The following is a 72,089-nucleotide window of genomic DNA, read 5'->3' as shown; positions in this document are numbered from 1 at the left end:
TTACTTATTGGATCTACAGCAAGCATTATGGGAACAACATAAAACTGCCTGCTCTGATTTTGAAATAAAAAGAAGAAGAAAAAAAACACTAGAATTTTGAGCCAAGAAGGAAGGAGACTTAAACCATCTGCATGCCTTGGCAAGTTCAAGCTGCAAATAATAATATAGGAAGACATTACCTGAACAATCAACGCTATTCAAATGATTTACTAATACGCATCAGCTAGCTAATTTGGGATAAAGTCATTCAGAGGCTGATCTGATAGCGGCACTATTCTTTCACACAGTTTAGTTCATTTACACTAGCTGATTGTTGTTAGTGCATTCAACATCATTATCTGCACAAACACCCGACCGGCCTTGACAGAAGCAATATACTATTTAATACAGTGTCTTAATTCAGCAGCAAGCTATCTGCGATAAAGGTTTTGTTTATAAGCAGTAAAGGGGGGAGGAAAGTAATTTGGAGGCCAGACTGATAACACTGATGAGAATGGTTTTAAAGCACCCTCTCCATCCACTAGTTTATTTGTCTGCTGTAACAGCATTATTATCCCCTACATGCACCACTGCTCTGCCTCTTACCATTTTCTCATTGTTGTCGTACCCCATAGTATTAATGTTTACTGTTCATTTTTTTCTCTAGCTAGTAGAAGCAGCCCTCTTGCTTAAAAAAAAAGCCTTCATGCGAGGCATAGTGTGACCTATCGAATAGGCCTTTCTTGTAGTGGTGGAATCAGCACCCTAATTTCGTATTTGATTATCGTATAAATATTTATCAACAATAATTGATGCATTGACGTTTTATTTTTCAAAATAAAGAACAAGCATTATTTTTTTTAACAGAAGATCCAATAACTAAAAATACCGTTGTGCATAATAGTTAAATACAAAGGCACAACTTATATTCAAATTAGAACACTTCCAATTATTAAAAAAAGAAATACTTGACTTGAGTTTAACAAATGAAAAGAATATGCGTGTGTCCACATCAGATGTCCCTTTAACATTGCAATAATAATAAAAAAAAAATACAATATTTTAACAGAAGTCATTTCTATCTGGATGTTGGTTGTTCATTACTGTTAACATTTTATCTCACAAATCCTAACTAATTTAACTATTGTACTAAATTCAGCTTCTTTTTATATAATATTGCCATATAATCCAAACACAACATGCTTTGAAACAAAAAAGGTAAATATATTTAAAAAAACTAAAAAAAACCCTGTATTGCCATAATTTTTAAATTAAGAAAACATGAATACAATAGGACTACTTCTGATTTGGCTTGTCTAAAATACAAGTATGTATTTCCTAGCAATGCGCTATTTTTCTCTACTTGCAATAATAGAGGCACACTCTCACACACTCTACAGGAGACTTCAGACTAGTTCTAATTTAATGTATTGATTCATCAAATGTAATCAAAGCTAGGGTACTTTAAGGACAGATGATCTCTGTCTCTCTGATATCTTGTAAATAAAGAAGCACTTTGTACACAGAAGCCACCCTCCACCCTACTCACGCCCAGCACGGCTCAAGTCTGCCACTGTTTCTGTAAAAATTAGATACTTGGTAAAATTCAATAGCCAAGGACATGCACACGGCTGTTCCCTTTCAATTCGGAGATGACCACCAATGACATTACGTATGTAATACCAGAGCTGCTGTTAGGCCCCTTCCTGGGATGATGCACTTGGTCCCGCCCACCGTGGGGATAAAAATCATCCAAAGGAAGCCATTTCTCTTTTTCCTTCTCAAGACGGAATGGTAAGACTTCTGTGTTGAGCTGAGCGTGTTGATAGAAAAAAGCTCCTCGAGTCGTATCGAGTCGATTGTATTACCCTTGCATTCTTGCTGAAAGCTGGCTCCCCGCTTTCCCGGAATCAATGACTTTGAAACTTTGACTTTTTGCCTTTCTGTCTTTCAGCAGCTTCCTCGCTTGCATGGTAGGCCGCTCTTTGTATCTGTCTGTCGTGTGTGAGCGACTGCATGTGCAGTCATCCGTGAGTGCTTGTTTATTCTTTTTGAGAGTACACACTTCCTCCAAGGGGCTAGGCCTTGCCGCATCCCCTTGCTGCCGGCTGCGTAGGCCCGCCCACCTCGTTGAGCAGAGCCTTTTAAACAAACAGTGTGCTCTCCCCTAGACTATCTACCGTGTTTTAGCTGTCTGCTTCAACTCACCCACTGTGGCTTCGGCCTTGTGTTCCCCTGGAACACGCTACGTGCTGACCAGTTGTGCGTGTGACTGTGTGGTTAGGCTAGGCACATTTGCGTAGCTTCCCCCCCTCCCTCCTGGTGTACACATAGCCCTTGATATTTAGGTAAATCAGAGCACAACTGCTCAGTGCATACGACACACTGTGCCCAGTGCCTCAGTGTCAGTGCACAGTGCCTCAGACCTAGTGCAACAGCTCACAGTGCTGCACGGTACTCGTGCACAGTGCCACGGTATTCGGTGAGCACGTGGCTCAGCAAGCACGGTGCCCACGGTAGTCAGTGCACAGTGCGCGGTGTTAGGTACCCTCTGATACAGCGCCAGTGGGTGAGCGCACGGCTTTCGCACTTAGCCAGTGCTTGAGTACAGTGCAAGTGGTGTTTAGTGCATGACCCTTGCACAACACCAGGTACATGTCAGGCAAGTCGGGGATCCACCCCTGCATGGCCTGCAATGCCAATATCCCACAAGAAGACAAACATACCACGCGGTGTGTGGGCATTCAACATGCCACCTCAAGAGGGACGTGGCCTGTAATATCTGTGAAGCGTTCCAGCCCTGGGTGAAATAAGCTCTTTTGGAGAGGGCCACGAGGGCGAGCTCTGCTTCCTCTATGGCCGGATCATTGGCTGCTCTCAGAGCCCCAGAACCCCTCCTCCATGACCTGTCCCAGGGCCCCCTGCTAGGCATCCCCAATGCGCAGGCTGCCCGCAGTCACTCCCTATCTCCATAAGCGCAAAGGATGAAGTGTTCCAAGCCTGAAAGGGACAGGTCCTAGAGCTCTTGGCTAAACAAGTGCCAGCAGCCCAGGCCCCATTGCAGCCTCAATTTGCCATTCCCCTCCTCCCCCAGGAGAGTCCAGGGTGGATGGGAAGAGGCGTCTCAGCTGGCGCAAGAGAACACACTTCTCTGACATGCAGGTAGGCAAGACCCCTGCTGAGGACGAACCTGGCTTCGAGGTAGCCCTGTTGTCCCCCTGTTGTCCAGCTCGGTTTCAGCACTTATGGGACGCACTGCAGCTTTCCTGCAGGTTCCCTGGATGCCAGCGTCAGAACCATGCCAGTCAGTCTTCCTGACGCAAGCAATGGGTCCTCACCCTCAGAAGTTCCTGGCTTTCTCAAACTTCATGGAGGAGGTTACCTCCTCCTGGGATCATCTGGCCTCAGGTCCTAGCGTGATAAAACTTTAGAAGGCGCGTATAAGCTTGGCCCAGTGGGATTCCCCCGGTAGACTTATGGGACGCGTACTTTCACGTTCCCATTTGTCCAGAGCACAGGAAGTATCTCCACTTCTTTTCAGGAAGCGTTTACGAATTTGCTGTGCTGCCATTCGGCCTCTCCCTAGCTCCTTGTATGTTTTCATAGTGTGTGGACGCTATCCTGGCCCCTCTGTGGCTGCAGGGGATCAGAGTAATAAACAACTGGCCCACGTGGCGGTGGTGACAGAGCATCTGGCGAGGCTGGGCCTCACCATCAATGATGCAAAGAGTTGGCTTACAATGGTGCAGTGCACAACGTACTTGGGGCTCCGGCTGGACTCCACTACGATGCATTCATACCTGTCAGATGACAGGGTTGCAGCTATCCAGGATTGCCTCTCCCTGTTTCAACAGGGATTGCAGGTCACCCTCCTATTGTGCCAGAAACTATTGGGTCTGATGGCCACAGTCATAGCGGCCATTCAACTGGGTCTGCTTCACATGCATCCGCTGCAAGTGTGGCTCAGTGCATTACACCTCATTGCCAAATGCAACTGACACCTTCAGTTGACTGTGTCTCATGCGTGCTCGGCAGCCCTACACTGGTGGAGGACAATCTCTCACATGCGCGAAGATGTACGAATGGTAGTAGTGTGAACCACCAAGCGGTGATGACAGACGCCTCCTGGCCGGACCGCTGGACATCCCTGCACATAAACATGCTGGAGCTGCAAGAAGTATCCCTTTCTCTCCATCACTTTCTCCCAGTGCTGAGCGGTACACATGTGTTGATCTAGACAGCCACACGACAGTCGTGGTATATGTCAACCACCAAGGTGGCCTATGGTCCCCTGGGTTGCATCACCTGGCCTTCAGACTAATGACTAATGACATGGGCTCAGAAGATCAGAGTGGCGACTTCACCCTCAGATAGTTAGGGAATGATTCGGGATGGCGCAAGTTGATCTCTTCGCCTCAGCAGAGATGACTCATTGCCCCTATGGCGCTCCCTCCACCGCTTAGATGGTCCAGCGTAGATGCCCAAGTGCATGAATAGCCCAAAGCGTTTTTGTATGCTTTCCCTCCTATACTGCTGGCCCCGGCCTTACTCGAAAAAGTCCAGTTAGAAAAAGCGTCAGTTCTGCTACTGGCTCACAAGTGCTCAGGAGAGTCTGGTTTTTCGACTGTGTGCCAGCGATTGCACAGCCAGCCCTGGGAGATTCCACTTCACATGCATCTCCTCAGCCAGGCGAAAGGCTCTCTTTGGCACCCAGAACCAGGCAGGTTCCAGCTATGGATCTGGCCCCTGAAAGGGACATCTGGTTAGCTCTAAGGCTATCAGATGCAGTTATGGGTACGATGCAGAGCGCTAGGACAGACTTCACTAGGTCCTTGTACATCTTCAACTAGAGGTATTTCCAGGCTTGGTGTGTGGCTAGAAGCCATGACCCCATATCTTGCCCTGTGCCCGTCATCTTACGGTTTCTGTAAGAACTGCTTGATGCTGGTAGGTCACCTTCCTCTTTTGCTTCAACGGAGGATGAGAGATTAAATTTTCTCTGCCCAACGTGGGCATTGAGATGCTACGTGCATAGGACAAGAGTTCTGCATCAATCTAACCAGCTCTTCATCTGTCATGGGACACAGACCCTAGGACAGCCCCTCTCTAACAGCATCTGTCATATTGGATTGTGGACACAATCACAATCTCGACTGCGTATAGTCCAATAATTAGTATTTTTTTTGACGGAAATACAAATAAACTACCCTGAACAATATAAGTCTCCAAAGCAGTAAGATTGTGCGACAGAACCAAGAAAAATTGCGGGGTAAGTCAGGATTATTTACAACAAATAGAACATAGGAAGACAATTAAACCAGAAGACAACAACAGAGTTCAAATAGCAGATGTTATTGGATATGCGTGGAATATTATACTTGAGACAGATGTATCAAACATTTGGTGTACATGAGTTTTAAATAGACAGCATTTGAATACTTCAAAATGTTTACCACAGTCCATCAGACAGTCCTTATAGAAAGAAAAAAAAATGTCCATGAAACAACCACCAATACTTTAAAAGTCCCAAAATGTTATCCAATCCGTATTACGAATGTAGTTGAAACAGAAAAGTTTAAACACAAAACAAAACAAAAATGAAAATACTCCAAAACAGTCAGAACAGCCCAGATAATCCAACAGAAAAAAAAATAAGATTCCTCCCCATTAGGGGATCTCACCCAGTTCTTCCTTGGTCCTGTAGAGCTTGGAGTTTCCAACCAGGTAAGAAGACAAAAAGTGATGATGATAAATGGATTAGTCACTGTTGTTGTTCTTCGGATCCATATAAACAATTTGAATGATGTGGATAGTTTCAGTTTGGCAGGAGATTAGATAACTGGTAAATTTAAACTGAAAAAATGGCAGATTAGAGAAAATACTGTTTCTAACAAACAAAAGATTATTGCTTCCTGATTTCTCCTTTACAGACCAGCAAACTTCCTCTTCAAACACTCTGCATCCACAAAAAACCACACCCGAAAAAGAATCTCCCCACCATTAGTATTTTGAAACAATAAGCAGACAACATTTCATAGCAGCTGTTAAAATACTAATTCAGAAAATGGGTTTTGTGGTTCTGTGTATGTTTATGGCTGATACCAATTGACATAGTATATTTTAGTTAAATTAAATGGAAATTGCATAAATGCATGCATTCTGGCACATTACTATTTCTGTAAATCTTGCAGTTTACAGTGGAAAGATAATGCTTCATACATTTTCCAAACTACAGAATATTGACTACAGTCTGCAGAACTGTCATCACAGGTTAAAATGGATGATCAAACCCAAAGTTTTCATCTGACAAAATTCCAGCTAATTGGACACCAAAATGTGCTTGCTCTGCGCTTTTGTGGTCTTTGGCTACTGTTTCCATGACAATATTTCAACATTTGCTGCAGAAAATGAGAGTATTTTTGTCACAATGCATGCTGCTATCTCTTTCATATGGTATAATCTGCAAAAACAACACAAATTCGAGTAGGGCCAAAAAATTGCACCCATAAAGTACATTGAAACACAAGACGACTCCTCAAAGACAAATGAGGTCCGCCAGAAGGGGGTTCATTTTAGACCTGACAGTGTGATGACAAAATTACACATCTTTAAATTAATCAGCTGACTTCCATCATAACAATGCCCTGGGAAGATTCAGATGAACATTTTTTTATTATCTCTGAGAAATTCAAATTATAGAGTTGAGTTTTGTTTTTGAGAATTGGGTTTGAAATATCGTCTGTTAACTTACGGAAGTAGCTAGTACTTTAATAATCTATATCCTCATGTTAAAAGCTGCATTTGCAAAATGAATAGCAGCTTTACTGGCAAATGAGAAAACTCACTCGCCTAATTTGCATTTAATTAATTATAAAATGAAAGATCTGTCATATTGTCACAGGAATGGCTGAGTGGAGACGTCAGGCCAAATGCAGGAACACACGCAGAAGCAAGTGCTGCAGGGCAAAAGGCACTGTGACGCCGTTTATTTTCAAAACAATCAAATAAAAGGCTTGAACAAAAATAAACACAAAGAGTAAAAATAAATAGTTAAAGAAAACAAAATCACGAACACTAAGCAAACTAAGTCAGGCTGGGAAGTAGCCTTCACTGATCCTTGATTTCTTAATTTCTGCAGGTTTTTATACAGGTGACCCTTCTGCACAAGGTTTTTATGCTGCCAAACAATAAATCTTAATAAAATAAATAATAGCGACGCACATATACTATGTACGTTAGGGGGCGGGCTCTATGACACACATGTTTATCATATCAACCTTTACTGGAGCAAACTCTTATGAAAAATAAAAAAGTCAGAATACAATAACAATAAAAGAAATAAAGCCACGTATTTCCAGTAGTAATTTTTAAAGGTGTAGTGGAGTTTAATGGATATCATATACTGCATAGCCTTCTATTGCTGTAATCAGATGCTGGAGTGTGCCTTTTTGGCTAACTGAGGGACGTATTGATAAGCAGATTTCAAGGAGGGTGGCAGTTTAAAAGTGCTAAAACCACAAATGCAGATGAGCCCGACTTGCAGTGAGCACCGGTTCACATCCAGCTTCCACCCTGTAGCTCCTATTTCGAGAATGCAAACAAACTGCACTGTCAACAAGCTTCTTGGCTAGGTAGTTTCACAGAGCTGTAGTAAACCTATGAAACCAATCACCGTCTCTCCCAAGATTTATGTGATTTATGTCATTATAAGCAACCACCACTACAAGATCAAGGTCAAAGCCTAAATACTTGCCGAAAAAACATTTATTTTCAAAAATCAAATACAGGTTTGCCAAACACTGTGACTCTATTAACCAAAACAAAAACAAAACAAAACAAAAAAAACGTCCAGAAGGCCGGTATTTCAAGGTAGGGTTTATAGAATACTGGAGTATCTTTTACTCCTTTACATAAGTGATATTCTGTTGTTTTTTTTTTTCAATGGGATAAATATTTATTTTAGTACAATGGGTAATATGTTTTGTATGTGACTAATACATGAATTTCCACTATAGGTTAAATTGTTTAAGAGAGACACACTAGCAGTGCCCTGATGTATAGCATATAAATTCAGTCATTTCAAGTCTCTCAGTGCTTTGAAGGATGAATAGAAATCAGTGAAGCCTCTTTTATCCCTCCTTGAAATTCTGTGTGTGTGTGTGTGTGCCCTCCAAAAATATATATTCTTTTTTAACACTAATCAAAGTGGTCTTTAAGAAGTTTAATTATTGCAGACATTCACTTCATCATTCAAACATGAGAAGTAGTAATATATATATATATAGTATATATATAATATATATATATTATATAGTATATATATATTATTTATTTATTATATATTAAGTCAAATTAAGTTTTTTTTTTGTTAAGTTTAATTCTTTTTGTACATTATTTATAATACATAGTGGCAGACTGGATTACATGCAAAATATCATAACCCCATGCAAATTATTTCTTTGAATAGAAATTGCTGATTGAGATGCCACCAGGGGGTTTGTTTTGTCAAAATCTGTGTAGTATTTACCAAGGTAATCATTGTTCAATTGTTAAGCACGGCAAGTGTAAAATTAACATAATGGAAATGCGAGAAAAGAAACGGAACAATAGACCTAACACTGTGTGTTAGATTATTAATGATGTTCTCCAGCATAACAAGGGCTAACCTCGTTTGATGCAAATGTAGGGCACAACTGTACCTTTTTTTAAATCGCTCCCTTTGTTAATTGCATTTGCACTTCATCATGTGAATATTATTTTCAGCTGAATAAGCAAGAATACCATGGCAAAGGAAAGTGTCCTGCCTATTGATGCATGATATTACTGACAGGTGAAGGCTTGGCAGCCCTTTGTACTCAGCAAATGTTAACTATTATTGCTTCGGTCATCTTTATTCAGCAGAACACAAAGTGTGTGTGTGTGTGTGTGTGTGTGTGTGTGTGTGTGTGTGTGTGTGTGTGTGTGTGTGTGTGTGTGTGTATATATATATATCATTATATCTATATATATATATTATATTCCCATACTATCTATATTATATATATAAATTGAGGGTTCAACATCGTGTAACCCAGGTTGTAGCACTACTGCTAAGATGTTTTATAAATACAGTACTACTTGTCTGAGGGAACTATAAAAAATAGAATAGGTCTCTTACGTTGTATTAGGCAAAAATGCAAACTTGCTATTTTATTTAGTTATTGTAGAGTGTACAGTGTTTGTCATTAAATGTAGTTTATGTTTTAGTGAAAGGTCTGCCTCGCTGTACATAATATATGCTGTATTTCTTAGCATTTCCATTAATTATTAAAACACTGCACTGAGGGGACCTTTTAAAATCATTTTCTGCATTGCTGCAGCTTTAGTCAGAAAGAATCTCCATCATTAATCCAGCTCAAATTAAAGGTACTAAAAAAACAAAAAACAGTGACAGTTGCCAATGTCAATAAAGTCTTAATAATCACTACTTTAGGTGTGCTCTGGGCTTGGAGGTTGTACCTATGTTGTAGAAGTCCTCTTTGCCAATTGCCTCAGTGGCATGCTAGACACCTAAGCACCACACACAGAGCGAGTGCTTATTGCTAAGTGGCAGGAAGTGAAGGCGTGGAACCTCGGAATGCTCGTCATGGCTGGCTTACACCGAGTAGCATGTGCACTGGAGTTCCATGCACACAGAGTGCACCAAGTTCCATGCACACTGAGTGCACCGAGCATCATGTGCACCGGATGCACCGAGCACTGTACTCACTGGGGCGCAATGTGCACCGACGCAATGTGCGCACGCGCAGCTTCTGAGTGCTCACGTGCACGTGTGTACCGAGTGAACCTAGCGGCGCGCGTGGTTCAAGTACGATGACATAGGTGACTCCGCGATACGAGTTGCACTAAAGCACCATGCGCACGCGACCGCCGCATGTACATCGCCGCGTGCTCCGAGTTAACGTATGCACCTAGGCGGCTCAATTGCACCGTGGATCACCATATGCGCAAAGAGCACGCGTTCTCGTGCACCGTGGTTTCCTGGCTTGATGGGCTACCCGATTCGCACGTGGGTGCCACGGTTTCGCGGCCAGTCACGTATTCTCAATGTGTATCCGGCTTCGGCGTCTGTGACGCTAGTACAAAAACCTCAATGTTTTGTTACGTTAATGTTGTTATATCACCCTGCGTTGTTGTGCTGTTGTTGTTGATTGAATTTTTTTATTTTATTTTATTTTTTTGAAGGCCCAACGCACCAAGGTGAGCGGGATGAGATGGGTGAGCCGAGGCAGCCGGCGCGTTCTACTCTACTCCAGGGCTAGTAAAAATATATATATTTTTAGCTGTAGCACAATACAGGTAAGCAGGTGTACCACGTGTGCACTGCAGATGTCCAGCAAGGTATTTCTTGACTGAAGATGTCATCCAGGAAGGGGAATATCGGCAGCTCTGGTATAGAGAGCTCAGTGAATACCTACCAATAGGCCGGCATTTTCCCACACATAATGTTTTGGTGGTCGTTTTCAAATTGAAAGGGAACTTTTACTGCAAAATTCCCACCAAAAATGTGTTTTTTATAAAAAAAGACGTATTGCTCATATTTTGTATGAGTTTTGTTATAGATAAAATGAATGCCACTCATTAAGAGTTATTAGAAGAACATAAGAAAGTTTACAAAGAGAGCAGGCCATTTGGCCCATCTTGCTCGTTTAGTAGTTAGTAGCTTATTGATCCCAGAATCTCATTAAGCAGATTATTGAAGGACTCCAGAGTGCCAGCTTCAATAACATTACTGGGGAGATGGTTCCAGATTCCCATGATTCTCTGTCTAAAAAAATGCCTCCTATGTTCTGTTCTGAATGTCCCTGTATCTAATCTCCACTTGTGACTGCTGGTTCTTGTTTCTTTTTTCACATCGGAAAAGTCCCTTGGGTCGACATTTTCAATACTTTTAGAATGTTGAATTCTTGAATCAGATTGTCGCTTTGTCTTCTTTGAATCTCATCGAGCAGCTTCTTGAAGGATCCCAGAGTGTCAGCTTCAACAACATTACTGGGGAGTTGATTCCAGACCCTCATGATTCTCTGTGTGAAAAAGTATTTTCTGTTCTGAATGCCCCTTTGTCTAATCTCCATTTGTGACCCCTGGTCCTCGTTTCTTTTTTCAGGTCAAAAAAGTCCCTTGGGTTGACATTGTCAATACCTTTTAGAATTTTGAATGCTTGAATTAGGTCGCCGCATAGACTTCTTTGTTCAAGACTGAATAGATTAAATTATTTTAGCCTGTCTGCATATTACATGCCTTTTAAACCTGGAATAATTCTGGTCGCTCTTCTTTACACTCTTTCTAGAGCAGCAATATCCTTTTTGTAGTGAGGTGACCAGAACTGAACACAGTATTCTAGATGAGGTCTTACTAATGTATTGTACAGTTTTAACATTACTTCCCTTGATTTAAATTAAATGCTTTTCACAATGTATCCGAGCATATTGTCGGCCTTTTTTATAGCTTCCCCACATTGTCTAGATGAAGACCTTTCTGAGTCAACATAGACTCCTAAATCTTTTTCATGGATTCCTTCTTCAATTTCAGTATCTCCCATATGGTATTTATAATGCACATTTTTATTGCTGCATGCAGTACCTTACACTTTTTTCTATTAAATGACATGTGTCTGCCAAGTCCTGAATGCTGTCTAGATCATTTTGGATGACCTTCACTGCTTCATCACTTCTCCTATTTTGTGTCATAGGCAAATTGAACAAGTTTGCTTACTATAATATAATCTAATTCATTAATGTAGATTAGGAATAGCAGTGGACCTAATACTGATCCATGTGCTACACCACTGGTTACCCCACTCCATTTTGAGGTTTCTACTCTAATCAGTACTTTATATTTTCTACATTTTAACCACTGCCTAACCTATGTGCATGTATTTCCTTGAATCGCTATTGCGTTAAGTTTGAGAATTAATCTTTCATGCGGGACTTTGTCAAAAGCTTTCTGGAAATCTAAATAAACCATGTCATATGCTTTGCAATTATCCATTGTCAATGTGGCATCCTCAAAAAAATCAAACGGGTTCGTTAGACATGATCTCCCTTTCCTTAAACCATGCTGACTGTCTCCTAGGATACTGTTACCATATAGGTAATTTTCCACTTTGGAGCTTATTATAGTTTCCATAAGTTTACATATAATAGAAGTCAGGCTTATTGGTCTGTAATTACCTGGTTCGGTTTTGTTTCCCTTTTTGTGGATCAATATTACGTTTGCAATTCTCCAGTCTGTCGGTACAACCCCTGTGTCAAGAGACTATTTATTTATTTATTTATTTATTTATTTATTTATTGGCAGATGCCTTTATCCAATGAAACCCTGAATAATATCTCATTTTCTGGTCCAGATGAATTAAACTATTGTGGCTTTTAGCTTTAAACTGCAAACATATCTTTGCTGTGCCTTTGTGATTTCTCATGTTTCTTGTTGATTGCCATGTTTTCACTGACCTGAGAATTGCCATTGCATTTTGTCCTCCTTCTCCACTTTCTACATCGAGTGGAGCCTAATTACATGCTTATTTTTTCCTAAATATGCAACTGCTCTTAATTGTATAGCATATCTACTGTGGCCAGAAGTTTTGCATCACCAAGAATTTTAGGATTGAGACATTAATTGTAAACAAAAACAAACAAACAACAACAACAACAAAAACAACAAAAAAAACTACATGAACATAATTTAGATATTTTATTTCACATCATCTAATCAAACAAACTACAAAAATTATATCGCAAAGGTCTACCGGAAGCATAATAGTAGTGCAGTATTTTATGTTAGAAATGTCACATTTTTCAATTTTTGTCAATTTTTCGTTAAGTATGTGGAAAACTACAAAATGGTATGTAATTCAATATGCTAACGTAACAATACTGAGCAGGTTTCATTAGACTTTATGAAGCAAAATTAATCTATAGGGTGATGCAAAGCTTTTGGCTGTAACTGTATACCATTGTTTAAACTGTTTGAGCAGAAATCCCTTATTCTTGAATGTTTCCAAACTAATTTCACTACTTGCAGACTAGATGAATCACTTACGGCTGGTTTCACAGACCCTGATTATTACCCATTTTGGGCTACCTAATGTTGGCTGTGATAAGGTAGTCAAAGATTAGTGCTAATCAGGGGTTTGTGACACAAGACAGATTATTAAGAGTCAACAGGAAGACAGCATTGTTGTTATTTAATTTCACAGCGAACCCTAAAATATGTGGAAAGCTACTGTAGTAAGAGACAGCTAGTGGAGCAACAGAACCAAGAACCACTTTGAATGACAAGAACTGGCACATGAAATAATTTACTCTCTAAGAAAAGCTATGCTTGCAGTTGAATTGGAGTTTATAACTTTACTGCTGATCGGAAAATTAAACGAGGACAAATCCTTACTTTAAATATTCTGTGCAGATGATATCATTCATCCTACATCCTATCTAAACAAAATATTGAAATAGAATGTTTTTTGCACTTGTCCTCATTCCGACCCTTCCAGCACTTTTGTTCTGGTTGAGCCTGCACTATTTTTAGTGTTGTTTTATTTCTTGCTTATGAACAGAAAAAAATTACTGTAGACTTTACAGATGTTACTGACCCACTTAGCTATTAAATGCATTATATATTTGCAGTGATTTAATGTCAATTTAAAAAACTAAAAACTTCAGCAAGTCTGGATGTGCCAGCATGTTGCATTTTGCTGAGGATTTCTAAATAATTCTGCCAGAATAAACAAGTTTATTCAAAGCTTGTAGTGTGTTAATTAATTGTTGGGTCAAGCAACATGTTAAAGTCTGGAGTGAGGCTTACTGTGATCAAAAGCAATGATCAAAAGTAGAACTCTAAATGAACTCCCATGCAGAAAAATTGCTGTTTGTGTAAAGCTATAGCAAACTTCAAAAGATCAGCTATATTGAAGGAGTTATTAAGAAAAATATAAACTCAGTAGGATTTATATTTTCTGTAAAAGCAACACCTATCCAATAAAGCTGTCATGCCTACAATCTAATGCCTATTTTACTTGTCCTTAGCACAACAGAACTACTGTTACTTAGAAATTGGTTTCAGTGGGAGAACAAAGTGTTGGCTATACTGTTGGTGCAATGGTGTATCTGGAAGTGCTATTGAATAGCGCCATAAACAAGAAATGAATGCAGGTCTTTATAAGGCAGAGCTATATGGGTTTGAAGCACTTGCTAGGCAGTCAGTGCTAGTTTGAGAGTCACTTCCCGGTGGCTCCAAATACAGGTTTGTTTCAATGTAAAGCCAGCTATCCTCTCTCACTATAGCACAAAAAAAAAAAAAGAAAAACCCAATAAGCTTAACAAATAACCCCTTTTGCACAGCAGTAATGAGGTCCTAACTGGATATTTATCAGGAGGTTTGGACCCCATTAACACATTATCACATGCTTTCTGCTAAGAAATGCTTTCAGCACTCAAACACTAATGTGTGAATCTGTGCTCATAATTGCTTAAGTGCAACATTCCTAATTTAGACATAGACCTTGAAAACAATGCATATTAAGCAACCCTCAGTGAATGCTTCTTTCCCTTCCTGTCAGGTGTGTGCCAATCTTCTCAGGGACAAGCCTCTCTTTCCAAACATTAAATGTTCATTTGACCTAGAAATAACACACAGTATTGGTATTTTTATTTATATTTATACATATTTAGCTAAGTAATTTGGTCTATCAGAAAAAGCCTGCACTGTCAAAATGAATCACTAGGAAACAATATCAGGATGCTGATTAGAACAGAACATTTAGGCGATAAAGAATGCTCCGGTTTACATTATATCACATTTCAGGATAGCCAGGGGGACTGTCGTCAAATCGCAAATACTTTGTACGCCCTAGTATCCTTTATTGCTTAATTCAATACAATGGGAGGAAAGATATACAATAGAAGTGGCGTAGCGATGGTGAATGCATAGCTGGATGATTTGAGAATCTGTGTTTGATCAGTTTATTTTTAATTCAAGCTTGGGTGGAGTCACTACTGGGAATGGTACATGCGATGCTAGACTACTACCCAACTAATGTGGAGTGGTTAAATAGAGTTTTACTTATGCAGTACCAACTGAGTATTTGTAAGATTGTAATGAAAAGTCGAAAGTAAGCCAACATCTTACTGCTGCACAACGGTGAAACGAGTTGTCCCTCTTCTTCTGTACTGTTTCTGGGAGAGATGCTTGGAAATAGTGTGGCAGGGGTGGGCATTCATCATTTTGTCTTCTGGTGTAAAACTCACTGAATGGAAATCATGAAATCGAATATGCAGAGGAAAATGTGTTGTGAGTTCCACCATACAGACAACAGTGCAACAGTGCGGAATGATGGGCATCATTAAAACATGGATGCACTTCTTCAGCTCGCTTTAAGCAAATGTAATTAATTGTAACATTAAAGTTTAATTCTAAATTTTATTACAACATAATAATGTCTTTAAAAAAAATCACCGCTCGGTTTAAGTTGTCCAAGCCCTGGTAAGCTGTGATGGCAATTTTTCCCCCTGTACTTCAGGACAGCGAGGTAATCGTATACAAGAGAGGCTCCTTATTAAATTCACCATCCTTGAGGCAGACAGACTTTCACGTTGCACTGGGAGTTTATAATGATAAAATTAACAATGTTGTATTTACCAATGAAGTCAGCAGTAGTACACAGAATCCTGCCATTAATCATCAGAGCCCACTTTCATAATGGAGCCGCTTTCCAACCCTCAGGCACCTGCTCCACTCCCAAAGCAATTCCAATCTGCAGCTCTAACATATCACACAAGCCAAGGATCAAGATTAAGAATGTGGTGAATAATAGCGAGGCATTGTGTTCATCTACTCCCATAGTAGATACAGAGAGAGGCAGCCAGCCTGTTTAAAAGATTGGCTTTGTTCTTCTCCGGGTTCCTACAGGGCATGTTTGCCTTGTGTATAAGTAACAGGACATGCACAAGCAGTGCTGTCTTTTTACACACATCTTGACCCTGCAACCTGCTTTTAAATAGCTTCATTACATATTAGCCAAGAATAGGGACAGTGAACTTCATTACAACTAACAATGGAAAGCACTCTCACAAATGTAGTCACAAAGGCTTTCACTGGCACTACAATGGCAGTATAATGCATTTTGTATTATCAAGGGCAGTGATGGCATGGGGTTGCTACAATGGTATGAGGCATAGAATGTTGTTAGCACAGTGGGGACATTTTCATATTTTTGCAATGCAAATTTTACCAGATAATTTGCTATCAATAAGACTAGACGTTACCTGTTTACTTTAACTTAGTGCCAGCTATCTAACTTTTTTCACATCAAAAAAGGACAACATTTTTGGATTATTCCCAGCCTCGGATTTCTCTTCCTGTGAATGCTGTGGTAAGAGTATGGTGCATTGCTGTGGTACAAGCTTGAGCCTGCTCTGGGGCATGTGTTTGTTTACAGTGTTAAGTGCTGTTGACCTTATCTCCCCACCATTATCTCTGTTGGGCTCTGACAACTCTGATACGTAGGAGTAGAGTGATGATAGAGAAGAAAAGGCTGCTTCCTGTAGAGGATAGATCGAAATCAGGCTGTTTACACAGTGCTTCACAAGACCATTTACTACGCTTTCTTTCTATTGCAAAGATAAGTATTTCTTTTGTTGTTCCTTGGACTGGAAAGTATTTACTTAAAGATGTCTATGAGAAAACAAAAGTACATTTTATTTGATTGAAATATTGAGCAACAAGCCCTAATCAAATTTATGTATATAATGGTTTAGATTTCAGAGTAATGGGTGAACAATTGTAGATGCTTAAAAATGTAACAAACATACAAAAAGAAGGGTACAATTTGCGATGGCATATGGGTAAGGGTTGAAACGGACGATACATTTTTTGTTTGTTTATATGTAATCACATTTGAATTTTAGACAAGTATTGTGTTACGAGAAAGACTTCCCTCATTTTACCTCTAAAACAAAATGGCTGCCCTGCTGATAGCTCTTTTATCCTGATATTTATCACAGTGGCTTAACAACGGAGTTCAGTTGCTGACGGCACAATGCTTTTCCACAGAGAGCTGGAGACTATGGGTCAGCCCACTGGAGCCCTATGATTGAGGAGGCCCAGTATTAACAGCTGTGGCTGATAACAAAAGTGCTTCCCAGAAAATGCATATGTTAAAAAAAGGGAAACATGGGTTTTGTGGTGGCACTTGACACAACCCCTTTGGACTATCAGACTAACACATTTGTAATCAATTTGAATCAATGAGCAGCAGTTTGACAGCCCAGTGGAATATTCACTTAAAATCCAAACACTACTGGATTCCACTGAATTTACTGCTAAAATGGTAATCCATGATGACCTCAAACAGACCTTGTTCTCCCAAACATTTCTAGTATATTGGGTTTGCCACAGACAACTGCAAGGGGGACTGAACATGTCAAGAAAACGGGAATGTTTGGGAGAACCCAGTTGGCTTTGTTTCGTTCTTCACCTATTATGGAGGGCTAAACTGGGTCATCATGAATCTGCTTCATTGGACCTTTTGTATGCCTTATGCCTACAATTTGTTCACTTAATCACCAGTATCTTTTATAACAACTGTAATGGCTTTTAACAAAAATCTGACTTTAAAACAGACATTTTTAAAATGTGTAGTGTAATATATTTATAAACACCTCCTTTTTTTTACTATTAGTAATACATACATTGAAAAATCAATTTGATTATTCAATAATCTACATGGTACTATATATGATAAAATAGTGAGCTTTAAACCATAGTTATTTGTCATATTCATTTATAACCTTATCCTAGCATCCTCCTGTTTTTTTTTTTTTTTTACTGAAATTTAGTGTGTAGAGCATAACATTTCCTCAAAATGTTCATATATTTCTGGTGCTCTGTGTAAAGAAATAAAAACAACAAAGTATTTTTTTTTAAAGAGAGAAGCATATAAGGTGAGTTCAATTATACTTTATCATCCTTTAACAATCCTTCCTCTAGATCTGTAATTGAAAAATGAACCCATTTCCATACATATACTTTTTCGACATATCTCGACAGATGAAACTTACAAGCTACTTAAGATTTTTCTAACTTGTCTTTTAAAATTGATTTGTGGGCTCTTTATCTGCTTTAAAGGGTAAAGCTAATGTTTTTCACCCTAAGGCCTGACCATTACAACCAAGTTATATAGACAGTTATTGTTTCTGCAGTGGGAAAAAAAGTGTTTTAAAAATATTTTATAGTAAACAGATATAAGCTGAATGTGCTACAGATAATAATGTCTGATTATCTTATTTTCATGTGGACGATGTAGCTGGTACAGTCCAGTAATTGGTCAGTTTCCTCAAGGTCTTTATCAAGTAAAACACACTAGATCTGTGCTAATTCATACTATAACTACTCCATTTCCCTTTCTCACAACCCAAATAGAAATATTTACTTTAGTTGGCAAAAACCTCACCAAACAAAACATGAAATCAGGCAAATAACAGACCGATTTTGTCCACTAGAAAAACAAACCCCTGATGTAGGTGGTCTGAACCATTTGAACTATGAACAATGGGAATATTGGGCAGACCCTATTAGAGGTATATGAATACAGTATGTGTGTTTGTTTCTAGATACTGTACCTGGTATTCTTTTCAATAACACCAACTTGTCAAACACAGCAATATCCCCCAAACTCCAAGAACTGTGTGGCCTTATCTGATCTTACTTTTCTCCAGTTACACTACATTTACAATCTTTCTATCAGATAATGAATCACACAGTAGGCATAAAGATTACTCTCTAAAGTGTTATCTTGGTCACAAGAGACCTGAGGAAAAAAAAAAACATTCCACATGATGTGGAATGTGATTTTCATTTCTTCGGACTCTCAATGTTTTTTTCACTCTAGAGGAGAGTCTGATATAAACCACAACTGCAACCGTCAATGTTTAGCATTATGGGTAATATTCAAAAAAGTGACCCTATGAATAAAACACTGATTACTTTTTACTGTATGCTTACAGTAGTTAGAAACACCCATAATATAATACAAGGCCCATATACTGTATGCAATATATACAGTGCCTATAATAAGTATTCACCCCCCATTGACATTTTCAGTTTGTTGTGTTGGGATTTTTTTCCTTTGATTTACATAACTTACTCAACACTTTGAAGAGGCAAAATAATTCACCCCCGAGTCAATACTTGGTAGAGCCACTTTTGGCAGCAATTACAGCTGTGAGTCTTTTGGGGTAAGTCTCTACCAGGTTTGCACATCTGGATCGTGAAATATTAGCCCATTATTCTTGGCAAAATTGTTCAAGCTCTGTCATGTTGGATGGGGATTGTTGGTGGACAACAATCTTCAAATCTTGCCACAGATTCTCAATCGGATTCAAGTCCGGGCTTTCACTGGGCTACTCTAGGACATTCACTTTCTTGTTTTTAAGCCACTCCAGTGTCACTTTGGCTGTGTGCTTGGGGTCATTGTTCTGTTGAAAGATGAACCTCTGTCCCAGTCTTAGGTCTTTTGCAGACTGAAGCAAGTTTTCCTCAGGGATTTGCCTGTATTTAGCTCCATCCATTTTGCCCTCTACCCTGACAAGCTTCCCAGTCCCTGCCGAAGAAAAGCATCCCCATAGCATGATGCTGCCACCACCATGCTTCACAGTAGGAATAGTGTTACCTGGGTGATGTGCTGTGTTGGGTTTGCACCAGACATAACGCTTTAGGCCAAATAGTTCAATTTTTGTTTCATTGGACCACAGAATCTTTTGGCATATCTTTTCAGAGTCTCCCACATGCCTTTTTGCAAATTCCAAGCAGGATTTTATATGGGCTTTTTTTCAGAAATGGCTTCCTTCTTGCCACTCTTCCATAAAGCCCAGATTTGTGGAGTACCTCAGCTTTTGTTGACACATAGATAGTTTTTCTCATCTCAGCCATGGAACGCTGTAGGTCTTTCAGAGTTGTCATTGGCCTCTTGATGGCTTCCTCACCAATGTAGATTCTGGGTGGTGCCGTATACCTGACTGCTCCAAACGATATTCAATGCAATTGAAATCTTTTTATACCCCTACCCTGATTTGTGCCTTTCCACAACTTTATCCTGTTTATGGTTTTGAAAGCTCCTTGGTCTTCATGGTAATATCTTTGCTTTTAATGCACTACCCAAATGTGGGACCTTACAGAGACAGGTGTAGGCACTGTACACATTCATGTTGGACCTTACTTTTAATAACCTTGGTACACAAAAGGTTATTTTTTTATTGAACATGTGGAATTATTTTGGTCTGCCACTATAAATATCAATGTCACTGGTAGAATTTTGTATAGAACAATAACAGTCTCACAGAGAACAAATGGTAACTGGCTACACACTGGCCATCACTCAGAAGTAAAACAAAGTCACCATATTGTTATTCTCAGATCCAAAACCTGAAAGACTAACGTAGGAAAACCCACAGGAGTCTGGCAGGAAACAGGAAGTGGTTGGCTTCGTAAGTGGAGTTTAAAATATGAAGTATGCATCACATCAGGAGTCTTGGCCAGTGAGACTTAGCTTTCTGTGAGACTCCCCAAGGCCTGTCTACTCCAACATCGCCTGCCAGCACTATTGCTTTGGGCAGGAGGCTGCAGCTTTTTTAGACAGGCCTCATGAAGAGGTCACATGACTTCAGTTTGACTTCAGTTTAACAGAAGGTGCTTTTCAAATAGCTAAGCTTCTTAACCTTATGCCAAATTATATTTTGGCTTCTACAAAGAACCAAAAAAAAAAATAATGTTAGTTTTCTTAGTTTAAGACAATTTGTAAATTCAATTTCACTTGAAGAAGATAGGATTGTGGGATGTGTTACTTTTGCTGACTGAAAATCATATTGTAGCACCACATTTCTGGGTCTTTCTGAGTCATAACTGGTAAAGCAATTAGCCAGAAAGTCAGCAGCCCACATTCTATCACTGGTGACGCTAGTCATCAACAGGCCACAGAACTACTAGATAACTTGAGAGGAAAGGCTCCTGTGTTTTAAGTAGGTGCAGAGTTTTAGAAGATGGGAGTCCTTATGAAAGATCAATAAATGAATCGTGATACCTGGACATCACAGGCTAAACAAGCAGGTGTCTGCTTACTCAACTTGCCATGAGAGCTTCTTGTATTAAAAAAAAACACAACTGGTTACAGTTACAGTATAAGAAACATGTCTTGCCTATTTTTATTCTTTATTAACACAGATTAGGGCTGGCTAATTGCATTTGAAATATGAATAAATTAAAGCAAAAACCTTTTTGGTGTAATCCTGTTAAGTCTGCCTAAACAGTTTAATCAGAGATTTATTAAAATGATTTATTGCTTGTGAGGAGTCTTTTGGGATTCTTCATGTACCCTGCTAGTATTTAGCAGATGACATCTGATTTAATTATTACTCATAAAATAAATTAGCCAAATCGCAGCCCTGGAAGTTACCATTCAGGATCCCTCATATCTATATCAAGGGTATTTTAGTGAATATATTTTGAAGACAACTCCTAAGACAGTAAAACCTGTCTAGTCTGAAATCAATTGGAACCACAGAATTGTGTAGTTTACAGAGGTACTGTGAAATCTAATACTGTACCCCAAAAAATAAAAGCATAAATGACAAACTATTTGAACACTCTATTGTAGTTCATAAAGGATTACATACAAGTTTGCTGTTGAAAGATGCTGAGCTCCAGACAATCAGACAGGCTGTGGATTGGCTGATGTGACAGTGGCAGTGGTGGTGCAGGACTGGTTGCTTTCGTAGTTTCAAAGTATTGATTGGCTGGAATGGTGGATAATAAAATACATTTTGACCAGTTGTGTCTGTTTATCATTTGCTGTCCATGGGATATGAACTGAGCTTTAATTGCGACAAGTCAATATGAAAAAGTTGGTACTTCATGAATTTAAAATTTGATTCACAGTCGATGCCGTAGCGTAGCAGCGGTATCTGCTGTCTGATAAAAGCCTGCTAGAGCTGGAAGCTGATTAACTGATGGTACCCAATTGTTTTCTAATAATATAAAGATGTAAGGGGAAAAAAAACAAATTGAAGCTACTTAAAAAAAGATGAGAAAGAGATGAAAAGAAGAAAATAAATATGTACGTTAAAATGTTAGTAGCACATTGAGGAAACGTGAAAATATTTCAATTGTAAAAAAATTTAAAAATAAAAAATAATTACCCGAATGAAGTTTTTTATCATAAAACTATCGCGTCTAAAGAACGCTCATTATGGATTAATCACAGGAAGCACATTTTCCTTGTCACCATCAATCTGGCCACTACAACTGTCAGGTCTCTTTTGAAAGGTTCACACAACATCTCAGGAAGTATAAATTAATTATAACCTAGCCTCCATATGTCAGCAAAGTGGGCCAGCTCGATCCCCGGGGCAATCAGAAGATGTACAGATCCCAAATGAAAGATACCTCCAGTGCATTAGTGCTGGAACACAGGGTCCAGTGGCTAGTATTGGCCTCCCTAGACCTTTGTCTTCAAAACTGGATGCCTCCTGTGTAACCTATATCTGAATAGATGGAATGGGCTTATCTGGCATATACATCATGGGTTCTATATAGAAAAAACGTGGGTGTGTCAGGTATATATCTTTATGTGTTTCAAGTTTCAGTGTGAAGCAGACATTTACACGGGATCTATAGCGATTCTAAGTAAATCTGTGTTTATCTTAATAATGGTTAGCTATAGTTCATTTGCATTATCAGCTGAATACAGGAATTTAACAGAATTTGTTTATATATAATTTGGCATTTTTGCAGCACAGCCTGAGTGTAAAGGCAGATTTTTTTTTCACTTAAATAAAAATAAAGAAAAATATTGGAAATTTTGCAGTAGATGCAAAGCCTTGTGGCATATCTGGATTCCAAAGGGCTGCTTTCAGAGCAACAGTTTGCTATGTTCATAGTCTGTCTGATGAATCCAGCTGCTGAAACGATTGGAGTGAGTGGAAATAATTAAGACTTGGTTGTCGGAATTACAAAAAAAATAACAAAAAGATATGCAAATGGTTTTTATCCAGTTATTATCTTATAAAGATCTAGCTACAAATCAAATATTTTATATTCATATATACATACTTGCATACATTTGTACTCACAAACACACACACACACACACACACACACACACACACACACACACACACACACACACACACACACACACACAGACCCAAAAGAATGGACACATCAATTTCATCTCTCTTTAAGGCTAGTTTAAAATATGATTTTTTAAATTAAAATGCAATGAGATATCTGGATTTTCTGTATGAACAGTATGCATGGCAGATTATGTACTTAATTGCTGAGGGCAAATCTACTTCATTTATATTAACTTGGAAGCAAGAACTTTTAAAATAAGTGGCAAAAGGTAGCAAAAGCCAATAATTTAGAAGCAATTAGTTGCAGCAAGGCTTATCATCACTTATGTTCTGCATAATTTTAGTGCAGCTGGAAAGTTAGTTCCCTTCTGTTTTTTTTAGTTGCTACAGTGTATCCTGGGATTTTTATCCTGCAACATGCCAATACTCAGAGTTAGCAGCCTATCAAAGGCATTATATTTATCAAGCATTGCCACGGCACATTTAATAGCGATATGATGGATGCTGCTGTAGTAGGGAAGGAACACTTTGATGTACACAGCCTTCTTTGATTAATGAGGGGCCCTGCTGAGAGGCTGCATCCAAAGTAAATTACTTGTTTAAAAATGGCTGATTTGCACTATTGTACTAATTATTTCACAAGCCCAGGGTCAGTGTAAACCAGGGAGTACCTCATATCCACCTCTGGAATAATACATTAAAAAGGATATGATAAATCAGAGAGGTTCTTTGATCATTAGCCATCTGCGTTGAGCTGCAGGTTGGTTAGGATGGAAGATGCCCTGGGTAGAAAACTGCTTGAATTCTATGGTTTAAACAATAACGTCTGAATTCAGAAATAGCCAGTTGAACTTGAATTATTTCAAGCTCTATAAAATGCACCAAGCTGACAGAGTGCAGCACCTAGAGCATCTTACCTGTAGCTTTGATTAGGTAGTTATCAAACTGGCTCACAGTGTATAAATCCTGGAAATGGATTTGTAGTGATTTATTGGTTAAATTTAAGAGAGGGAAAAAAAACGACTGCCATGTAATAGAAGCTCAATAGTCCTTTTTAGGGTTTATGTCCACTGTGAAGCGTACGGTTCCCTTTCAATACGAAGACAACCTCCAACAATACTTTTGGGATATGCCTGCCACAGATTAGGTATTCACTGAGCATTTTATATCAGAGCTGCCGATAGGCCCCTCCAGGGAGTGACATCCTCTGTCTCGCCTTCCGAGGGAACAAATAGTCATTCCATAGAGCTCACCTCCTCTTTTGCTTCTCACCACGGTAATGTAAAGTACTAATCTGTCCAGTTGCTGTGATTGAGTCTGTATGAAAGAGCTCTCACTCAAGTTTTTACTGGAGTTCCACTGCTATATTTCTGAAAAATATTACTGGAAGTCGGCTTGCCACTTCCCTGGAATCAGTAACTCAGCTTCTGTGAACTGAGCTATAATTGTTGTGCAACTGCGCTTTGTTAATCTTTCTCATTTTTATCGCTTGCGTTGCAGACTGCTTTCTAACCCACAGCATCTGCTGTGTATGTATATTTCTCCTGCTATTTGCAGCTATAAAAAAAAAATAAAAAATGATTTTCTTCATAAGGGCCTGCGTTTGAAGGACCAAATGGCTCATGTCCTGGAGTATTTGGCCAGGCAGCAGGCTCAACCCCCTGCTCTGTGGTAATGTCCACCTAGAAGGGACGTCCTCCCCAAGTGGAGTCTAGCTCATGTACTGGAGGCTCTCACTAAGGCTCCGTTGAGCCTATACATTCCATAGAGTTTAAACACCTCTCTATGAGACAACCTTTTTGTTAACCGTCACCTCTGCCAAGCGGGTCAGTGAGCTACAAGCTCGGTCTGTGTACAGCTCCTGTATGCGCGTCTGGGACGACAGAAACGGTATCATTACATATGAACCTCGCATTTCTCCCTAAAGTAGTTATGGCTTTCCACTTAAATAAGTCAGTGGAGATAAGAGGCTTTCCATCCCCCTCCTTTTTCTTCGGAGTAGGATCAGAGTCTAAACTCCCTCTGCCCAGTTTGGGCATTGAGCTGTTATGGTGTAAGGACCCTGGGTCAAGCCCTCTCAAAGCAGTGGCTGTCACACTGGATTGTAGACACAGTTTCAGCTGCACATACAAGGATGGCTGTGCACTCTACCAGAGGAGTGGTTACATCGTGGGCCCTCTTTATCTGACATATGTACTGCAGCTAGCTGGGCGACTGTGCATACTTTCACCTGGTTCTACTGAATTAATGTGGTAGATCCCTTTAAGCCTTCATTAGTCACGAGGGTCCTTGAGGTTGCATGCTCGCACCGCTAACCGTGGTTTTGTGGTCTCGAAACGTCCCTCATCTGCTGTCTCTGCTCACACTCCCTTGTGACGGCTTTGGTATTCTTTTCTCAAAAGTATTGGTTGTCTTTGAATTGAAAGGGAACGTTAGGTTACGATGTAACCCTGGTTCCCCAAAAGCGAAGGCAACCACCAACCTGCGAGGTTGCATCAGTTGCCCTTGCGGTTTCGATGAAAAAGAGGATGTGACAGCTCTGATATAAAATGACCTGTGGTAGGTATATCCCAAAAGTATTGTTGGTGGTCGTCTTCTCCCTCAGGTAACCAGTTTACAACCATAACCTAATGCTATTGGGTATAGCAAGACATCAGCCAATTGCTGTTACTCAGCACACAATATACGCAAACTAACCTGGTTCTTGCAAACAATAATCACTTATAAAAGTCCAAACCACCTTCAAAAATATAGAGCCTAATTATTTTGTTTCTCAAAATTATTGATGCACATTTAATTTAACTGAACGCAGTCAAAATTCTACATTTTTGCAGATAGCTGAGTACAGTAGCAAAACATTTGTTTGATTTTGTAGCAATGCATATTTATTTACATCATGCTAGTATTATGTTTTGTTGTTAAACTTTATGTTGAAGGTGTTTATGTCAACCAGCATATTCATGGCACTATGCGGTATAGGTAGAACTATAATTACACTTTAATAACTATGTAATTATACTGGGGCCTATGCAGTTTTTACATATGCAAATACTGTTTAATTACAGTGTATTTAGAGACACCTAATGTAATTACAACAGTATCTTTTTTAAAACAACATTTTAAAAATGATGGCTGAACTCATTTGCCCTATAACAAATCTATTCAAGTTTCTAGGTCCTCTGCTACAAAAAACAGGGGCAGGTACAAATGCTACATATGTACAACGTTAAAAAAGGCAATGCATTCAAAATGAAGTGACAGAATCAGGGTAGTGATTTGGATGGTTCAATTAAAACTTGACAGCAATCTGCAGTCTTTTATTGTCACTTGAAATTAAAAGTTGGCAATGTTCAGTCTGGGAAGTAGCCCAACTGATGCCTATAGGCATTTTGGGCTGAACAGTGACATGTGGCTTGACGTAAATATGTAAATATGTTGCAGAACAGATGAAGGGCGGGACCCTGGTTCCAAATCGTTCTGGATCGGCCCACTCTAAGTGAGATGTAAGAGGTCATGCCGTTGAAGCAAAAAAACATAAAGGAAAGAATCACAAATCAAGAAAGAGCTTGAAGCAATCAAAGGTTGCCAGTCCCAGATGCCACGGCAGGTGCAAAATAATTAGAATGTCAGTGACACCTTTTTATGAAATCTAAAACTCGCGGCTTTGCCAAAGGTAAGTAAAGTGGTCCAGGTGCCAGCCCTCATTAAAGCTACTGCCAGAAATTAGGCAATTACTTCAACAGCAAGTAAAAGAACACCTGTGTTTCACATTAGGAGGTGACATCAATGCTGGCAACTTTCATGCTGACTTGACACAACTGATCCATCCATCATTTCATGAAATGCTTGAAATTGCCCCACTGCACAAACTTCACAAAAGCACTACTTAAGCATTGAGGCTGCCCTGTCAACCAACTGTTTGAACCACCTCCAACCTAATTAAGTGCTAGGCAAGTACATTATGTGCCATAGATTTGAAGTTAAGAGCTTAACTTCTTTTTTTCAGAACCTCTATATGTCAGTGATAACCTGAAAAATAGCACTGGACACTTTATTAAATATAATGTACTCATTTTATTTCATGACTTGCTGATAGATAAAGATATAGATAAATCAAAACAACACATGCTATAATTAAGACATTGTACTCTGTGGTTATTTAGGCCCAAATGTGTTACTTTAATAAACCATGACCAGCTCTCTGTCTGAGTTAGTTAAACACTTATTATTATTATTATTATTATTATTATTATTATTATTATTATTATTATTATTATTATTACCTTGAAGCTAATTTGATAAATAAACAATACCTCAGGCTTGAATGAGTTAACTGAGGAACTGTGAGATGAAAGGTATTGCATCAAAAATTTCCCTACTAAAAAATAAGCTGGAACAAAGGAGAATTATTTACAATGCATTTGATTGTCTTTGTTTTTGCTTATGCCACAAATGAACAGATTAAGTTAACCCAAATTGCATCTTTTATATATTTTAACTTTTGTCTCCAATTACAAGTGTATGTTTTTGTTTTTCCTCTTCAATATGTTGACAAGGTTCAACTATAATAATAATAATAATAATAATAATAATAATAATAATAATAATAATAATAATAATAATAATAATCTTGAATTCTCTGATGTCAGTTTTTTTTTTAAATGTTGACAGTGTTTTGCATGTGTTTAATTCATGTGTTTGTCCAACCCCCATACATCCCAATTAGAACAAAAAACTATGAAAACAGTGTCCCCTTTTTAAGGGCAGTACTTATGTTTAGTATTAGTAACCTTGGATGAAGCAAACGTGTGATGTTTTATTGAAATCTTAATTACATCTTTTGAATATGAATAGCAACTTATATTTATGCAAAAGTCTCTTTTATCTGAAAAACACAGTGAGCGAAGTTGTGTTCATTAGCTAGTATCTATTTTGTATACAGTAAGCAGTACTATTGAAAAGGTTTTAGGTCAAGTAATTAAAGAGGTACTATTTAAGATACAAATATCATTTTTGGAATAACACAGAATAATGTGAGGAATGAAATGGAAATATGTAATTAATATTTATGCTAAAAATGTCATATGATCCTTTGTATATGCAAATCACAGTGAGATTCCACCATAACTGACTAACTGCCCTGATTATTCAAAATACCCCCATTATATTTAATGAAGGGTCTTTATTCTAATAAATATGTGCATACTGTAAGTACATGAGGGATAATTAGTACAATTAATTGCCCCTATATCACATGAATTAAGGAGCAATCAGGAAAAACATTTCCATTAAAGCAACACCTAACACACTTAATACTGAACAGAATAAGCTGAGCAACATATTGGATTTGATATAAATCTTGTAGCAGGTCAACATTGGCAGATTCTCTGGTTGACCTGATATTCACTCAAGTCATTCCCAGGTGCTTATCTTGAGTGAATATCAGGTTGGATATAAAGCTTACTCTTCCTGTTCTGTTTTTTGTGTTAACGGTATTGTAGATGTTTATTTGAACCAATACTGATGTTTATGGTTAAGGTCAACTGCAGCCAAGGATCCTGGCTTCACAGGGTTTAATGTTGCAATGGAGTGATGATTCATGATTTCAGTAGGACAATGTACAGACTCTCACTTACACACACCACTTATTGTGTTGTGGATAGCACACTGATTGATTTCCCTAGCCTTTCCCCAATGAAACCTTTGTAGGAATTTGGGGCACATTTGAGGGAGCCATTCTGACACCTCCAGTGAGACGGCAAGCTTGTGATGTTAATGCATTGTTATTATATTGTTTTATTATTATTTAGCCAATGCTTTTATACTAGGGGGTAAACTATGCATCAACAACTGCTGCTGCAGAGCCACTTACAATAGGACCTTGGTTTTACATCTCATCTGAAGGATGGAGCACAAGTAAGTCAAATATCTTGATGGGATTGAACCTGGAACCTTCTGATAACAAGCCCCTTGCTTTAACCATTGGACCACCAAGTCTTGAATGTATGGGTCCATTTTCCAAAATAACACCCCTGGTAGTTCCTTCTTAACTCTGGAGGTGGAGAGTTGCAGTTTTGTGATGCATTGGAAAAATCAATGTATTTCATTATTAAAAAAAAAAAAAAAAAAAAAAAAAAAAAAACATTTGATATTCAGTTAATAAAATACGCCAAAACCAAACGTTGCTAAACTGTTTTTATTCAGTATGATTGCAAGTCTTGAATTTCAAACACTTTGTGGAAATTCAGAACATTAATTACTGTAAAGAACTTGTGGTTCAAACTGATCAAGTTTTAATGTAAGAAGACAGACAGACAGACAAACTGATTAGCTCAAAACCACGTTCCACGCTTGTAGTTCTACAAGTCCTCCAGGATTACTAAAATTCCATACAAGTTTCCCATTCAATTTCTCTTTTCTAACCCTATCTGCATAAGCAAATGAGGTCTGATTAGGTTAATCATTATAACAGAATACATGAATACATAACACACAGTCAGATCAGCAAGGCTTTGGGGAGTAGCTAAAGAATTAAAGCAGGCTGAAGTATACAAAACACTGCAAAAAAATAAATAGAAAAAAATATTCTAATAGTCACCTGGACTTAGTTTACACATTATAAATAATGTGTTATAAATAATACACTAGTTCTGATGTACTGCACAATTGATACAGACAGTCTCATAGAGGCATATGCTAAAATGACAAGGATGCTGTCACCCAGGCTATATTTGGCTTCTTTTAACAAGCATTGCATTCATCACAAAATATAAGGGAGGGAGGGGGGTCAGTGATTTAGTATGGTGTCCACATTCAGAAAATTCCCATTTATTTCCTCTATGATGATCATCTGTTTTAGTGTAGAGACAGTACAGACTTTGGGAGGAGCGTGATGAGAGATGGCCCTTGACTTGATCAGTGGCAAGACTTTTGCATCAAAGAGGTATAGTTTATGATGCTAATAGCCTAGAAAGATGGGTAGACTGTCACTAATGGCTCTCCTGTTGAGGTGCTTAGGGGTTCTTAGTGGCAGTTGAAATCTGGGGCAGCTTCCTGCTGGCCTGAGCAGGCTGAGGATAAAAATGTCCAAAGCAGAGGCGATTGAACCTTGTGTAACATAGGGAGAAAGAAAGACAATAGTTCATGCACAAACGCTCCTCCCTCAGTTTAAAGAATACACTTTGGATACAGTTCAAAATACACCTGCATTAACTACAGATGGTTACACTGTAGCTACCATTAACTAATATTTACTACATTTAGTTCACTGAGTTTTTTTTTTAATACAGCATACAGAAAGTAAGAAAAAATACACCACTCAGTTGACTGTAATATATATAAAAAAAAAAAAACTAGAATTAATGTGTTATATTCAAATACACATCCGAATACAGGGGGTACGCAGGATGACTAAAAAATTTCACGTAAAAAATGAAAGTAAAATAAAAGAATTATCATGAATTTATTTTGAACGGTTTATATATTCTCTAAACAACTGTGTATAATTATTTAATCTTTGTTTAGCAGCTCAAAGTGAACCGCAAATGAAAAATAAAAACCCACACCAAATCTATCACGCCCGCATTTTCCACCGGTACGCATGTTCGATTGAGTGGCTTTCCACTCTGCTACTGCTGGAGACACACTGTCCGTTGCTTTCGTCGCATCTCTCTGGCACAGGTTGAGTTGCAAACAATCAACTCACAGAACACGCATGACACATTGCCCGGGAAGTGGGGCACATTTTGTAAGTTTTTCCGGGTGTATTTCATAAAACCGAGGTCCCAGCAGTTGTCGTCTACCTCCTAGTATAGCGCCAACGGGGTGGCAGAAAGCAAAAGGCTATGGCAGTAACGTTTCCCACGTTACGTGTTTCTGTGAGCGCATTAAATTGCCCTTTGCGTGTTTAAATTAGTAAATTAGTATTAGCAAATAAAATGGCAATTTCTTTATGTACTTGGAAGAGATTTTAAAAATGAAAACAACGAAAATATAATCGAGAACTACAATGTAATGATACTCGCGTCACCCATTTGCATGTGAAATAAAAGATAGACATACACATGGTAAATATTACATTTAGACCCCAGTTACACAAAAAGGCAATAACTGGGAAATATTTCGTACTATTTTTGTACTTTTAACTAAACAAAAAAAAACAACAATGTTATTTTATTATTGTCTACAAATCCTGAAAATGCTGTAGTGAGTGGTCTAATCAACATTGCAGAGTTCACAGTTTCCAAATTGCTATCCAGATGTGGCTGCATATATGTGTTGTTGTACTTATTACAGGGATGAATTTTGGCATTTGGTGTCAAATGACCTAACGTAGTGAACTCATTGGTTGTTGAATTCCTGCGAGCGGAATCGCATTGCAAAATATTTAAACTTTGCGAGCCGATTGAAATCGATTGCCCGATCCTGTAAAATCTCAATCATCGCAAAGCATAACACATTGTCGCTGCGACTGAATAACCGAGTCGCTATTGATCGCATCATGTGTCAAGGGATTTAGGTGAAGTAGGTGTCCGGCGATTGTGCCTTTGGAGAGCGCTCTGTGCTGCTCATAATCTTTGCTGTTTTCAGAAATGTTTCTGCGTTTTCTAGAAGTACAGATGCTCAGGTAAACAGAATTAGTAATCACTCCTAGTTTGTTTTATTTATTACCGTGGCTGTATTTTAGTACAGCAATAGAAGCTGCTTAAATATGTTTTCAGTGTTTGAAATGGATACATTTGTTACTTGCAAAAGAAAAATGAACTAAGTAAGCACAAGAGACTGCAGAAAGTGCACAGTGACAGAAAGTTATACAGAGTCCCTTTGGATCATTATTGTGCTGGTTTTATAAAAAGTTTGTCATTGTTCGTTGTTATAGTTTTATCTTGAGGTTAATGTTTTTGATGTAAACATTTTAAATGGCACACATAATTATGTTGATGTGGGAAGTAAATGGTAACGTGAAACATTTACAGTACAGACTATTTTGTATTATTTGTAAGAAAACGGAATAGGAGCATTTCCAAAGACATTCCTAAATACTGTCTTTTAATTGTGTGCCTCCAGACATGTAATTAAGTTTTAAGAATGAAGCCTGCTGTTTGGAATTCTTAAACATGCAGTTTGTCAGTCCCAGACTGTTGTGAAAAAATTGATATTAAACAAACAGGGGAAAAATCAGATTATTCTGCCATTTATTGCATCTGTGGTAGCATTCAGTGAGCGAACATTGAGAAGGGTACTTTAGCTGAAACCTCTCAACAGAAGGGGTACAGTTTCAAAAAAAGGTCGAAAACCCCTGTACTAAGCAATAGTGCTAACAGCACTCAAATAGGACAGCTGAAGTTTTTCTCATTCTAGAAATGTGTAATATGTATTGCGTTTGATTCTGGTATCATCCAATTATCTGATAAAAAAAAAAAAGAAGCCAGTTTTGATGTTTATTTTATATAAAAGTATCACTATACATTATATAACCTTAAAGATAACCACTGAGTCTCATAACACTTCAATTGAAATGTTTCTTTTACATTAAAATATCACTGTGAAAATTATAAAACATTATTCTTTCTGTGGGAACGGAAACTTCCACCTCCTGATCTGAACAGGGATTCAGAAGCCACTGCTCATTATGTTAATGTGCACAGGAATGTTCTTGGGCTGCCGTTTAGTCTTTTTGTTGAGCTAGAAAAGGTCGCTTATGACCTCCTACCCACCAAGAAGAACAGAGCATCATGCATTCTCAAAATCCACTAGAGTACAGTACTTTTTGATATCAAGGTAAATCTTTTGGCAAGGGTCACAGTTACTGTCTTTCAGGGAGCCTTCTGGGTGCTGAATTTTTACATATGAAATGTAAAAGGCTACATTACATATTATAATACAAAAATAAATATTCAGTTCTCAATTTATTTTAACTGGGCTTGAAGCCCTGATTTAATCTGACTCTGGGGCCCATCTAAAAGCAATTGCAATCTTTGACTAATTTACCATTAGGCTAAACGGGCTCTGTGAAACCAGTCATGTGACTTTGGCTAGACTTATGGGGACCAGCTCACCACAAAGTCAGAACCTTTCAGTTGGGAGACCAGCTCCCTACAGCTCTTTTTTTCAGTTAACTTTGTTTTAGTACACTAACACTAAGAAACACAATTTTATTCAACTAGCTTGCTCGATTGGAGATGGTTTCATTTTTTTGCTTTCAACAATATGAATTGGTGGAGATCCTTAGGTATTACTCATGGCCTTCAGTGACAGTATACCACTTAGTTACTTAAGACTTGAAAAGTTTTAACCTTGTCCTTGATATTATCAAGCTCAGAAATGTTTTCTTATCGCTGTTAAAAAGGATTCAAGGCTCGATCTTTGGACCTTTTTGTTCACGTTGTATGCAGGTGATAGTCTAGTCTTTCTAGCTGAATAATGTTTGCAAGGGTTGCAATCCATTCCTTAAAAGCAAAAACTGCTATGCTTTAATTATCCCCCTTTTCATCATCAGACACACTGGGGAAAGGACACATTTGGATGAGTTAGGTGTTGAGTTTATAATAAGGTCTTTTGTCATGGTAAAGAAGTATTATGTTGAAAAAAAAATTATAACATTGACACCAACATATCTTTTTAAGTTGAATTTGGCAGTGCAGGTAGTATTGTCCATCTGCTGTGTTGTTCATTAAAGGTCAATATAAGAATAAATTGTAGTTTTGAAACTGTTGTTTATTATTCAAAATCAAAATGAGAAGCGGTATTTTAATGGAAGGACAAGCACTACTCTGTGTAAATTTAAAGGCAGCGGTGTAGACAGTTGTTGTTCGTACCTTGTATTGTTAAAAAACAAAAACAAAAAAAAAAAACCTTTAATGTTTGATACTTTCATTTTTACCAATTTAAGCAGTGAATTGTAAATTTCAATACTTTCCTTTCAACTGGCTCCCAAAGCATGCCAAAGTGAATTACCAACAAACCAAGCAATGAATGATCTTTTATCCTTTGTAGTGGAGGCAAACAAGACAGATCTCATCCTTACATCCAGCGGGGAGCAGCAGTCTAATTAAACATTAAATAAAAAATAGAGTCCAGGGGCTAAGCCTTAGGCTTCTGTGGCCATGATCTCTGAACATTCAATTAGGTTATTTTCACATAATAGAATACTCCTACAGACAAGGAAAACGTCGAGCCAAACAGTGTATCACTAGGTATGCCCACTGGCAGCAATTCTGTTTGGCTGTTGTAATTACAATGCTACCTGTGCAATGACCCATTTCCCAATAAACTTCTCTAATAACATCTAAAGGTGTAGTTAGACTCAGATGCTACACTCACAACCTTTCACTAAGCTATTTATCTTTTTTTAATTTACTGTATCCTATAGTAGATCACTTCAGTATGAAATGCCATTGAAACACTAGGTTTCTTTTTAAACAGCCTCAATTCTTTTTTGTCTGCTGTATTCCCCTGCCAAGATTCAGCATTACTGACCGGTGGAGGTCTCAGCAATCACAAGCCTGCATGTACCATATCATCAGGAAAATGTGTGGGGCCGGAAGCCAATAATCAAGAACTTGTCCGCAAACTAGTATAGATAAATTACAAGAAATACAAGACAAGAAATGTCCATCGCATCTTAACTTAGATACTCTCTCGTGATCTTTAAGCCATGCTATTGTATGACTATATGTACAAACATCTGTCTACTTTTTGCATTTGCACCCATCTTCAGTACTTGCATATCTTTCAACTTTATGCTTTTCTACTTTGCTATAGACGCATGAAGTGTTGTATGACGCATCACCGTCACAAATACTGAACTCTAGTGGTGGGATGAAGTGCTTGTACAAACCAGACTGTCTCTCATGTCCGCTGTTACACTGGATCCTAATTGATAAGAAACTTAAACCGCATGACCCTACTTGCTTGCATGCTGAGAAAATAGTAAAGTGAGACTCAACAACATTGAACATTTAGAAGAAACAAAATACTTCCCACTGATAGATACACTGTATGTACTTGTACAATATCTGTGTGAATGTTGAACACAGATAAAATGGCATCACGCAGACTGACTGAGATCCAACCCAGATGTAATTGTGGATCATTTTGAAATGTTTGGAGGCTCTGTAGGTTAAAATGTAATAAAATAAATTACCTGGTCATTGCATGATCCCTTTGATCTGTGAGTTCTACACCTTTCAAAGACTGCAGTCTATACAAAAATAGCAGCCATTTCAGTGTCCTGTTCCCCCCTGTATAATGTATTCCCCAGATTAAGAAAATGAACCAGGGTGCGTATAGAAAGCTCTTTCGGAGCAATAAAGAGAATAAACCAGGAAATGAAACCCGGGTCTTTGGTATGCGGACAGTGTTCAGTATTTTGTTCCACAAGCAGAGCTGCTGTATGTTGCACAATGTTTTCCTAATTCACCAGACAACAGGGAGCAGAACAAGATGAATCCGCTGTTCTGGTACAATGTGCTGAGGCAGCAGCTTAGCACTGGTGACTGTGATGTTTGCTGACATCTGACATGAATTCTGGCACATTCACTTTTCAAAATCAATGAGGACAATGCCTCACTGAAAAAAAAGCTTTATTTTAACTCTTCCTGTACTTAAAGAAACAGAAAATTTAAGCTTTTGCTTGACATCTAACGAAAGATATGTGATGATACAGTTCTGTATTGGATTTCATTGTAGGCCTGTTCCATTCTCTGTGATCTATATTGTCTGTGCTGTTTCAATGCAGCAGGTTATGTTGTTACAGTATATGAATGATTGCCCAATATAACCTGTTCTTGCACTCATGTCTTGGGCTTGTAGTAAACTTCTCACCTCCTTAGAATGTACTACAACTTTAAAATCAACTTTTGCTGCACTAGCTTCCCTTTGCTTAGCCACTCCACTATGGATGCACCTATCCTTTTTTCCGTGCTACATCACAAGTATCGCATGGAAAGTGAGGGATGTAATAATCTTCAGGTGCACAGACAGACTCAGACACTTACTGCCATCTTTATTTCTTTAATGAACAACCCCTGCTTAGACTGTGCATGACTTGCTGTTTGTGGTCTCATGGGCTATCTCCAGGCTGGGGAAAATTCTGTCTGTGACGTATGAGATTCTCCAATATTTGGCACATTTTCTACTGGATTTTCATGAGCAGGAGCGAAAATCCTCTGTGTCACTATCCTCTTCTGGAGAAATGTCTTCTGTTGAATGCACTGGAACCTTTGAAGGTAACAGGTGACCACGTGTACATGAACTAGTCGATGTCCAACAATGTATTTTATAAGTCAAAGATCCCCTTTTTTATCATCACGCCAGGATTCTAAGAAGTTTCTGAAGTCACGAACCATCACCTTCTCCCCCAGATGGAAGCGCCGAACTGGTTTGATTGACTTGTCGTGCCCTCTCTGTTGTTGCAGTTGATGTTTTGCTACGGTATTGGACAAGTCTGGCTTGAGCAATGCCAAACAGCGATGGGGTTGACTTTTTAGGAACAGTTCAGCAGGTGTTTGCTCTGTTAGAGTATGAGGAGTGTTTCTATAAGCAAACAGGAAACGAGCCAACCTTTGGGTTACAGGTAGTGACTGAACTTTATTTTGTCCTGGTTTTCTTGAACTTGTGCACAGCGCACTCGGCCGCACCATTTGATGCTGGATGGTATGGTGGAGGTAAGTTATGTCTGACCCCGTTCCGCCTTAACAGTTCGAATTCTTGTGAAGAAAACTGGGGACCACTGTCCGACACTATCTCCTGTGGAAGTCCATAAGATAAAAACAGATGTCTTGGAAGACTCACAGTCATTTCTGTAGTTGTTGCTTTGTGGGAAGCACTTCGATCCATTTGGAGTGGATGCTGATCAATACTAAGAAATGCTGTTTGTCCGCTTCAACATAGTTAATATGGATGCGCTCCTAAGGTGTGGTAGCCCAGGATCAAGAATACAGAGGTGCAGTTACAGGTTGGTTTTGCACAGCTGCACACTACTTCATTGGCTGACATGGTGCTGGATGTTTTGATCAAATCCCAGCCACCAGAGGTATCCCCGGGCCAGTGCCTTCATCTGAGAGATGCTGGGATGACTCTCATGTAAGTTGGAAAGAAACCTCTTCTGGAATTTTGGAGGTATCACCATATGGGCGCCTCACAGAATAGGGATGGGACGGTATGAAATTTGCATGATAACCGTTAAAAAAATAAGTGGTAACCTTAATATCATGGTATACAGTACATCATGCAAGTTATCAAATAAAGACTCGAAAGAAGAAAGAATATTGTAAATCACTTAAATTACCGTAATTCACAAAAAAAAAAAACTAACAAAACACACTCCCTTTCATGGGATGATTTAAACATTTGGTATTTAGTATTTTACGGTGCAAATAACTTGGTACATTTCTTTTTTTATAAAGACAATCAGAATAATAATAAAAAAAAAACAACAACAAAAAAAAAACTAAAGTTGTACACTCTCAGTGTTATACTACAACAGTATTAAGATCTATTATTTGCTCAAAATGACCTGGTGCTGTAGTTTGTTCAAACAGTTGAATGTATAAAATGAAATAAATACTTTGTTTAGCTCATGGCAAATAGAATTGGGAAATGATTGGTTTTTTGCTTAAAACACAAACATGTACCACAGGTTATTATTTAAGAGCAGAGATAAGTCGTTTATTTTTTCAACCGGATAAATCAAATATGTATAGCAAAAAAAAAAAAGTATTTTAATACTAAAACTTATCGGATTTACATTTACGACATTGTGGCCAGTTGAGGCTTGTGATCATTTAGCAATGTATTTATGAAACTTCTTAATGTGAAAATTATGCTCAATACTTCTTTCTCAATCTGAGCATACTTTCACTTGGTGATAGGGTTCTTGAAGCAAAAGCGATTGGGTGTTCCTCTCCTGGTGGTGACACATGAGAAATTACTGCGCCCACACCATATGGGGACACATCACATGCCAATCTCAGTGGTTTTGCTGGGTCAGAGTGCGCTAGCCATTTGATGTTCAGAAGTTTTTGCTTGCATGATTGCAATAGTTCTTCACACTGTGGTAACCAATTCCATTTCACCTCTGTTTGCAGCAAATTGTATAGCGGTTGCAACAATGTCTACAAGTTATCCAGGAAATGTCCATAATAGTTCAACAGGCTCTAGAATGATCTTAGCTGCAACACATTCTTTGGTGCCGGTGCATTGACGATTGCTTCCACTTTGCTGTCAGTTGGGTACAGGCTCTGAGCGTCAATCCTATAGCCTAAGTACTCGACAGAATCTTATAGAAATTGACATTTGGCTAGCTTCACTCTCACTCTGTACTGCTGCAGTCTCGACATGACCTTGTCCAGGACTGTCAGATGCTCTTCCACTGTTATTGCTGTAACCAAGATATTGTCCATAAAGCAGACTACATTATCCAACCCATGCAGTATCTGTTCCATTGTGTGCTGGAAAATTGCTGGTGCTGTAGAAACCCCATAGGCCAAGCGATAATATCTGTAAAGTCCTGTGTTGGTGTTTACGATGAGATATTTTTCGGACTCTGGTTCTAATTCCAACTGCTGTTATGCAAAGGTCCAACTTACTAAATAACCTTCCACTGCCAAGGTGGCACATATTTCGACCCCCCACCAGCCCCCCCCCCCCCCCCCCCCCCCCCCCCCCCCCGCAATTTGCACCCCCCACCCCCCCCCCAACCCCCCCCCCCCCCCACCCCCCCCCCCCCCCACACCGCCCCCCCCCCCCCCCCCCCCCCCCCGCCCCCCCCCCCCCCCCCCCCCCCCCACCCCCCCCCCCCCCCCCCCCCTCCCCCCCCCCCCCCCCCCCCACCCCCCCCCCCCCCCCATATATATATATATATATATATATATATATATATATATATATATATATATATATATATATTATATGTTAGGTATACAAGGTGGTTCACTGTAACCTTGTAAGGGGTGTCAGTCTCGAAACTTTGTCTCACTTTGGTACCGCAAAGATAAGGGCAGCCCAGTCGCTCCGCTCTACTCGCATCACGATACCATGCTTCTCCTGATGATCCAGTTCTTTCTCTACCACTTCTTTAAAGGCATAGGGTACTGGTCGAGCCTTGTGGAAGATGGATTTGGCTCCAGTTTGCACTCGAATCTTTGCTTTAAATTCCTGTATTTTGCTGTAGCCATCCTGGAAAATAGGACCATGTCTGTCCAACACTTTCTTCACTGCATCCTGAGGTGCTTTTGTTGCAGTGAAGTGAAGATCTTTTCCCAGTTCAACTTGATCTTCTTGAGACTCTCGAGTTTCTTCCCAGTAATGCAGGTTTCTCTTCTTGCACTACCACTAGGAGTAGGATCCAAGCTTCCGTCATAAGTGACTGGTGCCTGTATCTCCAACAGAGCAAGGATTCGGTCTCCTGTGTAAGACATGAGCTGAATATGTGATGGGTGCAGTGGCCACTTCCTAATATTCTCCTTGTAGATGTGCTTCGGCACAAGAGATACTGATGCCCTGGTGTCAAGTTGCATGCTAACCAGGTTGCCCGCCAATTCGATCTCTAGGTAAACTCCATCGTCATTCTTTTGAGTTGTGTAGACAGTAAACAGCTCCAACAAGCCTTCTTTCAATTCCATCTCTGGTTTGTTATCAGTGACATATTGTGCACGAGCTGATGTGATGCACTTTTGCACACTCGCTGCAGATTACTCATTTTTCTACAATTGCGGCATATTTCTTGACAAAATCTGCATGTGCTTTGTTGATGGTTGCCTCCACAATGGTAACAAGAGTGATTAGACCTTGTGTAACTGGCTTGTGGTGCCTGGTTCTGATAACCTTGTGGTTGTTGACAAAATGGTGGTGGACCACTTCATAATTTGGAATGTCCCTTGGCTTCTGGCACATGGGTGACTCTGTGATCCCCGCTTCTTGGTGGTTCAAGCTGTCCCGCTAACTCCCTGGTATCCTTCTGGGCAAGCTCTATACAAGTGCAGTATCGCAGGCTGACTTGAATGTTAAGTCCTTTTCTGACAACAGCCATTTGTGATAGGCTTCTCCTCTCAGACAGCAGACAAATTGATCCCATAGGGCATCATCCAGAAAATGGCCAAACTCGCAGGTGCTTGCCAGATGCTTCAAAGCAATGATGTAGTTGGCAAGAGCTTCCCCCTCCCCTTGATTCAGACGATGAATAGGCGTGGGCTTGTAATTCTGTGAAAGTTTCTTTTGAGTTAGGCGTAATCCATGTCAACCAACTTGATAGGTATTGTCAAACTCTTGAGGAGTCCATACACTGATGGTCCCAAAACTGCCAGGAATACATTAGCCTTTTTTGTCATCAGCGATTTCTTTTGCTGCCAACCAGCATTCAAAGCGTTCCAAGTAAGAATCAAAGTTATTTTTTGATTTCTCGAATTCTGGCACTCGACCAGTTGATGTCATGGCAACAGAAATGTTGTGATGTGATGTACGTGTCACGTGTCCTCTGCACTATGGCTGCAATTCATTTCTTATGCACAAAATAGTGCTGCTTAGTTGCCTTTGCTGTTGCTTGCTTGCAGTACAGTGTTCTTGCCTAGAGGGTGCTGTGGAGGCTTGGTGCTCTGTGAATGTGCAGGCTGATGAGAAGGTGGTGCCTGCTTGGAACCTGTTTGCATCAGTCCTATGCATTGTATACAGTATGTTTACTCAATAAATGGGTATATTTAAGCAAATAGGAAAGTTTTGTATGTTTCCTGTGGTTAATAAATTCAGCTTTATGGAAAAAAAAAAACTGTGAATTTATCCTCTTTTTGATCCCTCTCAACAGTTCAAGCAGCCTTTAAACTAAGGGTAATGTTCTCCACAAGGTGTTAATAGGAAGGCAGCTTTAGACGTGGAGGAAACATAATAAGGCAACAAATCAGAACTGAAGTGCACACAAAAGCTCATAAAGCTTTATGATTAGGCTCCCATTATTATTAAAAGTACTGTACTTCAAATTAGCTCATTTAAAATCTAAAATACTTATTTGCCTGTCTAAAGGAATGGTGGTCCTAGCTAATGGAGGACTTGATGTCAACTGCAGTCAAGCCACTGAACATGTGGAATTGGAAAGACACTGTAAGCTAGTCAGCACTGCAAGATCTGTGTGAATATGCTGTATGGAGATTTTTCTTTCCAGTCGTCAGCTATCCATGGCATTATTGCTTCACTACCCACTGACCAGACAGTATTATTAGAGAAGGCAGCAGGCATGTATAAGTCATAGGTCAGGTCTGTTATTTGTCTTCCTCAAACCCCTTGGCTTTTTTCCAGCAAATCTCTCTATAAATTAATTATATCAATGACTTAATTTAATATTTAAAGTGGCAGTGGTCCACAATAATGTTCGGTTTTAATATTTGATATTCAGTTTACTGTAAGTTGAGAGACATCTCATTTTACTCTGGATACTAGGCTGTTTGGACCTTTTGGTTTTGTGTGCAGTTGTTGTTTACGAGTCAGTTTAATGCACTTCTTTTAGGTCCCCGGGATTTCTAGTGCAGGCAAGATTTCATGCATAGTTGAAGGAATAATTCATTTTCATTGTTTGCAAGATGTTTTAGTATCTCTATAAAATCTTTACATGTTTTGTTAGTCCCTCTGGTTGTCCCAATATATGACTGAATGTTAACCTTGGGATGTAAAAAAAGATCTACATATGACAGGCCTGTAGACCCAGTCCCCACACGCACACTCCACCTCCACCTCACCACCCCTAATGCTTCAAATGCTCAAGTGTAACTAATGGTTTAAGCTAGTGGTAGAATGGTACCACACTGCTGCATATTCCTATTTTCCTAGTGATCTATTGCACCATAGTAATGAATTAAAACAAAAGTTTTGTAATAAAAAAAAAGATAATACATTTCACATTACTTTCCAAGATAGGAATCTGACTTGGTCCCCCTCCTAACAAATCTACTTCATTTCTTTTGTCCTTCAGGCTCATGAAATACAGCATGTGCTCAGGCAATATATCCTACCTTATCTAGAGACTCGGGCAATCTTATATGTTTCTGTAAGGGGAGCAATATGGCCAGAGGAGATATTGGCAGCCGAGGCAAGAAGAGAAGCAGACACAGTACAGTGTAGTGCAGAAGTAGGTTATTGGTGAGGTTGCAGATGAATGCAAAAAACTATTTACAGAAACAAATGACATTCATTAAACTAAACAGGAACAGGAAAATATGAATCTTAAATGGTGATGCATGAGCTGGACAGCCTACTCAGTTTCCGAGTCAGTGCATGTAATAGACAAGCACAAGAGCAGCACAGCTTCAAGGAGGCCTGAGGTGCAAAGGGAACAACCTCAAAAAGGTAGTGGTTTTTATGCCTAATGATGCTTGCTAAGCATCTTTTAGCCAGATATTACCAATTCCTAGAGCCCTGTGTTTTTTGCAAATACAAAATAACACAAAATGTAGCATATAAAACTAAATGCAATTATAAAAATAAATAATTCGAAAAACCATATATAACAAGTATAGAGTGACATTTTTAAATTGTGAGGTTTATACTGAAAATACTTTAAATAAATACTTGCAGTCGTAGTTGTCAAGGCTCAGCCGTTACCATAGACACGGTCTGAAGGGAAATGGAAGCTCTAACTAGCACTTGCGCAGATGTATAATTTAGAGCGAGTCGTTTGGGAATTAAAATTGTGATGGAAGAGAAGAGATGTTTGTTTCTAAAATGCCTAAACCGTGCATAACAATTAAACAACACTGCAAATAATTTGAGCATGAGGGGATGTATGCAGCTGACAGTGACAAAATAATGATGAACAGATTTTGCAACTGTTGGCTGGAATACGAGTTGAAAGAAACTGTCGTTATGCTTTAGCTGTTTATTGCTTTTGGAGAAAATATGGCTTGTTTGCTTGTACTGTATTTTGTATTAGTATGCTAATTGTTTGTTTTATTTCAAGTGGTGCAAACTTTGCACTGGAGCAAATGCTGTTTTGGTTTTGAATGAATTTGAGAATGAATCTGCTTTACTAAGTGTTTAAATATTGATAAACTCCAAGCTTGTTGTATAGTGCTTCAGTGCAATGGGATTTAAATACAAATCCTATTGTTTTTTTGTTTTTTTTAATGGGTGGATTGTTGTATGTGCAATTATTATTAAAAATTAGTAGTGTGTGTGTGTGTGTGTGTGTGTGTGTGTGTATATATATATATATATATATATATATATATATATAGTATTATTGTATTTTTTTCTGTGCAAGGTCAAAATGTTAATGTTTAATAAAAAATATGTATGTACTTAGAACATGAGGTATACTATACTGTTATTGATATACATCTATCTGAGTTGTTTTAATAATGTGTATCTGTAATAAAATGACATTTGTGAAAAATAAAATGAATAATTATAAAAAATTTAAATAATTTCACAGGGCTCTACCAATTCCTTTACAGGAATGAAAGAATTAGTTTAGTAGCTTAGTGAGGTTCTGATTCATGGGCTAAAGAACAGTAGAGAGCAGTAATTTTTAGGCAATTTTAAGACATTCTCTATTTTTACTTAGGCAGTAAAGTATAAGAAAATATTCTCAGAAATTATGTATGTTTAAAACACTAATAAATAGTGTAACACAAGGCCAACTACACATTTATCAGATTGCACCACTGGGATGACATTTTCCTGTTTTGTTATAAAAATTGCATCATATTGGTATAAACACACATGGTACTATCTTGAGCTATGGTAGGACCAGTGTGATCCCTGTGTAGCATTTATTCCACTTATATTGTGTTACCATTGCTGCTAATGCTGTGGCAAGCTACTGCTTCGGCAAAATGGCTAAAACAAAGAGAAGAGAAACATTGGAAACAAAAAAGTAATCAGAGTGATCGAAGGCATAACTACCAAGCAACAAAGTCGAAAATGAACGCAGATTTCTTAAAACCAAGCCTTTTCTGTTTATTCTTGAGGCTACGCCAGCGATACACCATGCAAAGTTTACATTCGATTGAAACAAGTGAAACTATACAAGGCTGGCTAGTGTTTGTGGCATCCTTTTCTTCTTAAGAATTGGTCATTGAAATCTGGAAAATAAATACCCTTTGGAACACCCACATGTGTGGGATCAAACACAACCCTGAGGTGGCGGGCGGTATAGGAGAAGAGGATTAGAAGCTTTTTTGAAAGACAAACAAGCTAATCAGTTGTCTTGCTTGTGGAAACCGTAGCACAGAAAGAAATTGATCCTGCAGCCTACTCGGCATACCCAGTCTTTGTGCTTTCTGTTTATTACAAAATCTGTACCTCCCGCAGTTTTCCTTGAGCATTCACTGAAGTTCTGCAAGAATTAGACATTTCTGGTTTCTTCTAAAACAGACACACGGAAAGTGTTAAAGCAAGCACACATCTTGAATAATAAAATACAGTACATAAAATGAATGCACTCTTTGTAGCTGCCCGCAGCTGGGTTGCATGATATGCACTCAGAGGAAATTGTTGTTTCTCATTTGATTCTCAAACATACCTTCTTGAGCATTAATGGGCTCTCCTTTATCGTTCACATCCTTAGATTTACACAACTGGCTCTTTTGTTTATTCTCACAGTCTGTTTTCCTTCTCCACAAAGGCCATGGGAGAAAGAAAAGAGGAGTTTAGATAATCCATACATATTTGCATCCAATGAAAAATCCTTTGAACTGTAGAGAGCACTGGTCCAACCCTCCCCCTTTGAGAAATCTTGGGATAAAGGTCTAGAAAGTCACTGGTTTTACCTCTGTTTATATCTGTTTTTCTTGTCTTAGGAATTAGAGCAATATTTCACTCCATTTACTCAAGGATGGAGGTCATTATATAGGCAACAAAAGCTAAAACAATTCCTGTCTGGTGTCGGGAGATAGTGATGTCTAAAATGTATTGGTGACAATATGCTGTTATATATTTGGGGAAATATATTGTAAGTTGAAATCCAAAGCATCAAAATGTTGTTGATTATCAAATTGTAATTGCCTAAATGTGACTAATACAGCTTGAGCTATATATATATATATATATATATATATATATATATATATATATATATATATATATATATATGTCTATGTAGGTCAGTAGCCTTGAATCATATGTAAGTGTTCTAGTTGTTACAAAATACAAAACATGATTTGATTTCACCATTGAAGATCAACCCAACCAGTTTTTGTAATCTTTATTATTTTTTTCTTTAATATTTAGTACCTCCAATTTGTATGTTTTTGATCTTTGATTTAACTGTTGCTTTTGTTTCCAGGGTTTCAATTGGCACAAAATGGCCCTTACAGAAAATATGATCTGTTATTAGCAACTTTAAAAATGGAAATGACTTGGGCTTGAAATACAGCACATACAAAGCTAAATTTGTAGGGTCCTCTGGGTGTGGGTGTGTGTGTGTATGTGCAGGGTGAGTGATGCAGTCAGGGGAGTTCAGGAGAGTATCCTGGCTGTGCAGTTGCTGAGGTTGGGATTTCACAAGAAGCTTTGCAATAGGGAGGCAAATTGGCAAGAACTGTTTCTCCTCACTGCAAGACGCCCAGTGAGCTCAAACCATACACCAGCAGGACTGACTGACATCTGTTGTGGGGCTCCTGTAAAGAGGCAATTGGCTTGTTCTTGGGGTCAGGGGGTGCTCACTGACCTTCAGTTCTCCTGAACTGTTGTGGGGATTGCTGGAGTGAAAGAACATAATTGGACATTCAAAATTGGCTAGAAAAACAGGGATAAAATAATTGGACACACTAAATAAAATAATTTAAATTAGCCTAAAAATGCATTCATATTTGCAGCTCTGAATCAATTACTGCCCAATGGCCAATGAACAATGCTTAACCCATACCTGCATTGCTTTGCCATAAATTACCTGGTTTTAAGGCTGTACAGCATTTTGCTGAGGCAGTCAGAACAAATCATTAGTACATTTATGAAAAATGGGGGTGGGGTTGGAAGGTGGTATTCAGTAAATATATACATTTATGTATTTTTTCCCGCTCTGAAGTTAATTTGCCTAGAATATTTACAATAACATTCAATGGTAAATTGTAGCTGAGAAAAAATTGCAAAATGATTTTGTGTCAAACAACAGGTTTCTTATGTGTTTATTTCCATTTCCTCTCATTTTTTAAATGAAATGTACATATGCTGTAGTCATCTTGATAAACTTGATTGTTAATGAGTTGACACACAAAATCTGCTAATATCATGCTGTTTTTGTATGGTTTAAAACATACAGTTTGCTTTCTTCCTCAGATTGAACTAGTCTGGTTTTAAACCATTTCATTTGTGAAAGCCGCCATCAATACTACCACCAATTCATCCTCCTGACAGCCCTTCAATCTTTCAGAGTGCATTAGCGCCAGAAGCTCAGTAATGTAAAGTTCACAACCTGCAGCAAAAGGTTTTTTTCAAAATATAAAAGAGAAGCAATGGGACTGAGGCTGCATAAGCCAAGAATCTCTGAACTGGAAATGGGTCAGGCAAGTGTGTCTGTGGTTTTGCATTGTCAGAAATATGATACCTTGCACTTGGAGGTGGAAAGGCTGTTACATCTATGGCTTAGATACTCTGGATCCCATTTTAACATTATCATTTGAGAGATGATCACCGTAGCCATTAAATAACCCAGTTTTGAAACAATTTCCAGAGCCTTTAGTATAACTCCCAGAGGTCTTTCAAGAAAACTGCACTGAGATCATCATTGTGAAAGTTATTTCCAGCAGGTGTGGAAAAAGTAGTTCAACCACATAAATAAGAACAGAATGACAGAATGAAATATATAACAAATGACCAAGACAGTCTAAGTAGGCTATGCCAAAGAAGGTGGGGGGGGGGGGGGGGGGGAGGCAGGTCCTGAAAGATGGTTAACCTTATAGCTGTTATGTGAATTGTTACAAGCTACTTCGTCCAAAGGGAAAATATTTTATTAAACCAACCTAAAATAAGTTTCTACAGGTAACCACATAATCAAGTTGCTGTGTTCCACTATTGGCTACTGTACATTTTGCTTCTTTACTTTAAGGGCCTTTTAGACCTCACTCTTGGGTTATCCTTGGAAGCTGGCCTCCTTCTCCAGTAGTTGCGCTAGTGCCCTGTACTTTTTTGATGCGTTGACAGCATACATCGCCTGAAGTCTTTCACTTCTCGGCCCTGTATTCTATGTTAGGTGTTGCATGTGGTTTTTTAATATTGGCGTATAGGTATTGGTGCACGGGATATAAATGGGTCTGTGTAGCACAAGTGATTTAAAGTATATAGTTGTATTTAGGCACGGGGATTGCATAAATCACTTCACATACAGATAACATATGTGAGTATGGGATTGCACAAATTAGTTCACATGCTGGGATTCAAGTGAATAATTAATTGGTAATTGAGTCCTTGAACAACATTATATATAGATGCACATTTTACTCACTTGGGGTTGTGTGTTCGTGAGTGGAGAACGGATGTGGAGAGAATAAAAAGTAACAGAAAAATAATTGCTACAGCGTGCTGGAAGCACCAGCACTGTACTTGTTTGGTGTTCGTCCACTGTTTTGTCATTTTGTTCGCCTATTTATTTTGGCCTAAAGTGCTGTGTGATGTTTTGTATGTCTTATTTTTCTGTGTATTTATTAAACGCACTGAGCACTGCAGCATCTCAGTTTTCACCTGTCAGTACTGCTTGTCTATGTACTCCTTTCTGGTCTGATGTAACCCTACAGTCAGCCTGTTTACACGTGGTGCTAGAACTAGGTCAACAGTGCCTTCAAGTCTCAGGCCAGAAAGAGTACTGCAGAGAAAAAAAGGGCAATGACAGAAAACGCCATCATGCTGAGGGACTGGATCCAGGACAATGCTGGGCTGGAGGCCCAGTCTATGCCCATAGCCATCCGGGTCCTGTGGCTGATAGAGAAGGAACAATGGAAGGCCTATGAGAGGGAACACACCCCAAACACCTTGGAGGAAGGTGTGGTTGGTCCTCTGCTGCCTGGAGGCAGCCATAAAGAGAACATCAGTCCAGATAACAGGGTCTCCAGTGCAAGAGGACAAAACTTCACTGTCTCCAGCGCCCGGATAGGGGGAGCACGAGCATTCAGCGCCCAGACAGGGGGAGCATGAGCATCCATTGCACAGAAGGGGGGAGCACGAGCATCCAGCGCCCAGATGGGGGAAGCACAAGCATCCAGCGCCCAGACGAGGGGAGCACAAGCATCCTGCTCCCAGCTGGGGTGAACACGAGTATCCAGTGCCCTGACAGGGGGAGCATGAGCATCCAGCGCCCAGCCGGGGTGAACACGAGTATCCAGTGCCTGACAGGGGGAGCATGACCATCCAGCGTACAGACGGGGGAGCATGAGCATCCAGCACCCAGATGGGGGGAGCACGAGCATCCAAAGCCCAAGGGGGAGCTGTTCCCACCTCCACTGCAAGAGGGAGGCTGCTTGTCACTCCCACCTCCACCGCAAGAGGGAGAGCAGCGGGAGCTACCTCTGACTTCCACCACCTCCACCACCATGAGGAGAGTAGCAGGAGCTGCCTCTGGCTCCACCACCAGAGGGAGAGCAGCAGGAGCTACCTCTACCTCCACCACCAGGAGGAGAGCAGCAGGAGCTACCTCTGCCTACACCGCTTCACCACCAGGAGGAGAGCAGCAGGAGCTGCCTCTGCTTCCACCACCAAGGGAGAGCAGCAGGAGCTACCTTTGCCTCCACCACCAGAGGGAGAGCAGTAGGAGCTGCCTCCACCACCAAGAGGAGAGCCACATGAGCTACCTTTACTTCCACTGCCTCCACCATCAGAGCGAGAGCAGCAAGAGCTACCTCTGACTTCCACTACCAGAGGGAAAGCAGTAGGAGCTACCTCTGCCTCCACCGCCAGAGGGAGACAGGCTACTGTTCTTGCCTCCACCGCAAAGGGAGGAAGCAGACTTTCCACTGTTGGAGTCGCTGTCAGCACATCTGCTGACTGCATTGCCAGAAGCAGCCTGGCTACTGGCAACATTGCCGCCTATCAACCCCTTGAAGTCCCTGTTCTTAGCCCAGGACTTTAAGCGAGACTTCTACTTACTCGGGGTTGTGTGTTAGTGAGTGGAGAACGGGTGTGGACAGGAGAAAAAAATAATTGCTACAGCATGAAGCACCAGCACTGTACTTGTTTAGTGTTCATCCACTGTTTTGTTCATCTATTTATTTTGGCCTGAAGTGCCATGTGCTGTTTTGTATAAGTCTTTTATTTTTCTGTGTGTTTGTTAAACGCACTGAGTGCCACAGCATCTCAGTTTTCACCTGTCAGTACTGCCTGTCTCTGTGTACTCCTTTCTGGCCTGACGTCACCCTACAACCACGCTGCTCACACTTCTTAATTTCACAAGCTAAAGCCCACATCAATGATCTGAAACATCTCAAAAGCATAAGCAAACAGTACTAACATACCTATATGGGCACGACTCATTCTTTAAGCCAACAGACCTCAGGGTAGGGACTATTAATAAGCTTATTACCCAGTTATATCATAACTTCTGGAGATGTCCCCCCCCTCCCATATTCCTCCATGATATTGCAATATTAATAAAGTATAATGCTTCTGGCTTTTTCTTTTATTAACGTAGCTAAAGCTTTTGACATGGTTCCTCAACAGCCATTTCTGAATGAGCCACTTTAGCTTTTACTCAGTACCATTACTGAATGAGTTGATTTTCTTTATGTTACACATAAACGGTTTAGATATTACCTTGCCTCTAGAGAACAAAGCATCATTATGCAGACTATTACATCAGAAGAGTTACTGTTCTCTTCTGGCTTTCCCTCAGGATATTTTCTTGGACCCTTTCCCTCTCTTTTGCCCTGTTTATTTTCTAAATCTCTTTTCTTCCAACACTAAACTTGCATTGTGCCAGTAAGTTTCTTGTGAGGACAGCTTTATTGATCTCCAAAAAATGTAAAAAGAGACATTTTTCCCCACTTTGGGAACAGCTGCCTTTATAATAAAAACCTTTCAAGAGAGGTTGTCTCACCAGTTCAAGTATGAGATACAACTACAGTAATGCTAGAATAATAATTTAAAATATTCTGTGCTAAAATATTTTGATTATTATGATGTTCTTTTGTTGAAGTTTACTGCAGTGCCTCTAAGTAAGTTCCCGTGCTGTTCATTGGTTTTAAGCGCAGTTAATGATATACATACATTTTCATGTAAATATGCATGAACTGTGAGAGATGCCCCTTATGAACCTTCTGGTATAAGAGACACATTCTGTGTTGTTTGGGACTCTATAGTTCTGGCTGCCCAAACTGAGTTCTTACATCATGAAAGAAGCACCTCTCATTGTAATCTTTATAATCATGGGTTCAGGAAACTGGTATGCATGCGCACCAAAAAACAAAAAACAAATGCGCACTTCCGTATTGTTTTTAAACATGCAAATGCGTACCGTCAGTACATTATTAACAGGAAAGCATTTTTCACATAGGCAGCGAGGGAGCTCACGTTTACCAGGTCAGACATATTATCTGGCTGTGACCCATACCTGCCTAACCTCCTGATTCTCTATTGAGTCTTAAGGTCCCTGGGATCTGTCATTGATCCCGGGGTAACTGAGTTTATTATCGCTGACGCGAATTAAATACCAGCCCCTATAAAAAGTCCATCCCTGCTCATGCTATCATTGGCTGCTTCAAGGTTTTATAAAAAAAAAAATGGAGAGTGATAGGTGGAATCACTCTAGTTCATAATCATAACATCAATCATTTTCTTCTAATGGAGACCTGAAACAACCGTTGAGAAGAGGGATGTAGTTGCACTGTGGAAGCTCGCTACCCAAGTGTGGATGAGAAGAGGTGTCGATGTTTGTGAACCATTACATTTAAAAGTGAGTTAAAAAAAATACATCTACTTAAGCATTTTACCTAAAATAATATTTTTTTTTCTCAGTTATATCCTTCCATAATATCATTGTGCCATCAAGCTAACATGTTCAACAAGTGAAGTGTTTTGTTTTTTCTCTAGGGCTGGAATTTGGTGATAGGCTATTTAAATAGAGAATGGGTGATGATTTGTTACACATTGTAATAACCAGCAATCTGGACTCCTACTTAAACATTCAGAAACTATAGTGTTTTGTCTCTGACACTGCCAATAGGCAGTGCTGCTTGTGAGTGTGGGTATTCACGTTTACATTTTAAAAAACAAATATTGATCTCGTCTATCAGCCTCAAGCCTTTCTGCCCTGATGCATATTCATATGTGTAAGATGACCACTGAAACCTTTTATCCTGAACCCAGCATCCCTGACAAGGGTGGAAATCATTTTGAAAAATGGTGCTAAGCTGTTTTAAAAGTTTGGCACAACAGCTCCCCTTACAACTTCTCACACGACATAAACCTTCTTTCCTTTATATGTGGATGAGTGTGGGTGGGTCATTTGAGTAGTCCAGACCACATGATAAACTTTCATCATCTATGGTTGATAATAAAAATATATATATATATATATATATATATATATATATATATATATATATATATATATATATATATATATGCACCAGAATTTAATGTCACTCGCGCTATATGAGGTGGCCTGGCGCTAGAGTCTAGCTCCAAATTTACACCCCTGATCCTTGACATCCGATTGTTTGAACTATCGGAGAAGGAGGTGGAGAACCTAATGATAAAAGTTATGTGAACCCCGGTGGCAAAGTGGTTGATTGTGTACAGGTGCAGAGGTGATGCAGTGCAGGAATAATACAGACAGAGATTGAAATCTGGTTTGCAAAAGTGTTTCTTTATTTTATAATCCAGGTCTGGTAAACGCAAGCGTCTCTCCCACAGTGTACAAACACGGTCACCAGTCCTGGGTGCGTGCTGTAGTGCTTGTGGTGGGTGATACAGTCTAACGCATGATAGTGGTGCAGAGCTGTGCCGGGTTTTATGCTGGCCCTTAGCGACAGCTCCGGAGCTTGTTAGCCGTCTATGAAAAAACACAAGTAACAATTATAGGCAAGACAAACAAACACTTGCGATATTTCACAAATACTGCACGGATCCCCTTATATGCTGTCACGCACGACCCCTTGGTAAACGAGTGCAGCTGTCTCTACAATCTGCAGCTGCTACGTCATTTCCCTTCCAGGTCAATACGTTCTTGCAACGGAGTCTCACCTTCTTCCAGACTGACCGACTTACCGACCTGGGGAAAGAATTGTCAGGCCAACCCGTCCAAAGAACTTTGTTCTTGCTGCTTAGCGTCCTCACAGGTCGGGAGGGAGATTTACATAAGATTCATTGTATTTCTGTTACAACCCCTAATTATAATCTCTCTTTATAGTCATTTTTTATTATAAACCACAAGTAAACATTTTGAAAATTCATGTAATATGCACAGAGATACTGTGACGAGATCCTGAGGCCCATTGTCGTGCCATTCATCCGCCACTATCACCTCATGTTTCAGCATGATAATGCACGGCCCCATGTTGCAAGGATCTGTACACAATTCCTGGAAGCTGAAAATGTCCCAGTTCTTCCATGGCCTGCATACTCACCAGACATATCACCCATTGAGCATGCTTGGGATGCTCTGGATCAACGTGTATGACAGCGTGTTCCAGTTCCCACCAATATCCAGCAACTTTGCACAGCCATTGAAGAGGAGTGGGACAACATTCCACAGGCCACAATCAACAGCCTGATCAACTCTATGCGAAGGAGATGTGTCGCGCTGCATGAGGAAAATGGTGGTCACACCAGATACTGACTGGTTTTCTGATCCATGCCCCTACCTTTTTTTTTAAGGTATCTGTGACCAACAGATGCATATCTGTATTCCCAGTCATGTGAAATCCATAGATTAGGGCCTAATTAATTTATTTCAATTCACTGATATCCTTATATGAACTGTAACTCAGTAAAATCTTCGAAATTGTTGCTTTTGTATTTGTTCAGTTTATAACATAAGTCATTGAACTCCAGTACTGATTTTCCACATTTGTGTAATTATATTTCCTTTGTTTTACAGGATATTGCCCTCTTGTGGAACCCTGCTCAAATGCACAATCTAGTCCTGGGCCCTGCGCACCTGTGAAATGTTTGCTACACAATCGTTTAAAAAAAATATTTTAACCACTCTGTGATTTCTGTTCCTTTACTGCGTTGGTTGCAGTGTTCCTTTTATTTTGAATAATCACAGTCCTTAACAGTGTGTCTACTGAGTTTGTAGCACAGTGTTTTTTATTTCTGTGAATTATAATCAAAACTGCTTCTTCACTGCTGACTCAACAATTGAATATGCTTAAGGTTCTAGCTGTTAATTAAACTGATTATTTATTCCAGGTATCACCTAACGAACACACAGTGCAGTACTGCCGCTACAGTTTAAAAAATAAAATAAAATGCACAAGCTCGTTTGTTTAACCCAGCGCTGGCTCCTTTGGTTTTGCAGAGTACTGCGCACTACTAACACAGTCCATGATAAACAAACTTTTTTTTTTTTTTTGTAATATAAAAAGTGTCCACTGCAAGACTTAGCGTCCTTTCACAAACGTGATTGTTTTAATACTCACTATTTGGTTGCAGCGTTTTTCTCCGTTGCTGATAATCCAGTAGGGATCCTCCATTTCTGGATAGGGTCCTTTTTGCAAAGTGGTGAGTAGATACAGGTGATTGCAGTGCAAGTATCAAATCACACAGCCAATTACGAACAGGTGCAATGGTGTTTATTGAAATGGTTCACAATGTCCAGAGTCTTATGGCGAATACCTATAAATAATAAATGATGGAAGCGATACAGCCTCATTCGATCTCTGTCACAGTCGGTCACAAATATCTTTTTGTTTAAACAGGAGTTTCGTGTGTTGTCCCGCACACACTTTCTTTGTTTTGGTAAGTAGGTTCTAGATACACACACACGGATGAAGACATTTTACAAGGAACCCCATACCCCTGATTCTCTGTCTTCACATTCTCAGTTCTATGATTTATGACATTTTAGAAGTACCACGGTTGCTTATTTTCTGTAATATGGTAGCCTACTTGTATGTAGCAGCGTGTGTGGCTAAAGTACTTTGACTACAGTACCTTTACCGGTGACAGTTACCAAGAGCCTGATAGGTGGGAGTTGGAAGGTCAGGGGAGTACTATACCAGCGAATCAGGAATGTTTATTGGTTGTTAAGGGGCGGGAGACTGCTGGTGTGGCAGTTAAATTCAAGAGTGTGACTGTAACAGGGCGAGCAGCCCTGTACAGTTATTTTTAGAACAGGGTTTCCCCCTCCGCCCCTGTGCAGTTTATTTTGTGTTTTGTATTATGATTTATTTTGTTTGTGTTTATATATATATATAAATGTCGGCAAACGCCGTGGGTTTTGTTATTGTATTTATGACGGCATAGCCGCATTTATTTTGGTTTTGTGTTTTGTAGCGTGGATGGGAAGTTCCATCCATAATTAAAAACCTTGTGCAGAAGGAAAATATGAAGATGAAATAATAAAGATCAGTGAAGGCTATTGCCCAGCTTTAAAGTACTTTGTGTTCGTGATTTGTTTTTGTTAACCCTTTTTATTTTTGCTCTGTGAGCAGTGTTTGTTTTGTTTAAATATTTTATTTATTTTTGTTATTTGAAAATAAAACGGTGCAAGTGTCATTGCATCGTACCTGCAGTGCTCTGTGCTTTCAGTTCCTGTGCTTTCAGTTCCTCACTCTGGCCTGACGTCACCGCTCAGCCATTGCCTGCCACAGTGATGTAGATGTTTTTTTGCACCAAAAATTACTTCAGAATATCAGTTTGATTTCTGTAAAAAAAACTACAATATATCCTTGTAACAGGCCCAGGAGCCCTGCACATAGAAAAGGTGGCAGGGCAAAGCCCAGCCGATTTAAAATGTGTTTATTTTTTATTTGTATTGTTTATTGTTAGAACGGGGTTCCCCCTCCACCTTGTGTGTTATTGTTTTGCACTGTTTCATTTTGTATTATGATTTTGTATATTTATTTGTTTAGTTATTTAAAAAGACAGCATGTGTGTGTGTGCGTGCATGTGTGTACATTCTGGCAGAGGCAAGGTTTGGCAAACTCGTCTCAACCAGTAATTCAAAAACTCATGCAGATTGCAGCCGGGGAATAATTAGCTATTTGGTAGCTGGTTAATCCCCCAGCTGAGTATATAAAAAACCTGCAGCTCGCTGCACTGAGGAGGATTGCGAGAGTATTGAGAGCAAGAGAAGCAAAAGTTACTTAGTTGGTGAAGTCTATGACCACTCTGACCGGTACCTTTTTGTTATTCTTTTTGTGTTTGTGATCTGTGTTTGTTCATCTCTTTTATTTTGTTCTGTGAGCAAGTGTTTATTTTTGCTAAAACTTTTTATTTATTTTTGTGTTAAAAAACTAAAACAACACATCACATGTCTTTTGCACTGCAGTACTGATGTCAGTATTTTTGTTCCTGCTTCTGTCCTGACGTCACAATGCCAGACTGTCATACCTGGTGGCATGGTGGGATTACCGCAGGCAGAAGAGGGTTCTTTTTTTTTGTATATAACTTTTTGGAGAAAAGATGGCAGGAAGAAAAGGAAAGGTTCCTCACGTCCTGACTTACTCTTTGGTCTCATTCCCAGTCCACCTGATATTCCCGTGTAGCTTCCTGCAGCTCCCCAAATTCATCATTTACTGGTCTTGTGCTGCTTCCTGCAACCCCCAATCTCTTTATCGGTCCTGTGCTGCTTCCTGCAACACCCCGATCTCTTCTCTTCTTCTTGTGTTGTTCCTGCAACCCCAAGTCTCTTTTATTCCTTGCCTCAATCTACTCGCTTCCTGCAGCATCCTGATCTGCCCTGATCTGTGATCTCATTTACGTCTCCCTATCCCAACCTTTATAGCACTCAGCCGACTGATTATACTGTACACCTGTGATCCAGACATAGTCAGTAGTTCCAGGTGGTCTATCTGGTGTTGTTGCTATGTGAACAGCCAACAGCACCATGTGCACAAAACACAAAAAAACATTGTTCAATCAATACTCACACAATATATCAAACACGCTTAACTTAATTAAATCATTCATATAACACATCGTGAGAAAAAAAAATAAAAAATAATAAAACATTCCAAAATCTCAGTAATATAAATAAATAATTACACACACATTTATTACCCGTGACACATAGTTTATCTTGTATTTTCTTTCAAAACTGTACTACCATAAAATAAAATGTGCTTACTATGTGTGTGTACATTAGTTTGTAATTTACATGCTAGATTGAGGCTCCCGACTCTTTGGGGGCGTTACATGTACATAGTGTTGCACGTTTATTTGTTTACTGTGCGTGTTTTTTTTAGTAGGGGGGAGAAAAAAATCCCTTAATGTTTCTTTATTGATAGCGACGTTTATTTGAGGGCAGCCTTTATTATAAAGCTGATATATGACTGCAACATCAATACGAGGGGGTCTTTAATTTGAAGTAGTACGGTGTGTGTGTGTGTGTGTGTATATATCATACTACTTCAAATTAAATTATATATATTGACATGGAGTATACATTCATAACACAAAAATGGAGGCATTAGGGTTGAGGAATCTATACCTGGAGGTGGTGGAACCAGCAGCCATATTGCTAAAGTCCTTACAAACTGGGTTAATAGCTTAATTGATTGGGCAATGAAGGGCACCTGTGAGACATAGATAAAACAAGGACATTGAAGAACCATGGGGGAGGGGAGAACAAAGAGAAGAGACCAAACACTGAGGCAACAAAGGAATTTAAAACTGAATGGATAGTTTGTTTCAGGATAGGCAGAATTAGTCTGCCCCTGTTCAGTTTGGAGGGAAAAATAAGTGTTTAGTTTAGGACCCAAGAAAAGGTTAGGTTTTTTTGTTTATTTGATTTTGTCTTCAAAAACAAACACAACCCACTAAGGGTAATTATACTACTGTTGTTGGTGTTTGTTATTTAAACATACTTGGTAGTGTGTGGAAGTACGGAAGCGTATTGCTGCCACGTAGAGCAAAATAAAATTCAGCACATATATCGTTAAAACGATATAATTATTTAGTTAAAACGATATAAGTATTTCGTTAAAACGATACAACTATTTCGTTAAAATGATATAATTATTTCGTTAAAACGATATAGTTATTTCATTATAACGAAATAGTTATCTCGTAAAAACAGAAATAGAAACAATGTCAGTCAATAGCTATCTCGTGAAAACGGAAACAGAAATGAGACACTTCCGACATCATGCATACAAATGAAACATCTCACTAAAATATCACAAAATCCCAGAAATTAGGAGAGACTGATCATTCATGGCGGATTTGGTGAACAAAATCAGATTTTATTTTGGATTAGGCCTTCACCATAAGGAGATTTTGGAATGTTTAGCGCACTTGGATGGAATTATTATAAGCATTAGAACACTTAGACGGTACTTGAAAAGTACAAGGCTCCATCGACGAAAACATCAATCTGATGTGCTAGACATGGCACTATATTTAATGCAAGAAATTGAACACTCTGGACAATTACATGGATACAGATTAATGCACTTGAAATGCATTCAAGAAAGATTTGTTGTCAGCCAGAATGACGTTAGACACTTGCTTAATATTATTGACTCCCAAGGAGTTCACTTCAGGGGTAGAAATCGATTGAAACGCAGAACATACCACAACTCAGGTCCTGATTTTCTATGGCACCTTGATTCCTATGATAAACTGAAACCCTACGGAATCTGCATTAACGGAGCAATCGATGGCTATTCTAGACATATTATTTGGTTAAAAGCATATACAACTAACAGTGATCCAGCCATAGTAGCAAGTTATTTTATGGAGGCTGTGAAATCAAAAATGGGGTGTCCCAAGCGAATACATGCAGATTTGGGAACTGAAAACAGCCACATAGAGAAAATGCAAAGATTTATGAGATCTGACCATGAAGACGAATTTGCACAGCGAAGTTTCCTGTATGGTTCAAGCAACCACAACCAAAGGACTGAGTGCTGGTGGGCTTTCCTGCACAAGCAAATATTAATTAAAATAAATTTTCAATTTTGTTTTTTTCATTATTTATTTTGAACAATATCAAGAACAACAACTTTTGTCAATGTTACATATTTCTCTGGGTATTTAACAGAAGCCCTTCAAAGACTAGGCTTTTTTCACTACATTGAAAAACAAAAGTACTGAATTCATCTTTCATGATGTGTCTGTGTATATAGTGTGTTGTTGTGAGATTGTGTCCATGTGAGAATGTTTGTTTGATTGACTAAAACCTGTGTGAGTGGGTGTGCGATTCAAATCCATGTGTGTGTGTGTGTTGTTTAGATAATTGTTTATTGTTCACTTGTGGTGGTTTGTTTGTGATTGTGTAATGCACGGAGAGAGAGCGAGAGAGAGAGAGAGAGGGGGGGGGAGGCTCTGTGTGTGTAAGAGAGTTGTTGGAGTAGAGAGAAGAGCGGAGAGTGTGGGTGAGGGCGAGGGTGAGGGTGATACTGTGTGCTGTGTTGTGTAAATAAACATGCGCTGAATCGCTTAATCTGCAATTCTGTCTCCCTGAGTCTTATTACCGCCATCCCTCTTCTGACACTATAACGTGGCAGGATGGTGGCCGTGACCAGATGAACATGGAACACCATGTCCCCAAAGCATCAGTGTCTAATGTGTGCAGTACTAGTTAAGTGTTAAGTGTTGCATTACTAATTTATGGACTTAAATGCCATTTATTTTACTATATCTTCCCATTAACAGTCTGATTTCACTTTCACAAAAATGGTGTAAATAATTGGACAAATCCAGATTCTGAATGAATTGGGTGGTTATTTAGGTGCTAAACAACATTTTCAAAACTTCCAGAAACAAATGTTTAGACTTTTATCTTTTTTAGTTTCTACTAGTTCTAAATTGTAGTTACTGTGATTCTTCAAAATTAAATTGTACTTGACATTAAACAATGTCCATCTTGAAACATTCCTTGCTTGACAAAATATTCTCCAATTCCCCCCTCAATTCTGGATAGCTCTGGTACTTTGAAGGAAGTTCAAACACAAGCCCACATGTATGTGAAACTGGACGTCTTGCTAGACCATCCAAACTGGTGAACATAATTTGGATTTTCTCCACTGCCATGACATCTGAGCCAGTCATAAAATGGAGCATCTTCCTTAATGACACATCATCTAGACTCTGAGGTATTGCTGTAAATATTTGAAGCTCTGGCTTTCAGCTTTGCTTAATGGAGTTGTTTGCAACAGTTTCAGCACTTTTTTTACAGTTGGCATCTTCTCTGTGTACATTTTCTCCACTTCTTGACTGTTTGGGAAAAACCCTTTCAGACTAACTCTGGAGACTTCCAACATTTTATCAAGAGCGTATTTTGGTTTCTGATAAGTTCTTTGTGGGCAATCTGTAGGAAGACTTGTTTCATGTTTTCCTTTGTTGGAATAGTGGTACACCCCATCCTGTCCAGAAAATCCAACAAGTCATCTGTGTCGTCTTCTGTAAGAATGCCATCAACTGCTGCATCAACCAAATCTCTTTCAGTCTGGCTTATATAGGAAAGAAATGACCCATGCAAAATAGCTGGATTAACAGAGTGTTCTCCATGAATGAGTGCTATTGTGAAAGCTGGGGCAAGCTGTAGTGGGAAGTAACTGTGGTCTGAATATCCCTTGGCTAAAATTCTGCCAACAGCCCTCCATTCTTCTTCTTGCCACCTAGAACATATGGCAGGAACTCTCACATTTTCCCCTTCAGCAAAAGAAGCAAAGAATTCTGTCCAAAAAAAAATTCTAAAAAATCAGCTCCTGCTTCATCTATGAAGAACATTTTTAGCTGTGCTGACAGTATATCTGAATTCTTGAACTGTGCATTAATTTCTTGAAGGAGATTATATCTATGTAGTCTCATAGTTGTTATGGGCTGGTCTTCAGGAGAAGGGGTCAGTCTTCTTGCAGATGGTGGGACACTATAAAAAACACTGTCCACCTCTACTGAAGATAAATCTAGGTGCACAACACATTGTGAATTCTCTGGAGTGGAATGGGTCATGTTGTGAACTGACTGACTCTGTAGAGGTGGTGGTGTCTCATATGGGAGAGTGTCAGTCAACTGAGAAGCTGCTATGTCCTCAGACACTGGTCCAACCTGTATTTCATACAAGAAACTTTGGTTAACTGGCTCCATGTTGATTGCAGACAATCCTTCTACAACATGAAATGTTGGTTCATGCACAATGGGTTCTTCACTTACAGCATTTGTATTCAGTGCAATTTGTTCCGCTATTATTTCTGACCTGTCTTCACTGTGTTTGTTTATGGTTTCTAAAACTGCCTTTTGTTCCATGGCTAATGTGGAAAGATTAATTCCCTCATCTTTGGCCTCACCATGGATTTGAGGTAGAGGTTGTCTATAGTAATTTATGTCTGTAGTTAGATCAATCTGAGACAAAATATCCTTTTGTGGTTGACTGTCTGAAACTAATGTACTCTCAGAAATTGAATAGGTTGCCAGGTAAAATCTTAAAATACCCAATTTTAGAGCATTGTACAATTCATCCACATTTGAACTCTTTGGCATTACTGTTTCCTGGAAATCCAGGATGTCATATTTGAAGTCTTCCAAGTAACCTTTCTTGGATTTTCCATTGGGAAAGAACAAATCCTTCGCCAACTGTATAAGTGCCTGTTTGTCTGCTGTTTTGGGAACTTCTAACACACGTGTTCCTCCACCATTTTGCTTCCTGACTTGCTTCCCTTCATGCAACCATCCAAATTCAATCCTGCGACTTTCTTTTACTGCATGCCTGTTGCCTTTTAAGTAACGTCTTCTTTTACTGTTGTTCTCATAGCCCCCTCCATCCCTTCCAGTGTTCACAACTTCTTTCCCATTGTTATGTAGCATCATTTTGTCTCTAAGCTTCTGCAATAGGTTCTGTTTCTTTGTTTCTGCTTTTTCCTTATATTCTGATTCTCTGCTTTTGCAAAAATTGCGTACTGCAATCCTGTCACCAAAGATCGGGACATATTTGACCAGACTGTCATCATCCATTAGGCAGATTACTTCTCTGTCAATCTGTAAGGGTAAAAATATTGTTACATAGCTACGTATAACATAGTAAATAAAATGTGACATTGTTACAATGCTTTGCAAGGAAACGTTTTAAAGGAACAAGAGGCATAGGCCATCACATACTATATATTTAAAATAAATTGATATTTGGTTGGTACACTATTGAAACAGAGTGTTGCAGAAAATATTTAGATGCATAGATGCATATTAATATTTAACATTTTAGTAAATGTTTAGTAAATGTTTTGTTATTCTATACTGTAAAACCTCCACAAATCACAAAAAAGTATGAAGCATTATTTGAAAAGATGTTGTTTCTAAAACCATTGTTCTAAAAGCATATAAAACATTTATATGCATTAATAAATGCGTCTAAAAAGTATTTTATTTGCAACACTTTTTTTCAGTAGGGTTTTACGGATGTTATGCCTATGAAATATGTAGGCTATAGTTCAACTTCATCTACCCTCTTACTTTTTATTTTGGTGTTCAAATTAAAAAGGAAAAAACATATTATGAAATGCTTCTTGGAATTTTCAAACTGTTTCAGTGTTTTTCAGGCACACTTTGACAATAATATTGAATTGAAATTGAAGCAGATTTCTGAAATGCAATTAAAGGAATGTGGATAATTACGCTGACATTTGTAAATTCCCTTTTAAACAAATATGAGAATTGAAATAAGGGTACATATCCCTTGGCATATAAAAAAAGACCACTGACCCAAAGAGGCAGTGATCCTGCTGACTTAATATAATATACATTTAAACCTTTTGACTTATGTTTTAAAATAGGACAAAAAATCAGATAGAGATGTAATCATAATCATTTACTATTAACCATTAAAAAAACACAAAACAAATAAATAAACAATAAGGAATCATACACCATTAATGTCACCATTTACGTATCACTGTAAACATGAAAGAAATACACATAATTGATTCTTGATTTCAATAGTGCAAAACAGCAAAACAGACCTTAGGTCGTAAAATAATTTATAAAAACCCTTTTTAGGGTTGTAAAGGGTTACATAAAACCTGCTCACTTGCTAATAATCCCTTTACAAACATTTATAAAAAGATACGGCCGCCTGAATCAGACTTTAAAAAAATACTTTCCAACCTAGTCTTGAAAACAATGCGTATCAAGTGTATCAGTAAAATGTGCCAACATACACCAAACATAAGACAATAATACACTAACAAATGACATACATACATCCAAGAGCTACCCACAAAAATGTTCATGCAAAAGTTTCCTTGAACCCAGACGAGTGGTTTGCAAGTTAAGACTGTAGACAGCGATCATTTTCTTTGTATGTAGGCCTACTGTATAAACATATTTTAGAACATATATCGGGCTAAAAAAAAAAAAAAAAAAAAAACCTTAAAAATGAATGACAATACAATTGCATTTAACCGCAAAACGTAAACACTGCAGACACATTCAAGTATAAAAATAAATAAAAACACATGCATATACACACGTAAATATATAGATAGATAGATAGATAGATAGATAGATAGATAGATAGATAGATAGATAGATAGATAGATGAACCAAGAACGTTTATTTTCTATTCATATTCAGATCACACTTTTCTAATTTTCATTAAAAAATGTGTCACCTACTAAATGAAAGTTTCCAGGGCGTAATGTTATATTATGTCATTTGGGTGCAATGTGAAAGAGAATGAGATGCAATTAAATGTAAGAGCTGTATGTAATTTAGAAACACTTTACCCTGTCCTGCTCCATTTTTGCAAGCTGATCGTCAGGCATACCGCGATCTCTGAGTAATCTTACAGCATTGTCCTCTGTTGCTCTTGCCATGACGACACTTAAACTTTTGGAAAATAAGTTAAGTTATCTTCCGTTATAATGACTATTGAGTACAAATGTATAATTACACAATAAAGTTATAGTGGTATTTATCAAATGCATTTACCAGCTCTTTACAGGAGCAAGTGCCTCAATGGGCTGAACAGGCTGGGCCTATAGCTCTACACATTGTTTTTAATTCACACAAACACAGTCCACATTTACGGAAGTTTCCGTATATATTAACTACATCATTGTGTTAATAAAGTATTATTGAAATAAATAGGTCTACTTAAAAACAGACTGTGTGACTTACTTGCACAGATTGGGCGGCTGTACAGTACAGATGTCTGCTGTTGGGGACGTTCTCAAGGCTGACACTGATTTCTGTTTCCGTTTTTACGAGATAACTATATCGTTTTAACGAAATAACTATATCGTTTTAACGAAATAATTATATCGTTTTAACGAAATAGTTATATCGTTTTAACGATATATGTGCTGAATTTGATTTTGCTCTACGTGGCAGCAATACGCTTCCGTAGTGGAAGATTATAAAATACAGTCAGAGTGCAACCAGAAGCAAGAATTCTTCACTATATATATATATATATATATATATGTGTGTGTGTGAGTAAGTCCTTAGAAATTCTGGCATGTGATTGGTTAAAACCTCATCACATGACCAAAAATAGATCCAACAATTGCCCCCATGACACTGTTTATGGTCAATAGTTTTTTTTTACAAAGTCCCTCGCATTACGTCATCACGCTGAACGAAATCCACCTTGATAATGTAAATAAATAGAAAGACTTCTCCGAGAATTCTATGCCCCAGTGAGAGAGTCAGATGGACAGCTCTATGCCAAAAAAAATAATAACTCTGTGCTATGCTTTCTTGACTGCAGACCTTAGATCAGTGGTGTCAAACCCCAGTCCTCGGAGGCCTCAGGTTCTTCTGGTTTTCCAACTTAAGCTCTCAATTAACATAATTGATCTAATTATTTATTGAATTAGACATTTTTCAAGGTCTTTTACAGTTTTAAAAATGCACTTGATTCAAGGTAAACTATGAAACATTTTGAGGCCTGAAGAGAAGTGTTAAATGTGTCCAGGTAATCAAATAATTAGACCAGTTAAGTAACTGAGGTCGGGTGGAACGAGCCAGAAACATTGCGGCCCCCAGTTTGACACCCCTAGCTTAGATGGTGGCTGTGTGGTCTGCTGGTTAAAAAAAAGGACTTGTAACCAGGAGGTCCCTGGTTCAAATCCCAGCTCACTCACCACGTGACTTTGAGCAAGTCACAACCTCCTTGTGCTCTGTTTTTCCCGTGAGACGCTGTTGTAAGTGATTCTGCAGCTGATGCATAGTTCACACATCCTAGTCCAGGGCTTCTAAAACTCAATCCTGGGGATCCCCTGTGGCTGCTGGTTTTCATTCCAACCGTTCCAAACATTTGCAGAATTCAAGTTACTTATCAAATGTTATAGCTAACTTGAACTCTGCAACTGTTTAAGAAATGAAAACAAGTAAAAAGGTCTAATTAAGCAAATTATAAGTTCAATTAAGGGTCTAGTTAAGTAATTGAGAGCTTGGTTGGAACGAAAACCAGCAGCCACAGAGGGTCCCCAGGATCGAGTTTGAGAAGCCCTGGACTAGTCGTTGTAAGTTGCCTTGGATAAAGGTGTCTGCTAAATAAACTAATAATAATGGTGCACTGTTTAGTTTATTGTTTTTTTCATTTTTATTTTATTGATGCAAGCAGCACTGTTTAATACTTTTCTTTTAAATATGAATTAATATAATGGATTTGTAAGCCAAAGCAGCTGGAACTATTGTCTAAGTATGGTTTTGGAAAGAAACGTTTAATAATGTGAAGATATGTTATTGAACTTGTTTGGGTACTTAAGCTAAAATAAAATAGGTTAATACAGATGTAATGTGGGAGGCATAACTTGATTTTACACTCTGTTAATTATTACTTTTTAAATTTGAGGGGGGGGGGGGCGAATTTTACGCCAGTGCGACCTATACAAGGATTTTTACGGTAGGTGCAGTACCATTTTTATACTGTAGTAAACATACTGTAGCATGATAGAAGAGTGCAGTGAAAGGGGGCAGGACCCCTAAACACTTGATATTCCCTAGTTCCCCCAACTAATCATCCACTGCGCCTCTGCTCAGGGCTGATGGGACTTCGTTCTAATGGAATGAGTAGGTAATTAAATCTCCATGTGTTCCTTTTTTAATGCAAGATCTCTTCTGGGCAGAAACTGCCAGTGGTGCCAGTTGAGTGCCAATCGGAGCTGTTCTGTAATATGTGCTAATAGGCACTGGGGATTAGTCTGTGATTCAGAGGTGAAGTGCAAGAACACAAGAGTTCCAGACACAGAAAAACAATATTCAAATGTATAAGGTCTGCCGTGTGAAATCCTAACTTTGTGTTCTACCATAAAATATTTTTTTTTTTCCCATTACTGCATTGCAATGACATAATTTGTGCAGCACAGAAGGCCCTGGGAAAGGCAATGCTCCTAGCAGTGGAGAAAACAAAGATGAAATAATTACATGTGTGTGTTTGCATCTACGGTATGTGTTCATCAATAACTTCAAAACACTTAATCAAAAAAATGTAAAGTAAACTTTAGTACACTGATACAGAAGACACCAGCAGAAATATGTGTCCACTTGACTTAGTTTTTTTTAAGTATTACCTTACAGGTCTATAGGTAGAGCAGATCACCATAAGTTTGTATTTATATTTGTATGTACTGTAAGTATACTAGATGACTTCACTGTGTATTGGCATACATTATTTCCATCTGTGGGAACAGTTTTTATTGGTTACAACACAGACTACCTGATTACTTAGTCTGGTAAATGCCAGTGGTGTTCAGTTTGGATACATTTTTCATGAAGTCTCTGCTAATAGAAATCTTTTGCTTTTGCTTTATCCTCTTCACAGTGCAAGTTTAATCTCTCTGGATTGTCTGTATATTCCTTAAATTACCATTGAAATTTTTAGGCCTTGCCCTCTAATTCTAGCAGATTTGTTTTTACAAAGGTAATAACCAAGTGCTTGCATGGACCAGCTGACCAAATATAATCTACATTAAGAACCAGTAATTATCAAGCTAGACACATACATTTCATGGAGAATGTTGTACCATATATATATTTTTTTTTAATATCCAGTGGAAATCCAAGTGATGCAGCAATGATAGATTACAATAGCTAGTAAGATATTACTTATTATACTCAACATTTTACAGTGATATACAACACCCGAAATTATATACATGTAGTAACCCTTTGTCACAAAACAATGTATAACACAAAAAAACATGGCTAAAGACAATGTGATTTGGTCTACAAATCAACACACAGTCAAACCAGACATGGGTAAGTCATTATATTATAATTATATTTATCACTTGCCTCCTCACTAGATCTGTCTTGTGGTCCTTTTACATTTTCTCCTCTTCACTAAACCCCCCAGAGCTACAATATATCAAAACACAGAATTTGTACTGCTGATTTGTAAATAGTTACTACTCCTACTGTGATAGGTTTTTTGGCAATGTTTAATGTTTTATAAACCTCTCTGTCTTTTCTTTCCCCCCCAGTAAATTGCAAACTCTAAATCCATCGTCAAAATGAAACAATAAACTGATTGCTTCCCTATGTCATGCAGTAATCTGTACAAATTCTGTAAACTAATGTAACTAGTTGACACTGGCTTTCATGTCTCTTCTGGTAAAGCGTTTTAGGGTCATTGTTAAAGTGTTAAATCCTGTGTACTGAGATCATGTCCACGCCACACTGTGAAGACGATTACTTACTTTTGATCTTTTATTCTAGATTTCAAACCAGCAGAGACTATCAGCTTTGCACAGCCAGGATGCAAACCTGCAGTCCCCTGACCATATGACCCTTGCACACCATTCGGCCGTAGTAGGTAAGTCACTCAGATAAACTTTTCTTGCTGTACTGCTCATTCGTATAACAGCAATTGCTGATACTCTGCATAACATAATATTAATATAAAGCATGCTATTATCTAACATTAGGAAAATATTGTTATCTTTTATTTATTGATATCAGGACTTTAAGAGAATCATTTTTTTGTAGTGTAGTCCCACACGCCTCAGTAAACTGTGTAAAGTTCTACAATACAGTTTACATTACATTTGAACACTGAGAGTGAACCTCCAGCCTACTTGATCCCTGTGCACTGTGACACTCTTCATCTTAGTAGGCAAGAGCCTCCTACAGTGTTAAAAAGAAGTCAGTTCTGTCTATTGCCACCTGTTTGTATTAATGAGGGAGAATGGGACCCCGACAGCTGCATTCTAGCAGATGTTAAAATAATCCCTTTAGAAAAATGAAACAAACTGTCAGCCTGTATCCGAATTAGTAATAAAACAAAATTCAAATCAGCTGTTGTTCAGATGGCCAGAATAGATAAGAAGATGAAAGAAAACATCCCACAGCTTACTAAAATACCTTCTGCACTTCCCAAGGTCTAATTTAGAGCCGCTCCAAAAAATAAATGATTACATTATTTTTGTCTTTTACGTTTAAATAATTTAAGATTGATGAATAGCTTTTAAACTGTACGTCAAGCTGTTCCTTTATAATTTATTTGTTTAAACTCACCAGGCTGGAGTGGGGTTGCACCTCTTGAAACAAAATGAATACATTTTCCCCCCCCTATTGATGCCTTCCTCTCATAATTCACCAGTTAAACACAGTACTGAACAGCCTGCAGGTGCACATCAATACGTTCTTATTAGGTCTTGAATATGAGTTCCTTTTAAGTTTTTATTTATTTACTAAAAATGTCATTCTAACAGGCATGCCATTAAAAGGTAACTATAGTGTTGGGAGGGGGTATAATGTTATAAAGCACTTTTACCAGCAAGTATCGTAGCAGGGCTAATTCTTCAAGACTATTCAAAATCATGTTTGTAGAAATTCTTAGTAACAATGATAATCCTGTATTATATCCATTTTATTTCAACTTACCCAAACCGCTCTACTTAAAAAAATAAATTGACATTTAATAAGTTGACTGCTTTTGTGACCAAGAGGACAGAACATTTCTGGTCACATTTTAGCCATTTGGATTGGGAGTTTCAATCTTAAGATTTTAATAAAGAATACTTTATACTACAGTGTTTTGTGCCATGGCTATATTCCATTTTTATATTGGAGTTTTCATCCTTCATTGGCATATAAGCTGATATTCCACACTGTTACCGTGGGGTATCTAAACTAATGTCCATATATATAGTATGCAAATTGCTTTATTGCCTAAAAGAGTTGATAATGCGTAGAAATAACAGGGAATAGAAAATTACAGATGCATCAGCATCAAACATTTCATCTGGGAATATACATTTTTTTTATTGCCATGAAAATCACAAAAAGAGAATGTGGCATTAAATTATTTAGATCACTCTGTGTGTGGACAGGAAGCAACCCAAGAGTGATGATGCAAATTAGTACTTGAACGGAATGAGTCAAGGTTGTTTTGGTCAGAACCTGCAGAACTGGGCTGGCGGTAGTAGACACGCATAGGGTAAATGAGTGTTGAAAACAAAGCACCAAATTGAGAAAACAGAAATGAATGGCATGGACACAGGCGCTATTAAAATGAAACTACAGGGAGTTGAGTACCTTTAACTAATTTAATAACTGTTGCTTCTCCTGGAACGGAAAAGGCTTTCGGCAAAAGTGCTCGGTGTAACTGCAACAAAGGCAATTTAATTTTGTAATGTGGCTGGATGAAAAATGGGAGCCTCAGGTTTAATAAGAAGAAAAAGACAAGCATATATCATCTAAAGAGATAATTATGAGAAATTATTTTGTGTGATTCTGCTAAATCACAACTTTTAATGCTTTCTTACTCCTGTCAGTACAGGGAGATTTAGTGCCTTAAAAATGGGGATTTTGCAGACTTCACTGCCAAGAATAAATGAATTGTCTCATGATGAATTACTATTGGGCCTTCTACTTGAAATAAATACACTTACACTGAAATAAATGCCAACATACAGCTAGAGAATTTATATTTTTTACTTTTGTATGTCGACTGATTGGCCAAAATGTGACAGTGCTATTAAAAAATGTCTTTCAGTTTCAAGACACAATGTCACAAGGGAGTCATGAAAACATCCCTTATGGGGGTCTGACAGATGTATCAAATAATAATAATACAATACATGAATCAATTCTTATTTACTTGCAACTAGAGCTTAATCAAATGGATCTGTTTACCCCCTTACTTCTGTGTCAACTGCATTTGAATTTAGGACTTAAAATTCAATAATACAAAAACAAAATGTAATTGCATTCTGCAAAACACTCTACATGTGTCATACTTATCTACATTGTTGTAATGACTATATATATTATATATAATATTATATTATATATATATATATAGATATATATTATTATATACTTTATATGTTGTTACATACATGCATATATATGCTATATATATACAATAATTGTGTTTCTCAGAAACCTATGAACAGTTTATTACTAAATGCATTTTATCCAGCTAATATATTCGACTTTTTTAAAAAATGTAATTGTTATGGGTTTGGTCTGAATTCTGTAGAGACATAACTAGCCTTGGGAATTTTTGTAACAACTTCAGTTTGTACATTTATTTGTATTCAAAATATCCATTGCCACAACATTTCCCTAATTTATATGAGGACTGGACCCATAGCATAGACTGGGTTAGAACTGAGATATTATTACATACAGACGTGCTCAAATTTGTTGGTACCCCTCCACAAAAAACGAAGAATGCACAATTTTCTCTGAAATAACTTGAAACTGACAAAAGTAATTGGCATCCACCATTGTTTATTCCATATTTAATATAAATCAGACTTTGCTTTTGATTTTTTATGCAACATAATATTGTAAATAATAAAACAAATGAAAATGGCATGGACAAAAATGACGGGACCGCTAACCTAATATTTTGTTGCACAACCTTGAGAGGCAATCACTGCAATCAAATGTTTTCTGTAGCTCTCAGTGAGACTTCTGCACCTGTTAACAAGTAGTTTGGCCCACTCTTCCTGAGCAAACTGCTCCAGCTGTCTCAGGTTTGATGGGTGCCTTCTCCAGACTGCACGTTTCAGCTCTTTCCATAGATGTTCGATAGGATTCAGATCAGGAATTCAATTCAAGAAACGAATTAGTTTGAAATATCACTATAATCCAATTATTTATTATCTTTTCTAAGGGGTACCAATAAATGTGTCCAGGCCATTTTAGAATATCTTTGTAGAATAAACAATAATTCATCTATTTTCACAGCTTCTTTGCTTTATTCTATGACATGCCAAAGGCATGCAAGTATACATGATAAAATAGCTTTTAATTTCATCACTTTTCAAGAGAAATGAAGCATTATTTCAATGAGCTGTAAGGGTACCAACAAATTTGAGTACGTCTGTATATAAGCCAGTGTTCAGGATTATTATTAACTCTCTGAGAATGTCAAAACATTTTAATAGGATGCAAATAAGGTTGGATTGTCTCTTATTTGTGCTTGGTGGATTTTAACTTTTTAAACATGGAATTGGAGACTCCAGTCATTTTATACAAAAATCATGCTTTGCAAGATGATATCTTTGTTAATATCCTAAATGATCTTTCAGTATATCTACACCTAGAGCATGATCTGTTTAAATCTCATTTCGTTCTTTTAATGCAGGTTTTGCTGTTTATCTGGAAAAGCTTTTAAACAAGGTTGCAGGTTTTTTGTGACAACGCATTTTGGAAAGTAGTACAGTTAGATCACCTAGTTCTGTGAAATTTCAGAATTTGAGTTTCTAAAGCAGAAGACAGTAAACTCTGCCAGGTTAGACCCATTACAATGTAAAAACACCTCAAGAAGAGAACTGATTTATTTCCACACGATTAAAGCATATTACAGGGCTTGAAAGCTATGTACACCTGATTATTAGAGCGATGAGAGACTAGACGATTCAGCTTTATTGATGACAAATTGAAGGTGTCTGGATTTTATATCATACATTCCCTTCAGTCACTGCATGCAGAATTGTACCATGATAAGGGTTTGATGTAAGTACAGGCATAGTGTAAATAATTGCGGATGCAAAATTCTAACTGCATTGTGGCCAGGCAATTATTTTGCACTGCGCCCTATGTAAGTTTAATAGCAATGCAAATTACACAACATGCACCAATAATGAGCCGCAATTTATATTAATGAGGGTATCGATAAGCGCAACAGTCTATTCAGCAGCGGCACTTGCAGAGTGAGAAGTTCAGCGAGCAGTACTCACTGTATGGCACTTGTGTAGCATGATAATTCGAAGCAAAACAAACATGCGAGTGGAAGGGCAGCAAAATCCTCTTGGCACAAAGAAAAAAAAAAAAGAAATGCTTTCTGAGAAGGAGCCGGGAGTCCTTAGAACTGAGGTTATGAAACTGAGTTGTTTGGAAAAGCCAACATTAGTTATGTGAATATCCTTAGAAAATTATATATATATTGGCCTGCCATGGATTATGACCTCGTCATGACATGGCATGACATCCAGAAATGTGCCTAGTACTCTGGAAAAGTAGATTGGGCTTTCCCTCCAGACATTCCAACTGTGGTCTGTAAGGACTGTTGAACTGGGCCCCTACTAGATCGGGGAAGCTCAGGCAGCCTATTGGGTGATGAAACATGAGGTCCCCATTGATTATGACCTTGTTAAGCAGGCCATCCTCCAGCGCCTGGATATAATGGAGGAAACCTACCACTGCCAGTTCAGAGAGTACCAGCGACCCCTAGAACTCAGACCTCGTGTGGTGGACCAGGTGACCCCCAGTGGCTCTGCCCCTGGCACCCGGACCACCGCCCAGGTAATTGAACTGGTAACCATTTAACAGTTTAGCCAAGTGTTGGGGCTAGAGACTCAAACCTGGGTCGGCCAGCACCGACTCACCACGCTAGAGGCAGCAGTCTGCCCGACCAAGGTGTTTGAGGACTCCATGCCAGCCTACCAGATCCCCCCCCTCCTGTGC

This window comes from Polyodon spathula, chromosome 18 (assembly GCF_017654505.1).
Source record: "Polyodon spathula isolate WHYD16114869_AA chromosome 18, ASM1765450v1, whole genome shotgun sequence".
NCBI lineage: Eukaryota > Metazoa > Chordata > Actinopteri > Acipenseriformes > Polyodontidae > Polyodon > Polyodon spathula.
The sequence above is the reverse complement of the archived record's forward strand: the minus strand, read 5'-3'. Positions refer to the sequence as shown.